General features: G+C 36.5%; 1 long non-coding RNA gene across 20 annotated transcripts; it reads left to right on the forward strand.

Moving 5' to 3' along the window:
• The first annotated feature begins 19,446 nt into the window (after positions 1 to 19,446).
• On the forward strand, positions 19,447 to 42,239 carry LOC107870784. Of its 20 annotated transcripts, XR_007055875.1 has the most exons (9): positions 34,102 to 37,135; positions 37,233 to 37,304; positions 38,337 to 38,417; positions 38,771 to 39,003; positions 39,369 to 39,439; positions 39,581 to 39,663; positions 40,098 to 40,747; positions 41,389 to 41,500; positions 41,916 to 42,239. It is a non-coding gene; the product is annotated as an uncharacterized LOC107870784 (long non-coding RNA). The 20 variants fall into 20 exon arrangements; XR_007055882.1 differs by adding exons at positions 19,454 to 19,674; positions 20,139 to 20,516 and having other exon boundaries at positions 36,329 to 37,135; positions 38,771 to 40,747; XR_001674395.2 differs by having other exon boundaries at positions 38,771 to 39,663; positions 40,098 to 40,211; positions 40,660 to 40,747.
• The last annotated feature ends 29,850 nt before the right edge of the window (positions 42,240 to 72,089 follow it).

Below are 72,089 nucleotides of genomic sequence, written 5' to 3' on the forward strand. Positions count from 1 at the left end.
CAATAGTAGTCACCTCCATGGTATCTATCACTTTCTAAACTTGATCTAAGAATTCTTGAGGGTCTTCATCTATCTTAGACCCGAGAAAGGTTAGAGGATTCATTCGGGTGAAGTCCTAAATTTTAGCTGTGGCTGAGTTGGCCACTAGGTTAGCCAAAATGAATATTGGCCATTCATTATAAGCAGCGACTGATTGAGCAAGAGTGGTAAATGCGGTCCTGAACTCTGCATGAGAAACATAATTGCCCAAAGGTTCTTCGAGCTGAGGGGCTAACTGATTTCTTCTCTTAGGAGGCATGTTCAGAAATAAAGAGAAGAAGTGGATTAAACTAAGAGACTAACTTATGATTATGCTCACAGGTATCTGAGTTGACTATATCTGACAGTCGAAAAATCTAAAGAACTATCTGAGTTCTATTACTGAGACTGGTTGACTGTATCTGACAGTCCTAATTCAATAACATAAAATTATGAGAAATAGTATCTAAATGATATGCCCCAAAAGTGCTATAATAGCTGAACTGGGGTCCAATCTATACCTTAATTGGAAGGGTGTCAATACCGTGCCACTGGTAAGGACAATATGTGAGTAACCCTCATATGACAGGTAACTCTAGAAAGAACGGTCGGAGCCCTCACATAACAGGTTAAGCCACCTCATCTACCCTCATATAGTAGGCTACGATGTCTTAACCTATGCTGGCTATATAGTTCTAGAATGCAAAGATTGCTTCTAGGAATCAGACCCTCGTATAACAGTGAGTCCCCATCCTTGGGTTCACTCGGTGCTAATTCCTACTCCCATCAGAATAGATACTAAACATGATTTACTAAATTGAACTAAGCATGTAATGAGTTACTAAACTTCCGTGGTTGACAGAATACTACTGATATCTGACAACTGACTGAGTCATGTGTGATACCCGTGCCTTTTTCTTAGCTTGAAAATCATTTCAAGAATGTTAAAACTTTATTTGAAATAATAATTCATTCTTATACATATGGTACTACCATAATTTTCACTTTCTATCACGTGGGAAATTGAATAAGTTTTCCATTGATATACAATTTGCCCAAATCCGACACTCGGGCAAAGAGTTAGAGCCTTTTTTGTGAGACAGTGTTTGAACTGAGCCTTCAGTGCTTCGCGGAGATAGCTCAAATAGAAATTGTCAAATTCCAGTGTTGCTCTGCGATACTGGCACGTCGCGCCAAACTTCCAGGTCATAGACAAGGTGGCAATGCGATAGCTCTACGTCACGCCACCGTGCAGTTTCCCAATTGTTAATTTCCAGTGACACGGCACGATAACGCCGCGTTGTGCCAAGGGCCCAATTCAGGAAATTTTACTGAAAATTAAATTATGTGTCCAGGATTAAAAGGGTCAACTTCCTACCCCTATATAATCCCTTTAACACGTGATTCAGCCACTTTTCACCCAAAACATATTAGTTTCTCTCAAGTTTATCTCAAGAACAAACTAGGGGTTTTATTGGGGATTCAAATTCAGGAAGGTTTCACCATCAATCTTCACGAAATCATGATTTAAGGTATGCATAGTGTTCATTCATGGACTTCTTTCATCCATGAAGTTCAAGAATCCCTTTTCTAAACTTAAGTTATGGATTTTCTATATGATTTCATGTTTTGGCTGCTTATGTTCATGTTTGATAAATTTGAAATTGGACTCTACTCCATGATTGTTGATAGTTTCTATGTGGGTTTAATTAATATAGTCATATATTCATGCAACCCTAAGATTTAAACCCTTTAATGATGAAATTAGAATTGAATAATGATGTTTACATGTACCATGCCTGTCATATGTTTGATTAAATGCCTAGATGAAGGAATATTGTCTAACTAGCATGATATCGTGAAATTCCCATGTATATACAAGTTCATGCCTATTACATGTTTGATGAAATGCTTCTATGAATGTAGTATGTATTATGATGTTAGTAAAGTCTTCAAGTAAATCATGCTATGTTAGTTTTCTTCTATCGAGTCCTGGGGGTACTTGTACCCAAAACATTAGTTGTGTGCCTAGAGCCATGTCATGTTTCACAATAATCTCCGTCAAGATATGAACTCTTATACTTCAGATGTCTCATGACTCAGGAAAAATCTCTATGATCTCATGACTCAGTCAGTTGTCAGATACAAGTAGTATTCCGTTCGCCACCGAAATTCTGTGGCTCAGTCCATGCTCAGTTCAGTTAAGTAAATTTGTTTAGCGTCTATTCAGATAGGAGTAGGAATTAGCACCGAGTGAACCCAAGGATGGGGGCTCACCTTTTATATAAGGGTGTGATTCCTAAAAGCAATCCTTGCGTTCCAGAACTATGTAACCAGCATAGGTTGAGATATCATAGCCTTCTATATGAGGGTAGATGAGGTGGTTTAACCTGTTATGTGAGGGTTCCCATCGTTCTCTCTAGAGTTACCTATTATATGAAGGTTACTCACATGTTGTCCTTACTAGTTGGGCGGTATTGACAGCCTTCCAATTAGTGTATAGATTGGACTCCAGCTCAGCTATTATAGCACATTTGGGGTATGTCGGTTAGATACTACTTCCCACAGTTTCATGTTACAGAATCAAGATTGTTAGATACAGTCAATCAGTCTCAGTAATAGAACTCATATAGTTCTTTAGATTTTAGGATTTTCAGACACAGTCAACTCAGATACAATACGGAACTCAGATAGTTCCATCAGATTCAGGATTGTCAACTACAGTCACCAATGTTATCAGTTGTACTCAGATACAGTCATTTATATTATTATTCATGTCATGTTATTAGTATTCAGATTCAGTAATCACGATATCATGTTATCAGTTATAGTTACGTAATTATGTATACATTTTCACGTTCATGTTAGACAGTCAGTTAGTATTAGCATCCATATGAACCCCTATATTTAGCCTACCTCACATGTATACTCGGTACATATGTACTGATGAATTTATGCTATGGTGCTTTCTTTTTATGTTACACTATAGGTTCAGAGGAACGACCTCTAGATCAGCAGTAGATTCCAGATTTAGCAGTTAGAGTAGAAGTGAGTCCTCATCCTTCGAGGACATAATGATTTTCAAGTATTTCATTGATTAGCTTATTAGTTGGAGTTAGTTGGGGACATGTCCTATCAACTTCTTTTTTAGATTCTTCAGACAGTAGAGGCTTTCAGACTAGATACAGACTAGATACAGACTATCATTTCAGACTTTATTATTTTCAGTTTTTGTTTTGGGTATTCTATTACCCCACACAGATGTTACATTATTCAGTTATGTTTATGATCGAACCTTATGGCCTTTCAATGTATGTTTCCGCATTATTATGTTATCTTATGCAGTATAAAGGTATCGATATCAGTCATGGGTTAGCTCATGGTTCTTTGGGTCATGAGAACTGTGTAGCATTTCAGTTTAGCAAATTGGGTCGTTACGTCATGAGATCATGGAGATTTTTCCTGAGTCATAAAATAATCTGAAGTCTAAGAGTTCATAGCTTGACTGAGAGTATCATGAAAACATGACATGGATTTAGGTACACAGCTAATATTTTGGGTACAAGTACCCCCAGGACTTGATGGAAGGAAACTGACATGACTTGATATTCTTGAATACATGATAATCACCACAATACATTTATTGAAGCATTTCATCAAACATCTAATAAGCATAAGCTTGTACATTTATAGGGATTTTCATGATATCATGCTAGTAAGGAAAATTTCCTTCATCTAGGCATTTTATCAAACATATGGCAGGCATAGTACATGTAAACATCATGGTATAGCAATTAAACATCATGGTTCAATTCCAATTTTATCATACAAGGTTTTTAGTCATGAGATCTCATAAATCTTTATCTATACTAATCAACCCACATGGAATTTATCATCAAATCATGGAATAGAAATCAATTCCTCATTTATCAACGTGAAAGAGAACACACAAAGCATGAACACATGAAGAAAATACATAACTTGTAGTTGAAAAGGGATTCTTGGACTTCATGGATGAAAGGAGCCCATGACTGAACACTATGCATACCTTAGATCGTGATTTCATGAAGATTGATAATGAAACCTTCTTGAAATTAGACCTTATATAAAAACCCTAGCTTGAGTTATTAAGAGTATTTGAGAAAAGCATCAATATTTTGGATGAGTAAGGGCTAAATCCCATGTTTGGAAGCTTATATAGGGGAGAAATGGACCCTTTTAACCTTGTACATATAATTTAATTTTTAGTAAAATTTCCCAAATTGGGCCCTTGGCGCAACGCGGCGTTATTGCGCCGTGTCACTGGAAATTGACAATTGGAAAACTGCACGGTGGCGCGATGTGGAGCTATTGTTTTGCCACCGTATCTACAACCTACAAGTTTGGCGTGATGTGCCAGTATTACAGAGCAACACTGGAATTTGACAATTGCCATTTGAGCTATCTCCGCGACACACTGAAGGCTCAAGTCAAACATTGTCTCACTAAAAAGGCTCTAACTCTTCGCCCAGGTATCGGATTTGGAAGAATTATATATCGATGGAAAGCTTATTCAATTTTCCACATGATAAAAAGTGAAAATTATGGAAATACCATGTGTATAAGAATGAATTCTTATTTTAAAAAAAGTTCTAACATTCTTAAGATGATTTTCAAGCTAAGAAAAAAACAAGGGAACTACAAGGCATTCCCCTAAGTTAATAGAATTGTAATGGCATAATTATGAGATTCTAGGCTAAAGAATATGATGATACCATGGTGTACCTTAATGTATGATTTCTTGTTTAATGAATGGGTTATGTGAAACTTGTTTAAATTGGGCTTAACGAGGGTTATGTAGCTAATTCGTAAAGGTGTGGGTCCCAAACACTTATACTGGAAACTTACATTTGTCGATGTAAGGGTTAGTCTAGATCACTGTGTGCATAGTTCACACTATTGATATATTTTTCATCTAGGATTGATGCGGGCTCTGGTCATTCACTGGTATTCCTTGATACGTTTGGTTAATGCGACCAACTTGCACTGTGGCCCTTTCAGTAGGGGGAGTTGAACCCATATAGCCCGTGGGTTCCTGTTTATGATAGCTAAGCTACATAGTCCAGGATAATGTTTTACTATCATGCTAAACTATGTTCCCTACCCCAGCATTTATTATATATATGTATGCATGTATGTGAACATGTATAGTGAGTTTGAAATTGAACTTTTGACTGACATTATATTACCCTTATCCTAAGTTACATGCTAGTGCTCAGCCCACTAACCATCTCTATACGTTATATCCCTACGTAATGCAGGTTTTGATGAAACTTTTATATTTTTTGTGCAGTGATAGGTGATCTTAGAGTTAGTCATTTATGGTAAAGTGTTGAGCTTCTATTTTCTAAAAGACTTGATCATTCCATCGACTTTCCTTCTATAAATTAAAATTGAAAACTTTACACTTAAATTGTCATTGTCAGGGTCAGGGTGTAACACCTCAGATTTTTTTCCCTAAAAATTTTTGAAATTTTATCCTCACTGTCCAGACTACGACTGCCCTTATAAGTCATAGAGAGTCCTGACGAGTTGTAAGGACCCAAATCATAGCCTGATCGGTGTGTGTGGCTAAGTTGTTGTTCTAATATGAATGGATCCCAACAAGTCGAATGGACTCATTATGAGTCATGATGTCCCAATCGTAGTCAAGCTAGTATATGTTCCAAGTGTTCCTATACTAGTAATGACTAGGACCTTACGAGTCGTAGGGTCCCCTAATGAGTCGTATGATATATGTTGTAGGGTCAAAAATATTTGTTCTTAATGACATTGCCTTGGCTACAACTCATGGTGATGATTCGTAATGCGCCGTTATAAGTCGCAGTATGATCTGTAGTCACTGGCGACAATTTTTTAGTTTTTAAGTTGAGGGTACTTTAGACATTTCCCTTATTTCCCTACTTAATAACCATGACCATAAAACACCCTTGGGGTATTATTTCCATACTTTTAACACATCAATGACACACTTTATTCTCTCTAAATTCCCTCAATCTAGATACTTAGGTTTTCCAAGAAGTAGGCCATCTAAGGGCTCAAGGGTTGAACACTCTCCATAAAACTTGGTATTTTAGGCGTGTTACTCTTTCCTAATTCTAAATTTATGAAAAACATGTATTTAAATAGTTCTTTATATGGTTTTTATGGTGGTTTTGGAACATGGGTTGAGGGTGTTGAATGATTTTCATTTATGTGATATTTCATGTTTACATATGCATCAATTATGTTTTAAATAGTGGTTTTGAAATTAGTTTGATGCATGGGTATGGTGAATAAATTAGGGGATTGAAATTTCCCTAAATTTTGGGAAAATTGACAATTTAATTGGTAATAACCCCAACTCAATTTTGTAAAAGTGATTTTGGGTATGAGTATAATTGGATTAAACTATTTTTGGAACAATTTCATGATATAAAGAGGTTATTGAAACATGTTGGTTTAATTTAATGAATAAAGGAAGTCGTTTTCCTAAGAATATGGAATTGTGATGGCATGATGATGTTACCTTGCAAGTATAGTTGGTATGACGATACCAACAGTGTATGCCTAAATATGTAGCATGGTTCAATGAATGGGAGCATGTGATAAATATTTTAATGGGGCTTAAAAGATGGTTGTGTAGATGAGTCATGAAAATGGAGGTCTCGATGGACTAATACTAGAAATCACGATTGTCGATGTGGGAGTCTAAATGACAAGGTGGTTTGAGTCCCCCTTATTATATGATTGGGAGGTTTGAGTCCCCCATATTATATTACATGATTGGGTTCTTAAGTCACCCTGGTATGTCGGGAGGTTCAAGTCCACCATGGTGCATATGTACAACCTCTAGTTTGTGCGGCTACACATACTGGGGCCCTTTCAAATGGGGAAGAGCTGGACCAATATAGCCCGTGGGTGCCTTCTTATGACGATTGAGCAACACAGATCCAGGATAAAGTTTTAAAGTGCATGCAAAGCCTTGTTCCTTCTCCTGGAATATTATTTATGTATGTATATGATGGTGTTTACATGGTTTTGAATTAGATTTAATGTGGCATTATTATCCCCTATCCCTGAGTTAAATTCTAGTGCTCAACCCATTAACCATCTCCAGATGATGTATCCCCACGTGATGCAGGCATCAGAGATATTTCTACTTCTCCTGTGTAGTGTTAGGTGGATCGGCTTGGTTCATCAATCGTTGGTTGTGCAATGGTGAGATTACATTTTCTAGAAGACTTGGACATTTTATTAGTTTCCATTTATAGATTAGAATTTTAAGTTCACAGTATCATTAACATTACATTGTCATTGTCAGACTCGAGGGCATGTCCCGATGCTTTATTGGTTTCAATTTTGTTATAAGGCTTTGTGGATTACTATGGACTTGGGTAATAAGGTTGGCTATTTTTGGATGGTCAATGATTATTGGTCATAGACATGTCATAAATTCTTTGAGCTTATTTTTTGCTATCTTTTTCTATATTTGGAATTCATCCACTATTAGGCAGTATATATGTTGTTCTGTCTAGGTACAAGGGGTGGTCTCCAATTTATGATGGACTTGAGATAACCTTCATGGCCAGGCCCTGGTTTGGGTCGTGAAAAAGTTGGTATCAGATCCTAGGTTTGGTGTCATTGGGTGTCCACAAAGTTATGTCAAGTAGAATCTCTTTTATGGGTGTGTAGCACACCAGACTTATAAGGGACGGCTATAAGGCATTTAGGAATATTTTCCTTTCTTATTGTACTATTTCGGGCTATAGAGTCTAGGATCTTGAATTCTCGTCTAATTTCCATTTTTTTGCTTTATAGATCATGGCTCCCAGAAAATTTGATGCTCTTGGAAACTCTTATATCTCTCTTAGGATAATATCGATAGAGCTCAACTATTTATGGAGTTTAGACCCAATCTAGAGCTCTAGCTCCCGATTTTACTTCCCCACGTAGAGTTCCATCAGTTTTCTCTAGCCCTTCTAAGACACCTCAAGCTGATGTTTCTAATATTGGGTTTCAGAATAGTATTTGGCCCAGGGCATAAGGTGCACAACCTCAAGCTAGTGAGGCCTAGTCAGCTCTATCATATCCCTCTTATAGATTTTATGGTTAAGTGCATTGAGGTGTTTGTGAAGACAAGAGGAACTAGTGCTTTAAATATGGTCAGATTGGTCATATGCAGAGAGATTATCCTTCTAGGGCTGCTTCTGAGGCAATTAATATCTCTGTTGCTACTTCGTCAGCTCTTACACCAAAGGGTGCTACTTCTGCTTCTGGCTTTGACACTGGTCGGAACCATCTATATGCTCTTTTCACCTACAAATATTTTGAGGCATCCCCCGATATTATTACTAGTATGATCAAACTTTTCTCTCATTATGTATATTGTTTACTTGATCCCGGGTCTACCCTCTCTTATGTGACCCTTTATGTGGGTATTCATTTTGATTTTGATCCTAAGAGTATTCTGGATCCCTTCTCTGTGTCCACCTCAGTGGGTGACTCTATTATGGCTAGAAAGATCTATAAGGTTTGTGTGATGTTCGTCTGTGGGTAGGGAGACCTTGGTAGATCTAATAAAGTTGGACATGTTAGACTTTGAAGTGATTTTGGGGATGGATAGGTTGCATTCATTCTATGTGTCTATTGATTATTAGACCCGAAGGTTTACTTTCCATTTCCCTAATGAGCCTATGATCAAGTAGGAAGGTAGTTCTCTAGTGCCTAAGGAAAGGTTTATTTCATATCTTAGGGCTCAAAAATTAATTTCCAAGGGGTTCCTCTGCCATCTAGTGCATGTTAAGGATTCTAGATCCGAAGGTCCTTTTTTGTTGTCTGTCCGTATGGCCTGTGTGTTTCCCGAGGTATTCCTTGATGATCTTCTCTGTGTTGTTCCTGATAGGGAAATTGATTTTGGGATTGACCTTCTCTAGGATACTCATCCTATTCCTACCCTTCCTAATAGAATGGCTCTGGTTGACTTGAAAGAACTCAAGGAGAAGTTGAAAGATCTTCTAGATAAGGGTTTTATTTGCCCTAGTATTTCTCCTTGGGGTGCTCCAGTTCTATGCATGCGTAAAAAAGATGGGTCTCTTTGGATGTGTATAGATTACCGCTAGTTAAATAAGGTGACTGTAAAGAATAAGTATCCACTTTCTAGGATTGTTGATCTTTTTGATCAGCTTCAGGGTGCTAAGTAGTTTACAAAGATTGATCTTTTGTCGGGTTACCATCAGTTGAAGATTAGGGAAGTTGATATCCCTAAGACAGTCTTCCGAACCTGGTATGGTCATTTTGAGGTTTTGGTAATGTCCTTTGGTTTGACTTATACCTCAACAGCATTTATGGATCTTATGAACCGGTATTCTAATATTTCCTGGATTTGTTTGTAATTATATTTAATGATGATATTTTGGTGTATTATAAGAGTGAGGTAGATCATGCCGATCACCTCCACCTTGTGTTACAAACCTTGAAAGATTATTGGTTGTATGCGAAGTCCTTAAAGTGTGAGTTCTAGTTAAATGCTATCACCTATCTGGGTCATGTTGTTTCTAGTGAAGGGATCATGGTGGATCCATAGAAAGTTGCAGTGATTAAGAAGTGTCCTAGACCCATGACTCCAGCCAACATTTAGAGCTTCTTGGGTCTAGCATGTTATTATAAGAGGTTTATGAAAAGATTCTCTTATATTGAATCCCATTGACTAAGTTGACTAAGAAGAAGCTAAAGTTCTTGTGGTCGGATGCTTGAGAGGGTAGCTTTGAGAAGTTGAAAGATAAGTTAACTTCAGCTCTAGTTTTAACTCTACCCGAGGGTACCGATGGTTTTGTTGTTTATTGTGATATGTCCCGGATGGGATAGGGTTGTGTGTTGATGCAGCATGACAAAGTGGTTGCATATACTTCTAGGTAGTTAAAGGTACATGAGAAAAACTATTGAACTCATGATTTGCAGTTGTTGGCGGTGGTCTTTGCTTTGAAGATTTGGCGTCACTATTTGTATGGAGTCTATGTTGATATCTTCTTGGACCATAAGAGTTTGCAGTATGTGTTCACTCAGAAAAAGTTGAACCTCAGGTAGAGAAGATGTCTTGAGTTGCTCAAAGACTACAATATGAGTCTCCATTATCATCCAGGTAAAGATAACGTGGTTGTTGGTGCTCCTAGTAGGTTGTTCATGGGAAGCTTATCTAATGTAGATGAAGAGAAGTGAGGACTGGTGAAAGATATTAACCATTTAGCTAATCTTGGAGTTCGTCTCTTAGACTTTGAGGATGGTGGTGTGATTGTGCAAGAAGTGGCATAGTCATCTATTGGTGCTGAGGTGAAGGAGAAACGGTCCTGGACCCTATCTTAATGCATATCAACAATAATGTGGGTCACCAGAAGGTAGTGTCTTTTGAGATTAGCGGTGATGGTATCTTGAGGTTCTAAGGCAGATTATGTGTTCCAAATATTAAGGGGCTGTGAGAAAGGATTTTGGCTAAATCTCATGAGTCGAGGTACACTGTTCATCCTGGTTCAACAAAGATGTATCATGACTTAAGAGAAATTTATTAGTGGAATAACTTGAAGAGGGATGTGTCCAATTTTGTAACTAAGTGTTTGGTTTGTTAGCAAGTGAAGGTAAAACACTTGAGGCCTGGTGGGTTGTCTCAAAAGATTGAATTGCCTGGGTGGAAATGGGAAGTGATTAATATAGATTTTGTTACTGGTCTTCTGTGGTCCCGTCATCAGTTTTATTCTATTTGGTTTATCATGGATAGTATGACTAAGTCCTCTTACTTCTTACCAGTGAGGACTAATTATTTGGTAGAGGATAATACTAAGCTCTTCATTGAGGAGATCGTAGAGTTGCATAGTGCTCTCGTTTCCATCATATTTAATTGAGGTACTCAGTTCTCATCTCGTTTTTAGCATTCTTTTCAGTGAGAATTGGGGACTAAGGTGAACCTTAGCACCTCTTTTCACCCTCAAATGGATGGACAAGAGGAGAGAACGATATAGACTTTGGATAATATGATGAGGTCTTGTGTGATCTATTTTGGTGGTAGTTGGGTTAACCCTTTGGCTCTCATTGAGTTTGCATATAATAATAGCTATCACTCGAGTATTGGGATGGCTCCATTCGAGTCTTTGTATGACAGAAGGAGTAGGTCTCCTATTGGGTGGTTTGAGGTTAGTGATAATAAGTTGTATGGTCTCGACTTAGTTTACCAAACAATGGAAAAGGTGAAGGTGATTTGGGATAGGCTTAAGACCACCCAAAGTTGCCAAAGGTCCTATGAGTATGAAAAGAGAAGGAACTTGGAGTTTAATGTGAAAGATTTGGTGTTCTTAAAGGTGTCTCCCACGAAGGGAGTGATGTGATTTGGAAAGAAGGGAAAGCTCAGTCCTCGATATGTTGGTCCTTTTCGTATTTTGAGGCAACTAGGCAAGGTGTCTTATAAGTTGGAATTTTCTTTGAGTTTAGGTTCCATTCATCCAGCTTTTCATGTGTCGGTGTTGAAAAAGTGCTTAGATGATCCTTCCTTGATCATTCCTTTGAAAAGTGTGGGTGTCTCAAATTCCTTGTCCTATGAGGAAGTCCAATTGAGATTTTGGTTCAGCAAGTTTGTCGGTTGTGAGCAAAGGAAGTGGATTTGGTAAAGGTTCTATGGAGGAACCAAAGGCTTAAAGAAGCTACTTGACAAGACGAAGAGGACATGAAGTCCAAGTACCCATTCTTGTTTCCTGCTTCGTGTATTCGTGCTTAAGGTATGTCTAATTCTTAATATCTTTGTTTTTTTGTCATTGTTAAAAGTAAGTGTGGATGTACTCTGTGTTAAAACATGCTAAAAGATACCTTGTCTCATCATTCAATTCATGAGAATGATCCTAAGGGGGAAGAATGTAACACCTCGGATTTTTGGTCCTTGAATCTTTCTGAAATCTTATACTTACTGTCAAGACTACAACTCCCCTTATGAGTCGTAGGGAGTTTTGATGAGTCATAAGGACCCAAATCATAGCCTGACCAATGTGTATGGCTAAGTTGCTTGTTCTAAGTACGAGTGCCTCCCAATGAGTCGTATGGACTCATTACGAATTGCGGTGTCCCAACCGTAGTAAAACCAGTGTATGCTCCAAGTGTTGTTGTCCTGGTGATGACTAGGACCCTACGAGCCGTAGCATCCCCTAACGAGTCGTATGATGTAAGTGGTAAGATCAACAATATGTGTGCCCAATGACACTGACTTGAATATGACTCGTGGTGATGAGTCGTAATGTGTCATTACGAGTCGCAGTGTGACCCATAGTCACTGGCGATAATATTCTAGTTTTAAGTTGAGGGCACTTTATACATTTACCTCATTTCCCTACTTAATAACCACTAACATAAAATAATATTGGGGTATTCTTTCCATACTTTTAACATATCAAAGACACTTTCTATTCTCTCTAAATTCCCTCAAGCCAGATACTTAGGGTTTCCAAGAAGTAGGTTATCTAAGGGATCAAGGGTTGAACTCTCTCCATAAAACTTGGTATTTTATGCATGTTACTCTTCCCTAATTCTTAATTAATGAAAAACATGTATTTAAATCGTTCTCTATGTGGTTTTGATGTTAGTTTTGGAACATGGGTTGAGGATATTGAATATTTGTTGTTTATGAGATGTTTCATGCTTACATATGCACTGATTATGTTGTAAATGGTGGTTTTGAAATCAGTTTGATGCATGGATATTGTAAATAAAGTAGGGGATTATGATTTCCCAAATTTTGTGAATATTGACAATTGAATTAGTAATAACCCTAACCTAACTTTGTGAAAGTGAATTTGCGTACTAGAATAATTGTATTGAACTATTTTCAAAAAAAAATCACATGATATAAAGAGGTTATTGAAACATTGTGGTTTTATTTAATAAAAAATGGATTCCTTTACCCAAGATAATGGAATTGTGATGGCATATTGATGTTACCTTGCAAGTATAGTTGGTATGACGATATCAACAGTGTACACCTTAATGTGTATTATGGTTTAATGAATGGGAGTGCATGATAAATATTTTAATGGGGCTTAAAAGAGGGTTGTATAGTTGAGTCGTGAAAGAGGAGGTCCTGAGAGACCAATACTGGAAATCACGATTGCCGACGTAAGGGTCTAAAAGACTAGGTGGTTTGAGTCCCCTTATTATATGATTTAGAGGTTTGAGTCCCCCATATTATATTACATGATTGGGTGCTTTGGTCACCTTGGTATGCCAAGAGGTTTGAGTCCCCCATGGTGCATATGTACATCATCTAGTTCGTGTGGCTATACACACTGGGGCCCTTTCAGCTTAGGAAGAGCTGAACCAATATAGCCCATAGGTTCCTTCTTATGACGGTTGAGCTACACCAATCCAAGCTAAAGTATTAAAGTGTATGATAAGCCTTGTTCCCTTTCCCAGCATATTATTTGTGTATGTATATGATGGTGTTCACATGGTTTTGAATTGGATTTGACTTGGCGCTATTTTATCCCCTATCCCTGAGTTACATGCTAGTGCTCAACCCACTAACCATTTTCGAACGTTTTATCCCCGCGCAATGCAGGCATCAGAGATACTTCTCTTTTCCTGTGTAGTGTTAGGTAGATTGGCTTGGTTTGTCAGTCATTGGTGGTAAAGTGGTGAGCTTCCATTCTCTTAAAGACTTGGACCTATCATCAATTTCCATTCCTAGATTACAATTGAGAGTTCACATTATCATTAACATTGTCATTGTCATTGTCAGGGTCGGGGGCATGTCCTAACACTTTATTGATTTCAATTTTTAAGAAGGCTTTGTGGATAACGTTGGACTTTGGTGGTGATGTTGGTTGTTTTTTGTTGGTTGACGATTACCGGTCTTAGACATATCTTAAATTCTTTAAATTTATCTTATGCTATCTTGTTATATGTTTAGAATTCATCCATTTCTAGGTAATGTGTGGTGTTCAAGCTAGGTACAAGGGGTGGTCTCTGTTCTACGGTGGACTTGAGATACCCATCACGGCTAGGCCCTGGTTTGGGTCGTGACAGGGAGCATGTCCCAACATAGATTTTTTTTGGTATAGAGGCTTTTTGGATTACTATGGACTAGGTATTGGTTGTTTACATTCTTAGACTTTGTGTTAATGTTTACTCTATCTTGTATATGTTCAGAATTCATCCGCTGACTAGTGTATTATGTTCTATTTGACTAGGCAAAAGGGGTGGTCTCGTTTCCTCGGTGGACTTGAGATACCTGTTATAACTAGGCCCTAGTTTGGGTCATGACATAACCACAAAAGATTGATACACTTGATCCACCATATAAAAATCTCCTGCTGTGGTTGAAACATGAATAATTATATAAGAGGCTCAAACACAACATAAAAACTAGAATCAAAATATACAGACACATAGGAGAATTACCCAGGGGTCAAATAACACGAAAGCAGATTTGTAGCAAACTAGGACGATACATGTAGTAACTGCATTAGAAGCCTTTGTCTCAGCTCTTCCAAGTATAACATAACACTGATCATGTCTAATTTCAGACTAAGTAACCCCATGACTAGCTACACAAATACCCCTACCTCTACCTCTATCACCTCTCTTACCCCCTCTACCACTCCGTGAAGGACCTCTGACTGCAAATATAGAAATAGGACAAATCTAAAGCTGAGAACCCTATTGAGTAGATCCCTATACATGTCGAGGGAAATCCTTAGGTAGAAGAACTCAACATATACAAAATATTCTATATAACCTGAATCGATCTAAGAATATGTAGATATACTGGAACGACCACCCTGGCCTAAAAAACTAATCTTGGAACCTCGACCCATATGACTTGATACTTGGCTCTAAGAAGTTGTAGAACGTGAAGGTCTACAACCTGGTACCTATAAGTCATCTTGAACTAGCCTACTATGATAGCCATAGGAACCTCTACCATAGAAATATCTATCTTGGGAGGCATGTTCACTAAACCAACCATGACGATGCACCTTTTTGGTGCTTCTCTTAGTAGCTTGGATAATAGACTCAATCATATTGGCATGCTCAATAATACTCCGAAAAGAATCCCCTGAAACTATCATCTAGGTTGTACCCAACTAATAAGTACCATCTAACCTTTTCACAAAATTTTTAATCCTATCAAACTCAGTAGAGATGCTAGCATCTAAATATTGGGATAAGTATGAGAATGAGCCTCATACTTAGTAGTGGTCATGGATCCCTGCTATAAGTGATCAAATACATCATGCATATGATCTCACAAGCTATACGGTACAAATCTATCCAAGGAGGCCTTGTAAAATTGAGTTCAAGTCATAGCTAATAAACCTCAATGGTCTATAACTAGCATACGGCCTCCACCAATTACTAGCCATATCCGTCAACTAATAAGTATCATACGCAACTCCATGAGACTTTAGGGATCCAAGATTATGTGAATTCTCATAGATATCAATCAAGAACTCATAGGAATCCTCGCCAATAGCTTCACTAAAAATAGGCAGACCCAAGTAAATAAACCTCTTAAATCTCTTTGATCATCAGAAGACATAACTGTACTCAAAGCAATTGGGTGAATGATAAGTCTTACAAGCAATGAATCAATATGTAGTTTACCACATATGATGGTTCCACTATAAAAGTAGGAGTACCATAAGTAGATATCGCAATTAACGATAGAACATGACTCAAGGTTTGAGGATTACTAAGTACACACAAGGGGACACCCTCCAAACAACTCAAGAAATAAACCAAAAGACCCTTAAGTACTAGTGTATCAACTAAACCTGATGGGACCTAATGATGAGTGGCAATTTTTCCACTTATTTATAACTTATTTCTCATGATTTATTGTTGTTAATTGATAAGATGACGCTAATTACCCTTTGAATTGTCTTAATATCAGGTATTTTTGGTGTTATAAAATGTTCTGATGAAAAGAAATGAAATCAATCTATAAAAGAAAAGTTGGGAAAAATATGCAGAAAAGGGCCCTCAAGTACCACTAAAGAGGCCTGAAGGGCCCTTTAGTGGAAGGTCAGACTCCTAGTCGATGGGTCTTTAGCGCCAATCTAGCCCTTTAGCGGTCAGTCAAGGTTGGTTAACTAGTAATTTCGTACCTAAACGACCACTTTAGCGGTCAATCAGACAAAGTTAAAAGGGTTTTTAGTGATGACTTGACCACTTTAGTAGTCAGTCAACTCAACATGACTGCTTTAGCGGCCTGTTGGTCCGTTTTAGCGGTCATTGGGAAGAATTTTGAGGGTAATGATGGAATTTCATATTCTTGGATCCCAACCCATTCCAAGACATCTTTGGCATAATCTACAGTGTTGGAGGCTAGAGTTCTTGACTTAACACCCTAGGAATTAAAGATCTGAGTTTTGTATTAATAATTTCTTAAACCTTTCTTCTTTCCTTATTTTGTTTAGACTATTTAGGTGTAAATTAACTTTGGTATTTGTATGTTTGTTTTTATAAAAATATAATACTTGGATATTGAGTTTGGGTTTTAATACTATCTTATGCTTTTGTATTGATTGATTACGCTTGATTTAAGAATTGGTTATGTTTATCTAAATTAGTCTCATGTTTAACATTCCTACTCGTCTTGAGTTTAAAATAGGAGATTGGAGTGCGTGTTGCCCATCTGCCTCATCTAATTCTTGACGAAGCTAATTAGGGATGGGAAAGATTAATTTAGTGTAATTTAGGTCATATAACCTATCTCATGGAATTTGATCCTAGACAGCCAAATCCTTGCGTATCCTAAAATTGGTTTTGTACTTCATACTTCTAAGCTTTGCTTTATAGAACAAGTAAAGAATAAATCCTCAATGGTTGAAAGATGTTAGTGGTGATATTGAATCCAAGGCTAGCATACTAAATCTGTGATTAAGTTGAGAGTAGTTAATTGAATATGATATCTCATTGATTGATTTGATTCCCATGTCATATACCTTGTTTTACATATTTGTGATTTCAATTGATCGCTTGTTCATAATTTATGTTGATTTTATATGTGTTTCACTTTTATTACAAAAAATACCCAAATCACTTGTATCTTAGGTTTGAATTTAGCAAGTTACTTTTATTTCAAACTTACTTAGTCACCACTCACATTGTTCCCTATGGATATGACCTCGACTCCTTATTGGCTAAAATATATTGACAATGTATGCTACACCTATTCAAGAGAGCAATTTGAGCATTATCAAAAATGGCGTCGTTATCGGGGAATAATTTGGCGTATTCAGTTAGTTTGGAATTTTAACTTACTTGCTTTGATTCAAACTTGTGAATATGTGTTTATGATTTTATTTTATTTTTTTATCTTAGGTAGAATTTTGATTGTCTTATACTTGTCACTATGGTATCATGGAATGAAAATGAATTTGGTGGTTGTAAATCCTATCTTGATCATTTATGCCCTTATTGCGATAGACCCCACTTTTGGAAAGATATGTTAATATGATCCCGAGAGAGAGGCATGTGCACCATCTAATCCTATAGGAAGTATGATTATTTTTTATGTGGTGGTCGAGATGGACATCAGAGAAATTGTCCAAGTTATTGTGCCCCTTCCCCTCGTTATGCTAACAAAACTGCTAGTTCTTCTTATGAGTTGGATAGGTCCCATGATATGTCAAAAGAAGAACAACATGAGATGCATGAAGGTGTGGAAACAATGCTTCAAAACATACTAAATCATGTGACTACAATGAGTAGGGATGTATACTATTTCACCAACAATGGTGGCATTTGGAAAGGAATGTGAAAAAGAAGAAGAAATTGGTGACAAAGCCAATCTTTCCAAGTGTCATGGATGTGTCTAAGAATCAAAACAAAATTACTAAAGAAGAGGTTTCAAGCGATGCGGTTGATCCCAAAATATGGGAGGACTCAAATGAAAGTGACCAAAGTAAAGAAATGGATCAACTAGAAGAAGAAGAAGAAGAAGAAGAAGAAGAAGAAATCTCGAACTCTCCAAGAAAGCAAATAAAAGAGATGTTGAAAGACATGATGAAGAAAAATGAAAAACGTGGAGAAGTCTTGGCTAAGTGATGGGATATAGTCTAATATGGTGATGATGAAGTTTTTGAAAATGTTGAATTTTCCATGGAGGGACTCTTGTAAGAGATAATTGAGTCTCATAAGGAAGAAAAAACTTAACAAGGAAACAATTGTGAGACAAGAGTGGCTAATGAATTAAACTCAACAACTTGAAGTCCATGAGGGTCAACTTGATAGAATGTTACTAATGCTGGATGAATCCCTCAAATTGCATCTGTAGAGATGTCAAAAATAAGTTCTAATGGAAATTTCTATCTAAAAATGGAAATACAAATTGAATGCAAGAATTAAAGCATGTGGTGTTCATAGTCAAATAATTTTGCATGATTGTGTTAAAGTAGTTTACAATGAAGATGAATTAAGATTGATGTTGAAGAATTCATGGTTATTTTAAACTAACTGAATCAAAAATATGAAGGATGCAGAAATTACAGAAGTGATACTAGAGTTGCAACAGAAAGCCAAGAAAATCCTTTTTGAAGACTCTAGTTGATTACGGGGTAAGAATGTAGAAAAGAATACAAATTTGGAAATAGGAAGGTGACCTCATTTCAATAACTTTTCAACGTTATGTTTGGTGGATGTGATGAAAGTCGAACCATCCGGGAAAATGAAAAAAAATTTAGATGAGGAACAAAATCCCTCTATTTTGTAGTTTTTCATTGTAAGAGGGCAAAATGATGTCCCTCGCTTTAAGGCCAAGAAGTGAAAAATACGGTGTTTAACTAGTGGTATATTGATGTTCTCACTAATGCCCAAAGAGCCTAACTAAATATAGAATTGAAGTTGGGTAAATGGTTCAAGTCTTCTAAATGGTGAGATAGAGTTAGTCTCGTTTCTTCCTAACCTTTGACCCAAGTACCTCAAAGAGATGTTGATCTAAAGTTGTGCCAAAGAATCAAATCCTCCATGTGGAGACATAAATTGTAAGGTTGCTTGCGTCGTGCTGTGATGTTAAATTAAATCTACATGGGAAGCAACCCATCATTTCCAAAAATTTAACATTTATCTCTTAAATTTTAATGTGTAGAATACTTTAGGATTTTATTTTTGACTAATCCACAAAATTTTGGAGTTTGGAAAGTGATCTGAACATGTTTAGGTGCAATATGGCGATTGAAATAGAGTGTGTTTCAAAAACTGAACTTTGACATCTCAAAACAATATCTACTCAGGAAATTGACTAAGCCTAAGATACCGCAAAAGCAGTAAGAAGCCGCTAAAGAGGCCCAAACATCTACTAAAGTGGACAGTCAATGCAAAGTCAAGGGCGCTAAAGTGTCCTATTCGTCAGCTAAAGTAGCTAGTCAGGTAATGGGCTAAAAGCATTAAGGCGGCCCATTTTTCTGCTAAGTTAGGTGACCACTACAGCAAACAGTGGTCTGCTAAAGCGGTACCCAATGGTTTAAAAAGGTCCAGGCAAGGTGAAAGATTTCAAATGCTTCATATACTTTCTACTCTTTAATTTCCAAATTCCCCATCATTCTAATCACTCTAAAAGCCTTCAAATTACTCTAGATTGGCATTCCTTGCACACAACTACAGGTCTTTCTCTTAATCTCTCTCTCTCTCTCTTTGTGACTAGTAAAATTCCTTCTTAGTTTATGATTTAGGGTTAAATTTTGTGTGATTTTTTTCTCTTATGCTTTAATTCTAGTCATTTTTGTGTACAAAAGGATTCAAGTAGCGATATCTTGGTGTGTAAATAATTAGGGAAGTCTTGAGTACCAAAAATTTACTCAAGATGACTAAGAATGTGATAGGTTGGTGTGTAAATCATTAGGGAAGTCTTAAGTACCCAAAATTTATTCAATATGACTGAGAATTTGACTGCCCACCAAGTGTTTGATGATTTACTTAAATGAGATTTTGAGAGTTGTTCTTTGGCTCCCCAAAATTGATAAATGAATATGGATCATAGATCATGTTTTGTGGGTTATAAATCATGTGTTAATGTGTTTGTGTGACAAAGAATGGAAAAATCTAATTTTGTTTTTTTGGGGATAAAGGGCTACTAAAGCGGCCTCCAGGCGCTAAAGCGGTGCCAGCTAATGTGTCCCAAGAGCTCTGAAGTAAGATCCGCTGAAGCATCCAAGGACCTCTAAAGAGAGGCCCACTAAAGCATCAAAATACTACTAAATAAAGGTCCACTAAAGTAGTTAAGGACTGCTTTAATGGTACCTAAGGCATGTCTGCACAAAAATTTCACAACTAGTTTTTTAACCCAAATTTGATTCTTAATTCATTTATTTATCTCTCCTCAATCACATTGCATTATTTTTACATGTTAATCTTGAAAGTTTATGTGTGTGTACTATTTTTAGGTTTTCAAACAAAAAGCTAAGAATGGAGCAGTGTCTTATTGATGAAGTTAAAGTTGGAAGAGAGTATGATCAAAATTGGTTTCTCTCTCTCTCTCTCTAGTGTCAAGATGCATACTATTATTAATTGGATAGAAGTTATTCCTTGAGAGGGGGATTTTACTTAATTGGGTCCTGATAACCCACCTCGAGTCTTACCAAAGGTTACAGACCATCGGGTGGGTTTGTTTTACCATGAACTATGAAAATAAAATAAAAATTGGGATAGGGTATTTTATACAAAACCTTAAGGCTATTCGAGACAAGAGTATTCATTTTGGAGCTGAGGTGATTAATAGAATCTATTGGTTTCCAAACCCTAGTCCTTCAAAACTCATAGCAAAGGATTGTGCCCTAGGGGAGTTGTTCGATTTTAAAGCTTTATCTAGGAAAGAGTGTGCCTTAGAGGTGACAAAGGCAGGGATCATATCTAAGAAATTCATAACTTAGACCAGGAACTAAATTTCTATTATTTGTAGTTGAGTGTTGCCATGCAACAACACATTCATTATCCCTTTGGTAAGGGTACAGATGATCACTTCTCTTTTAGATAATATTTCGGTGAATATCGGTCACTTCTTCATCTTATAGATGTGTGAATTTAAAGTACAGGGTAGTCTATTTCATATGTTTCTTGCATTGATCACTGAATTATGTATATGGGCTGGAGTAGAAGAGTTCAAGGGAGACAATTAGGCTAAACCAACACTGCCAATATTTTCACTAAAGAAGTGGGGTGAAAGGACGGTCACAAAAATAAAGAAAAGAAAGATAATTTTTTTTAAAGTCATCTCAGGTAGAGACCGACTCATGTAGGACGTCGTCCTAAGGACTATTTGAGGTATTGATTAATTAGTTATGGAAGGTTCGAGATTGGGTACCTAGACTACCAACGAGGCCAGGTGAGACATCTGGGGTCCAATCTCTTATGTCTGACAATGAGACTATGATAGGTTCTTAGAGGACCATAGAAGGCATGGGGATCAATTATTGAGGTTAGAGAAGGCGTACATTGAGTTGGTCAGGTTATACCAAGTGTTGAGTGAGTCTCATGAGAGGATAAAAAAGAGTGTAAAAAAGAGGAAAAAATTCTTCACACGAATATGGAAGGGTGAGAAAGGTTTATGGAAGGTAATGAAGCCTAGAGATCCACTCCACTCTTCAAGGCAAGTGGAGAATGATGATGTTCCTGCACAATGTTTTGAGGATGATGATTTTGAAGGCGTAGATAATGAGAAAATCTATAACACCCCGAGTTTATACCCTGGACGCTACACAGTGCTCATAATCTCGAGGGACCACAAGCTAACCCATGACTGGTACCTATTGCAATAACTAAATAATAATATTGTAATTATGCAGAAATTAGGCAAAAACTTGCCATAAGATTCAAAACCGTAAATAAATACTGAGTACGGTACATCAATACCAAAACTAAACATCTGCTTGTAAATACTCTAGTCTGAAAAGCCTCTACCGTCTGAACATAGAGTTGACAGGACAAGTCCCCAACTAACTCCGACTACTAAAATAAACTGAGTACTAAAATACTAAAATAATGAATCTGTCCTCGAACTATGAGAACTTACCACTAAGTCTACCACTAATAGATTGGGATGCTAAGTGCGGTCGGGAGCCCGTGCGTTTGAACCTATGATATAAGACATCATAGTACAAAAGAAAAGTATGTATCAGTACTTTGAATGTACTGGTATGCAAAGTGAGGTAAGCTGAGATGCATGGGTTCATATGCATGAACAATACTGACTGAATAACATGAGTATAACTGAATGAGAGTACATACATGAAATACGTAAACTATAACTGAGGTTATGATGACACTGGATACTGAGTTCTAAATCACTGATTTACTGATATTTGAGTTTACTGATACTGTATTACTGTTAACTGAGTGACTGTATCTGATAGTCCTAATTCTGTGGAACTATTTTGAGTTTCATACTGAACTGAGTGACTATGTCTGACAGTCTTGATTTCTGTAGAACTGAACTGAGTTCTATTCTGAAAACTGACACTGAGATAGTGGGAGGTAAATATCTAACCGACATACCCCTTTTCTGAATAGATTGGGTTCCAACCTATAATCCCAGTTAGAAGGGTGTTAGTACTGTGCCACGGGTAAAGAAAAACTGTGAGTTAACCCTCTCTGACAGAAAGATCTTTCATCAACTCTCGCTGGTAGGAAAACTTGTATGAGACATAGTTCTGTAATGTAGGGACTGCTACTAAGGGCCAAACCCTCTGCTGACAGGAATGCCCCCATCCCTGGGTTTGCTCGGTGTTGAATCCTACTCCCAACTGAATAGACACTGGATTGATTTCTAAACTGTACTAGGCTGGACTGAACTGTTACTGATCGTATTGTCTAACTGAACTGAACTGAGTTCACTGAGTTCCATTAACTAACGGAGTACTACTGAATTCTATTAACTGATAAAATACTACAGAGTTCTACTGACTAAATGGATTTACTGAGGTCTGAACTAAATACTGAACTGTAACTATGACTAATTACTGAGGCAACTGTTCGTGACACTACTGAGACTGTTCTGTAACCACCACAGCTCTTGGTAAACAACTAAGGTTTTGGGTATTGGATACCCCCAAGACTCAATAGCATGAAAAATAAATCATAGCATAAACTTGAAAGGATTAACCATTCGCACTTGATCATAACTCATTTATAGAGACATTCCATCAAACACTTGCATGATATAACTTGCACATAAGCCAACATAACATGATTGTTTTCCCTTTTTCTTTGTTTACATGAGCAATTTATCAAACACTTGAGGGCATAATCCATGCACATTACACTAACCACACATGGGCACCATAATTCAAATCCCCATCTGCAATTTCAAGTGTTTAGCATGGATTTACATGATTCTATAAATATAACAAATAACTCCACATGAAACTTGTAACAAAATATGGGTTAGAAACCCTATTAATCATTATAATCATGAATATAATCAAACCCAATATGAAATTCATGTAATCAATAAATTCATGTAATCAATACACTTGAGGTTTTAAAATTAGATTCTTAAACTCCAAGGGCAGAAGGGACCCTTGAATGAACACTTGACATACCTTACCAATTAAATTCTGAAAGATTGATGGTAAGTTCTTGAGCCTTGGATTGAATTTAAAATCTCCTAGGGTTTGGTATTGACAGCAACTTGTGAAGAATGAATAGTGTTTGCTCATAAAAAGGTTTAATTTTGTTTTTTGGGGCTGATATATGTGGGAAAAGGACCCAATTACCCCTGAGGACGCGACTTTTTAATGACTGAAAATTGACTAGCGACGCACAAATCAACACGCCGTGTCATTGGCATCGATGCGATGGCCAACGCATTGCGTCGAGTCTGCGTTGGTTCACTGGAATTTGGACTAGGAGCTAGAGAAAAATATTCATCAACGCGATGGGCGATGCGGCGCATCGAGATCGCATTGATTCACTTGTTTGAGCTTTCAAATATGATCCAAATAAAGTCCAATAATTCAAAACTTGTTTGGGAACACCCACTGACATTCCTGGTCATGATTCAACCTAAAAATCATTACTTTAAGGTCATAAGGATCGTGAAATAGAGTTTCCAACCTATGAAGGCTAAAATAACACTAAGTCTGAATACTTGGCTAAAATTTTCTAAGTCTGAGACCCCTTAACAAGCTTTAAAGGTCTGAGTTAAGCTTAGGATATTGCGGGGTCTTACAATATATCCCCCTTGGGAACATTCATCCTCGAATAAGACAAACTAAGCTAATAATACTGATAGACTGGATTTAATTACGAGACATGCATAACTGTAATATAATTTCATGACTAACATTACTGATATGCTAAAATTTCGTACTAAACATGCATATTTGATGCATGAGTAAATGGAAGAATATAATTCATGAATGCATAACTGGTATTGCTGATAAGCTGAGTTTCTTATGCTGAACATGCAAATCTGATGCATGAATACATAACTGAAAAATGCAATGGTAACTGATACCAGGTCTATAAGGAAAATCTGAGAATAAAATTTTGTAAGTTTAAGGAAAAACTGTTACCTTGGGCTGAGTCTGAGTTTGTGAAGAAAAGGTGAGGATACTTGGTCCGCATATCTACTTCCACTTCCCAAGTACCAACCTCGACGGACTGATTCCGCCAAAGAACTTTGACTAGAGGGGCCTCTTTGTTCCTCAGTTTGCGAATCTGGTAATCAAGGATTTCAACTGGAATCTCCTCATAAGAGAGGTTGTTTTAAATGTCTATACTCCTTACAGAGACTACAACACCTATGCATTGTTTTAGAAAGAAGACATGGAACATTAGACAGACTGGAGCTAAATCTAAAAGCAACTCAAGCTCGTAAGCTACCTTTTTGAAATGGCTGAGAATTCGGTAAGGACCGACATATCGGGGACTGAGTTTCCTATTCTTTCTAAACCTCTTCACTCCTTTCATAGGAGAGATTTTCAAATACACATAATCACCAATCTCTGACTCGAGATCCTTTCTCCTCACATCTGCACATGATTTATGTCAGTTCTGAGCTGTCTTAAGCCTTTCCTTGATCAAATAAACCTTTTCTAAGGTGTCAAACACCAAGTCAGGCCCTACCACTTCGGCCTCTCCCACTTCAAACCAACTAATAGGAGACCTACATCTTCTCCCTTAGAGCGTCTCAAATAGAGCCATCTATATACTAGAATGATAGTTGTTGTTATATGCGAACTCAATCAAAGGTAAGTGGTCATCCCAACTACCTTTAAAGTCTATCGCACACGCTCGCAGCATATCCTCTAAAGTTTGAATGGTCCTTTCTACTTGACCATCTTTCTGTGGGTGGAAAGCCACACTAAGGTGGACTTGGGTACCAAGACCCTTTTGGAAGGCTTTCCAGAAATGTGAGGTGAACTGTATACCTCTATCTGAGATAATGGACAACAAAACTCCGTATGATCTGACCAAATCTCTGACATAGAGCTTGGCATAGTCCTCGACTGAATAAGAGGTATGGACTAGTAGGAAATGAGATGATTTGGTCATCCTGCCTACAATGACCCAAACTGAATCATGCTGACGACGAGTATGAGGTAAACCCATCACAAAATCTATGTTCACTTCTTTCCACTTCTAAGTAGGAATACTAAACTCCTGCATAGCCCCACTAGTCTTCTGATGCTCGATCTTAACCTACTGACATATTGAGCACTTGGCTACGAACTCTGTAATATCTCTCTTCATCCTACTCTACCAGTAGATCTCCTATAAATCATGGTACTTCTTAGTGGCCCCTGGATGAATAGAGTAATGCACAACATGTGCTTCTGTAAGAATCTACTGTCTTAGGTAATCTACACCTGGAACACATAGCTAACCTTGACAACGCAATACACCATCTCCTCCTTGGGAGGAAACCTCGATATTCTAATCTCTAAATGATTCTTTTAACTTAACTAGGTAGGGATCCCAATCCTGCTTTTCCTTTACCTCGAAAACTAGAGATGATTCTGAACTACTCTTCACCCATACATTACCTTCTGCTGAATCGACTATGTTAACACCTAGTCAGGTAAGCTGATGAACTTGCTAAGCTAACTTCTTCTTAACACCATCCATGTGAGCAATACTACCCATAGACATCCTACTTAGAGCATCAGCTACTACATTGGCTTTACTCAGATGATACAGCATGCTCATGTCATAGTCCTTCAACAACTCCAACCACTTTCTTTGACGGAAGTTTAGGTCTTTCTACGAGAACACATACTGAAGGATCTTATGGTCAGTGAACACATCAATATGCACACCATACAAATAGTGCCTCCAAATCTTTAAGGCAAATACTACTGCTGCTAACTCAAGATCATAAGTAGGATAGTTCTTTTCATGGGTCTTAAGCTATCTAAAAATGTAGGCTATGACCTTACCTCTCTGCATCAAAACACACCCCAAACCAACCTTGGAAGAATCACAATATACCATAAATCTGTCTGAACTATCTGGTAGAGTCAAAATTAGGGTTGTAGTAAGTCGAGTCTTCAACTCCTAAAAACTCTACTTACAAAAATCTGACCACTGAAATTTGACCTTCTTTTGAGTCAATCTGGACATAGAGGATGCAATAGATGAAAATCCCTCAATAAACCATCAGTAATAGCCAGCCAAGACCAAGAAACTCCTGATATTTATCGGAGAGATGGGTATGGGCCAATTTTTTACCGCTTCAGTCTTTTGGGGATCAACTGTAATTCCCTCACCGAAAATAATATGGCCAAGAAAAGCTACTAACCTTAGCCAAAATTTTCACTTACTAAATTGTATAAATAGATAAAGATTTTTTAGAGTTTGTAATACTATTCTGAGATGGTCTGCATGATCATGCTCACTGCGGGAGTAGACAAGAATGTCATCTATGGAGACTATGATGAACATATCCAAGTACTGCTTGAACACACGGTTCATCAAGTCCATGAAAGCTGCTGGGGCATTGGTAAGACCAAAGAACATGACTAAGAATTCAAAGTGACCATACCGAGTTCTGAAAGCTGTCTTTAGAATGTCACATTCTCTGACTCTAAGCTGATGATAGCCTGATCTGAGGTCTATATTAGATAAGTAATTAGCCCCTTGAAGTTGGTCAAATAAGTCATTGATTCTGGGAAGGGGATACTTGTTCTTGATCGTGACTTTATTTAGCTAACGGTAGTCTATACACATTCTGAGAGAACCATCTTTCTTATGCATAAATAAAATTAGTGTGCCCCACGGGGACACATTGGGTCTGATGAATCCCTTATCTAGAAAATCATTCAACTGTTGTTTTAATTCTCTGAGTTCTATAGGTGTCATTCTATATGCTGGAATAGATATGGGCTAAGTATCTGGAAGAAGGTTTATTCCAAAGTTGATTTCCCTTTCGGGAGGAACTCCAGGAATATCTTCGAGAAACACATCTGGGAATTCACATGCTACTGACACTGACTCAAGAGTAGGGGTTTCTGAGCTAGAGTCTTTGACTCGGATGAGATGGTAGACATATCCCTTAGATATCATTTTTCTTTCCCTTAGGTAGGAAACAAGCTGAACCCTAAGTGCTGAAGTACAACCCCTCTACTCTAGTACAGGATCATTCGGGAATTGAGATTGGACAATTCTATTTCTGCAGTCGACTCAGGTAGATCAGGAATAAATCCAATCCATGCCAAGAATGACATCAAAATTGGTCATCTCTAATTTGAATAAGTCTACTAAAGTGACTTTTTGAGATATCATAACCGGGCAGTTGTTGTATACCCGCCGGGCTATATAGATTTAAAACCCACTAAGGTAGAGACTGAGAAAGGCTCTGCTAAAATTTCAGGACTGACTTCGAAGTAAACAGATATATAAGGAGTTACAAAAGACAAATAATCTCCTGGATCTAGCAATACATAAACATGTAAATGATAAATTTGTAACGTACCAGTGACCACATCAGGAGAACTTTCCTGATTATGTTGGGACTGAAGTGCATAAATCCTATTTGCGCATTGCCCGGCACTGAAAGTGGCACCCTACTGATTTGGGCGACCAGACTGAGCTGGGGGACGATTATACTGACTCTATGAACCCACCTAAGGACAATCTCTGACTCTATGGCCTGGATTGCCACATCCAAAATAGACATCACTGCCAACTCTGCTGATACTTTGGTGGTTTCTATCGTACTTCTGTTAAAGAAAATTTTTCGGCCATTTTTTGGCCTAGATATCTAGCCCCTTTATTCTTCCTCCCCTCTTTTCTACTCCTCTTCTCCTCACTCAACAGAGCATGAGCCATAAGCCTTGATAAGATAATAGCCAGATTATTATTTTGAGAAACTACTGAATAAGCTAAGGCAGTGAAAGCAGCTCTAAATTTAGAGTGAGAGACATGCTCATTCAGGGGATCTGCCCGAACGGGCGAAGAGACTGACTGATTTTCATTACTTCTCTCATTAGCTTCTGTAGAAGACATGTTCTGGAAGCATAAGGAAGAGATGAATTATACTGAGAGTTTAACTTGAACTTGTGCTCACTCGCACGACATAATTACTGAAAGAAGGAAAACTTTTCCTAAAATATGTCATAGCCTCCTGTCCATAAGTGTGGCGCGCTATACACCCATGTACAAGACTCTACTAGATGCAACTTCAAACTTTCTAGGACTCTATTGAACCTTAATATCTGATACCAAGTTTGTAACACCCCGAGTCTGTACCCCGGATGCTACACGGTGCTCATAATCACGAGGGACCACAAGCTAACCCATGACTGGTACCTGCTGCAATAACTAAATAATAATATTGTAATTATGCAAAATTAGGCGGAAAATTGCCATAAGATTCAAAACTATTAATAAATACTGAGTACGGTACATCAATACCAAAACTAAACATCTGTTTGTAAATACTCTAGTCTGAAAAACCTTTACTGTCTGAACATAGAGTTGATAGAACAAGTCCCCAACTAACTTCAACAACTGAAATAAACTAAGTACTGAAATACTAAAATAATGAATCTATCCTCGAACTATGAGGACCCACCACTAAGTCTACCACTGATAGATCAGGCTGCTAAGTGTGGTCAGGAACCCATGCATCTAAACCTATGATATAAGACATCATAGCAAAAAAGAAAGGTATGCGTCAGTACTTTGAATATACTGGTATGCTAAGTTAGGTAGGCTGAGATGCATGGGTTCATATCCATGAACAATACTGACTGAATAACATGAGTATAACTAAATGAGAGTACATGCATAAAATACGTAAACTGTGACTGAGGTCATAATGACACTAGATATTAAGTTCTAAATCACTAATTTACTGATATCTAAGTTTACTAATACTGTATTACTGTTAACTGAGCGACTATATCTGATAGTCCTAATTTTGTGGAATTATTCTGAGTTCTGTACTGAACTGAGAGACTGTCTGACAGTCTTGATTTTTGTAGAACTAAACTGAGTTCTATTCTAAAAACTAAAACTGAGTCAATGGAAGGTAATCATCTAACCGACATGCCCCTTTCTAAATAGATTGGGGTCCAACTTATAATCCTATTTGGAAGGGTGTCAGTACTGTGTCACGGGTAAAGACAAACTGTGAGTTAACCCTCTTTAATAGGAAACTCTATCGTTAACTCTCACTGGCAGGAAAACTCATATGAGATATATCAACCCTAGTCTGGTAGGAAGATACCTTAACCTATGTTGTCTACGTAGTTCTGTAATGCAGGGACTGCTACTAAGGGTCAAACCCTCCACTAGCAGGACTGCCCCCATCCCTGGGTTCGCTGGTGCTGAATCCTACTCCCATCTGAATAGACACTGGATTGATTTCTAAACTGTACTAAGCTGGACTGAACTGTTACTGGTTGTACTGTCTAACTGAACTGAACTGATTTCATTGAGTTCCATTAACTAATGGAGTACTATTGAATTCTATTAACTGATGGAATAATATAGAGTTTTGTTGACTATCTAGATTTACTGAGGTTTGAACTGAATACTAAACTATAATTGTGACTGATTACTGAGGCTACTGTTCATGACACTACTGAGACTGTTCTGTAACTACCATAGCTCTAGGTAAACAGATAAGGTTTTGGGTATTGGATACCCCCAAGACTCGATAGCATAAAAAATAAATCATAGCATAAACTTGAAAGGCATAACCATACATACTTGATCATAACTCATTCATAGAGACACTCTATCAAACACTTCCATGATATAACTTGCACATAAGCCAACACGACATAATTGTTTTCCCTTTTTCTTTGTTTAAATGAGTAATTTATCAAACACTTGGAGGACATAATCCATGCACATGACACTAACCACATATGGGCACCATAATTCAAATCCCTATTTACAATTTCAAGAGTTTAGCATGGATTTACATGATTCTATACATATATCAAAAAACTCCGCATGAAACTTGTAATAAAACATAGGTTAGAAACCCAATTAATTATTATAATCATGAATATAATCAAACCCAACATAAAATTCATGTATTCAATACACTTGAGGTTTTAAAAATAGATTCTTGAACTCCAAGGGCGGAAGGGACCCTTTAATGAACACTTGACATATCTTAACAATTAAATTCTGAAAGATTGATGGCAAGTTCTTGAGCCTTGAATTAAATTTGAAATCTTCTAGGGTTTGTTCTTGAGAGCAACTTGTGAAGAATGAATAATTTTTTGCTCTTAGAAGGGTTTAATTTTTTGTTTTGGGGATGATAGGTGTGGGAAAAATACCTAATTACCCCTTAGGATGCGGCTTTTTAATAACTTAAAATTGACCTAGCGACGCGCAGACCGACACACCGCGTCGTTGGTATCGATGAGATGGCCAACGCACCCAGTTGAGTCCGTGTTGGTTCACTATAATTTGCACTGGGAGATGGAGTAAAATATTCATCGACACAATGGGCAATGCAGCATGTCGAGATTGCATCTATCCACTGATTTAAGCTTTCAAATGTGATCCAAACAAAGTCTGAAAAATCTGAAAATTATTCAAAAATATCCACAGACATTCCTTATCATGATTCAACCTTAAAATCATTACTTTAAGGTCATGAGGGTCATGAAATAGAGTCGCCAACCTACGAAAACTAAAATAACACTAAGTCTGAATACTTATCTAAAATTTTCTAAGTCAGGGACCCCTTAACAAGCTTTAAAGGTCTGAGTTAAGCTTAGGATTTTGCGGGGTCTTACAAAACTAATAATGATGAGAGATAGTGATGCATATGAAGGAAACCCCACTACTCTTTATGCTTTGATGTTATGTAGTGAAAATACTGAAATTTCTTTAAGCTGGAGGTTTGCCATGTTTTGTATTTATGTTTTGTTTTTGGTGGATATTCTAGTGTTTTACTTTGATATTTTTATGCCCTTTTGGGATGTTGGATTATGTTTTCAGACGTTACTATGCCCGTGTTAGGCATGGTTTTATTGTGATGGATATTGTGTACCCTTGTCAGGCTTGCACTTTATTTGAATTTTGTTGGATTAGTTGTTTTTCTTTTGTTTTATTTCTAGATTAGTTTTATTTTGGTGGTTATTTTGGACAATCCCTTCCTTATGATAGATTGAGTGACGATATTCTTAATGAAAAAAACATCATTTTGGAGTGTTGGTGTCATCTGTGCCAAGGAAGTCTGAGTACCCATAGCATTATGAATTGGGGTTTAAATTGTGATGATGGAGAAGTTTAAGTAGCTATTTGTTTTGGTAAAGTCTGAATAGCCGTAGCATTTTCCTTGTTTGAGCTAAAATGAGAGATTATGAATTTTTTGTACTAATAATAGTTAGTCTTGCATTGTGAAAAGTGAAATGAGAATACCCCTCCATGTAAATTATTTGTGGAAAATAAGAGCATGGAAGTGAATGATGTTGTGACAATGCTCTGGCTCTGTTCATGACTCCTAATTCATTAGTTGGTAGTAATGTGGACGCCCTTTTTCTTGCTTAAGAAATGAAATCATTCCTTCTACAATTGTTTTCATGTCATGTGTAGTGAGTGTTTATTGAATAATTCTTGTGCTTGCTTGTGTCATCTAGAATTTTCTCCTTGGCCTTTCAATGCTAGTCTTGATTATACTCGATTGGTGAAATGATCTTAGGCCTTCTTTGGGACTTGTGGAAACCACTTTAGGCTGAATAGCCTACTCGTCCATGAATGGTGTCACTGGTTACCCTATTTGATCCTATCAACCTTGATTTGGCAACCACATTACAAGTGTTGAACCTTTTTAAATTTTTGTCCTTGTCATCTTGGTTTTATTGTGATGAATATTGTGTCCCCTTATCGGGCTTGCGCTTTATTTGAATTTTGTTGGATTAGTTCTTTTTCTTTTGTTTCTATTTCTAGATTAGTTTTTGTTTTGGTGGTTATTTTGGATGAAGACATTCTAAAGAAAAAATTATCGTTTTTGAGTATTGGTTTCATTTGTACAGGAGATGTCTGAGTACACGTAGCATTGTAAAACAGGGTCGAAATTATGATATGGTGAAGTCTGAGTAGCCATTTCTTGTGGTAAAGTCTGAGTAGTCATAGCATTATAGCCCTTGTAGGAGCCAAATGAAAGATTGTTAGTCTTGCATTATGTAAAGTGAAATGAGCAAATCCCTCAGCCTAAAATTTTGTGAAAAATAAGTGCATGGGATTGAAGATGTTGTGATAACACCATGAATCTGTTCATGACTCCTAATTATTTAGTTGGTGGTAATGTGGAAAATGACGCCTTTTGTTCTGGTTTAGAAAATGAAATTGATTCTTGTAGAATAGTTTGCATGCCATGTTTGGTGAGCGTTTCCTGAATAATTCTTGTTCTTGCTTATGTCATCTAGAACATGCCCCATTGGTTATTCAATGCTAGGCTTCATGATACTCGGTTGGTGTAATGATATTAGGCCTCTTTTGTGACTTGTGGAATCCACTTTAGCCTAAAAATCCTACTCGTGCATGAATGGTATCACTAGTTACCCTATTTGAGCCTATCAACCTTTCTTTGGAAACCACATTACAATCCTTGAACCTTTTGAAATTTGTCACAACTCGAGACTACCCCCTAGTCGTAACATGATGCTTGGAACCACAAGTGATCCCAAGATAACCCATAAACTGGGATGATACTTGAGCAACTGATTTAGAATATATTAAATAGCTAGTTCTGTTTTGCGGAAACATAATTATAATGAAATCTGAATAAGTATGTAACTGATAAAAATTTACAATCTGATAAAATAAAGAAAGAACTCAAATTAAATGGCTAACTCTGACTGACATCTATGAAGCATCTACTATACTGACTATAGGTAGCTGGGACATGCCTCCAACTAACACTAATCAATACATATGGAAAATCAAAATACAACACAGTACATGAACTAAATCTGACTGGGGTCCCCAAAATAGGAGAATTCATCACCTGCTGGCTGGAAGCTGCAACTTTCTGATTATGTTGCGTAAGCTATAACTGGTTCCTACATTATGAGATAATGTAGCACATAGACATATATGTGGATCAGTACTTCTGGAATATACTTAATAAGTGAGGGTGAATGTAATAAGTAAGACTGATTTCATACGTAATCTTAAAACATGCATGCCAAGTGCAAGTAGACTCACCAAGAGACTGAAATACACTGACAGCTGAAGTATCTTAAAACATAAGTAACAAACATGATCTGATAAGCTGATGAATCACTACACTTACTTTCTTAAATCCTAAATTTTGCAGAATAAGTAGATCTGAAGATGGGATATGGTAAAATAGGAGTGTTGTATGTAAATCTCATGTAAAGTTGAACATTCTATAAAAACTATACTGAGGATCATGTATGGATACTGAACATGAAAAACATAATTGTACTTAGTCTAAATAACTAGACTGAAACTGTGAGATACCATGCATATGAGGTAAGGACTAACTGAACAACATGAGATAACTAATCATGAATGCATGAAAACTGAAATATCTAAGAATGCAAGACCAAGCATAAAATTGTAATCTGAAAAATTGTAAACTGTATAACTGAATAACTAAAAGTCTGTACACTTGATAAAGAAAACCTGAACTGAGAATACACTGAATACTGTACTGAGACTGTGGGAGCTATCATATAACTGACATACACCATTTGAGTTATCATGGAGTCCAATGTCTGACCCACGTTGAGGATGGTTGTTCTATGCTTGCTATCATAACAGAACCTGAACTGATCTGGAGTCATCATTAAATCGAGCCCATATTGGGCAAAGGAAAACACTCTCTGGCGAGGCTCTAAACCTACGGTGGCATGTAGATTCTAGGGAAGTAAGATGCGCTGAACCCATACTTCCCACCCGGTGTTAAATCCTACTCCCAACTTAAAGACACTAAAATACTAACTAGTGTATGCACTGTTAACTGATAACTGATAAGCTCAGGTCTTGGTATTTTGAAAATAATAGTGCATACAAATTCTGAGGTAATTATAAATATAAAAACTGATAATGCTCATCATGAATATGAATATCTGAGTATACTGATAAAATTCATGGATTAACTATGGGAATTTTTGAAAAGCTGAATTTCTGTAAATCACATAGGTGTCACGTATTCATAACCCGCCATTACTGAAAGATCACTAAATGCAATAGCAAGCTTAAAAACTATAGTAGAGGGTCATGGTTCAAAAACCTATAAGCATAGACATTTCATCAAACACTTGGGAATCGTGGACTTGAACATGAGAATGTCTTAAAACATATGAAAACAACATGATTACATGGCTAAATTCACAATTTGATATTATGACATGAAATTCAATTGAACACAACATAGAAAAAATCAAAACTTGAGACATGAGATAACCAATCTTTTCATAGGATCATACTAGGACATGAATTGAGTCAAATTACTAAGGAGAAACATGATTTAAACGCATCTTCAACATATACAAAATCATAATAAATGAAAAAATCCATACTTTAATGGAAAACACTGCCAGAAATTGGGTCTATGGCAACAGACTTTTTTACGACAATTGCAAAAGCGTTACTATAGAATATCTATAGCAACACTTTCAAGCGTTGCCAAAAATAATTATTCAATTAGCATTATGACCGTTGCTATTGAGAATGAACCGTTGCAATAGGTACATTTACAGAGGGGAAAAAATTATCTATCACACTGCTTTTTAATTTCCCTCCACAATATTTTGAGTAAGTCTGCCCAAGAAAACATTTTTCAATACAAAATATCAAAATCCCTCTTTTTGTAGCAAATTGGAAAATATCAAAATCCCCTTTCTGTAGCAAATTAAAAATCTCCACACTCCAAATCGTATCTCCAATTTGTAGCAAATCGAACTTCTGTAGCAAAATCCCTCCAATTACGATTGAGAAACGTAACTCCAAATCAGGGCAAATCAGAGCTCTAATTTCTCTATCGTAACTCCATTTCTCCTCAATCGTAACATCGATTGTAATATAGTTATAATCGTAACTTTGATTGTTACTCCATTTCTCCAATTGTTGGGTAGTAGTTCCAATTAATGGGTAGGCTTGTTGTAATTCCACTGCTGCTGTTCGGTTGCTGTAATTTCCATTGATGTTGTTGACTGATGGAAAGGAGACAAACAAGTTACTAATGCAGCTCGGCGAGTCGACTTTCAGTATTTTTAAGATTGTTGTTTCAGAATTTGGGGATTTTAAGGTATTCTTTTAATTGACGATTTGACCTTATTTAAGTTTTTAATTTAGAAGCTCGGCGTGTTTTAGCTTGTATAAACCTGCAATAGTTTACCAATATTTTAGCTTCTGTAAAGCCACAATGGCATACCTATATTGGTCTGGCTAAGATGAGTAGTTGTTTAAAAGCTAAAAAATTGACTCTTTAGGTAATATGGTAATTTTTGTTTCACTTTGATGGTCTCTACTGACTATCTATACTGTTTGTGTTTGGAATTTTTTGAGTTGTTGTCAACCTGACTAGTTGTTGTAATGAAATATTACTCTTTTTGTTTGTTCCATTTTTACGATGTTATTAATAGTTGAGAAGTCAAAATTTATATGAAAGATTGTGTTTGTTATGTTCGTTTTGTGCATAAATGATTATAGGAGTAGTTTGGAATTTTGTTGTTCATAAATGTTGTTCACAAATGATTGTGGAAGTCAAAAGTTTGGAATTTTCTCTAATCCAAACTGACTATAGGATTAGTTCGTTTTGTTCATAAATGTTGTTTAAATTTTTGTTTTTTCTACTGATTCAAGTGTTAAGATTTAGGGTGTATTTGGTACAAAGGAAAATGCTTTAGTTCTAAAAGAAGTTGTTCTAAGGTGATCAAGCGTCATCATCTTCTTCGTCGGGGGTAAGTTGAACGATCGACTAAAGCAATTGCATTGTCAAGTCCTGTGGAGGATGACGTGTTGGATGACGATAGTGAAGAAGAAAGAGAGGTTAGTTAATTCCCCAAGTTGTGTAATGGGAATTAGCATAAGCTATTTTTTTCTTGACTATTTTTTTCTGGTATTGCAACTTTTATGGCACTTAGTTGGCCGTCATACTTATCATTCTAGGAATTAGTCACAACAGTCTTATAAGTTGGCCAGTAATAAAATATATGAGCTAATATAAGTTATAGATTCTGTTGGATGATGCTGATAAGCATCAAACAGTTGTTGCAATGTTCTTATGGAGGTTGACAAATGAATCACAAAATGGATCTTACTTTCAGTTGATTTGTGGATACGCACTCATTAATTGTTTTTATTGTCTGCACGAGATGTTGACCATCATCTTTTGAACCTATCACAAGGATTTGCATGTGACATCAATGTCGAAGGAGCTTTCCATTTGGATGCGATTTTATTGGAGGAATCTCTATTTTGCTTATTATTTTATTTCTTGGGTTGAACTATTATCTTTTTTCTACTATATACAAAGCCTGATACAAATGCAAAATTTGTTATCGCTTCTTTTAAGTTGTTTCCAACCTCAAGTTTTGGCTTCTATATCTCACTTTGAGATGTCTGATTCTTCAAAACCATTATGCATGGCAGACATGGCTTACAACTATTTCCTTGGCCCTTGGTAAGGTTTGTTAAAATCTTCTATATATAAGTTGATTCTTTATTTATTTCCTGTGCTTGGTACCTTATCTTCGTAGTTCTGAATTTACGACCTGTAGGCCTTTGATTTTCTTGAAATGCTGAAGAAAGAGGAAGAAATACTTTCTGCTGTCAGGGAGAAGCTGCTTCAGGTACTATTAAACTCAATTAGTTGATTTGGCTTCTTTTCATACTAATTTGCCAGTCGGTTCTGGTAGCCTTTGATTATGTAATTGCTATTTGAACTTGTGCTTTCAATCTTTAATTATCTCCCCTTTATGAGTTCATTTCATTGGAGCCTGTGCTTTCTACCCAAATACACTCTGAAACATGAGTCTGCCTAAGAGAGACTTACAGAACTGTTACTCTAGAGTTTGTTGGAAGTGGTTAGGTACAATAATGATTAGTTGATGCTAGATCAAGAGGAGGTGGTGCAACTCTAAATTACTGCAATAATACTACTTCTTGTAGACTTCTTTTCGTCTTCCTTCCTTTTCTATTTCAGTAATTACCTCAGGGTGGTACCCTTTTTTCTCCTTTGGTGGGGGTAGTCCTTCCCTCAAGACTACCTAAAACATCAACATTAAGCTGCAATGCCTCTATCCTAAGTAAACTGCTCCCTTGAGACATACATTTTCTAGTGCTAGCTAGTAAAAACCACTAATCTTTGAGGGCGAATTGACCTTCCATATTAGCTTCCATGACCACTAATCAATTAGAGTTCTATTAGAACAATTTATGCTATTACCCCATTTGATCATGTCATTTTTCAAGGGGTTGACATCAGTAGATTATAGCCTTCCAGTAAATTCTACAAATCCATCTCCAGTATGGTGTAACTATACCGTACAAGCAATCTTAGAGGGCCAAGAAAAGAGGTCTGCAAGCTATATATGGATCTTTCGAAGAAGGGTACTGTCTATTACCTACATATTGAGAGCAAATCAAGAAGACAAATCCTGGAAGTCATGTTGAGCTTTTTATAGTTGGTTCAGATAGTCGCTTTCAGAGATTCTTCATTTCCTTTTATGCTTCTCTTCATGGGTTCTTGAATGGTTGCTTGCCTGTTATTTGTCTTGGTTGTATCCAGCTTAAGAGCAAATACTTAGGTACTTTACTATCAACAACTTCTTTTGATGTTGATGGTGGAGTGTTTTCATTTGCTTTTGGTGTTGTCGATGAAGAAAATGATGATAGATGGATATGGTATTTGTTAGAGTTGTGCAAAACTCTAGACATGAGCACTGAGAAGACACCGATTGCAGGTATTTAGTAGTATATTTCAAATATTTTTCACTTTTGGAATTTATGGAATTGAAGATAAATTTTTGGTTATATTTTTTGTAAAGAATATTTTGAAATAATAGTTCAAGCTTGGTTGTACTTACATACAACTTAAACGTGAAAAGTGAATTTTTTTTGTTTTTTTGATAATGGGTGATAGTGAGACTTGAATTTAGACTTATGTTTGCTCTATTGTCATATTGAGAAAACTAGACATCTATTTGCTCTAATATCATATTGAATTGTGTGACTGTCTTAACTAAAAAAATTAGAAAATCAGCTGTTAGAGGGAAAACACTTTTAATTACAAAATAATATAATGTGTCTTCAACAGGTAAGTAGCCTGATGTGACGTCTTTGATACCTTCTAGCCCGAACACATCTTCTGGTTTGTCTTTTGGAAGGCAAAGGGCAAAGGATCCTGGAGCGATGTTTGTTGCTGGTGCTACAAGACAAGCTAGTATCCGCATTGCTCAGGTACTGCTGCGTGAAGGTTATAGTGTAAGAGCTAGAGTTTCTGACCTTGGTGCAGCACAAGAACTAACTTGTCCAGCGGTTATCTACAAGGTCAGTTTCTTTGTCCTTGGAAATACAGAACTTGTTAGATTATCTGGCATTGGTTGTTGGAATGAACCATTGTCTTATATGTTTTTTGGAAATATTAATTCATGAGCTTGCATTCGGTTGAATTAGGTTCATGGTCCACTTTTCTCTATCCATGTGATCTATGTTGTGTTTATAATAGTGAGCCTAGATGTTATATTGTTACAATCTAGATGTCTAGCCTTTTGTGGTGGGAGGGGAGGAGTGCTAGAATGTCTCATTTTCTGTTCTGTTTCTATCTGAACCTTATGACGCTTGATCTCTGTGCTCTCTTTGTCAATATCTCATTGCGTGAAGGTTAGCCTTTGACTAAAAGTTGCAATATGTAGGGTTTGATGCCTACTTGGTTGGTGGATGTGTCAGAGATCTAATTCTCAGTAGAATACCAAAAGATTTTGATGTAATCACAACTGCAATGCTTCCGCATGTTAAAGATACATTCAAATAGTATCCTAACAACAAGGCAGTTATGTTTGGTTTCAGCTACTGCCTACTCGTTCCATGATTTGATATTTACGTCTCTGTGTTCTATTTGTCATAGATAAAAAGGCTTTTCATCGTGCAATAGTTATTGGACGACAGTTTCCAATATGTAGAGTACATGTCAACGGTTCTGTTGTGGAGGTAGGTGCAGCTTTATGCTATAGATCTGTTGCACATTCTATACTTATATGTTTGTGCATGAGCATGCTCTATTTCACTATTGTATACTTATCATCTTTTTGTTATAAGTAGGTACTTGCTGTAAAATGAAAATCATTAAAGTGACATGAGAAGTGAGAATTGGTGTATTCTTACTATTCAAATAAATTTGTAAGTTTATCATTTAGATCAAAATTATGGTAAAGTGTTAAGAAAAGGAGAACATTCATTGAAGAACTTCCATTGGTGATGAGTGCTGACCTCCCTTTGAACTTATATTGGATAGACAACAGATCTGAAATCTTTTTCTTCTAGATAACCTAGATATGTTGGGTATCATCTTTCACACACTATACATATTTAATTAGTGTAGAATTCGGGTTCCATCTCTTAGGTATCAAGTTTTTGTACTACAGCAAAACAAACTGGAAAAAAGAGAAACATTTTGTTCCTAAAATGCCAAAGGAATTTCATCGGAAGGATTTCATTATCTGGAAGGATTCAATACGCCGAGACTTCACTGTTAACAGGTATCTCTTTTACTTTTTGTTCCTTTTAGAAAATGGAGCTAAATTTAATTTCTATTCTGTAAATTATTCCCTGCGAAAGGGAGGAACTGGAAGGCTTTGTAGGCTGTTATTCTATTGCAGGACTAATTTTGTTTTGGTTTTCAATGTCTGGTCTCCTTTCTATTCCTATATCATTGAGAGAAGGATATCCTACTTTAAATTAGATATTTACACATCATCGATCTAATAAAAGGATGATAACTGCATTTAAGACACATAAGATTATGTTGTTCTGAAGTATCGAAAATGCAGATTGTGTACATCTGAGATGGTTTTTAATTGTCATTACTCCTAAATATGCTTCCTTAGCTTATTTGAAAGACACTGGCCGAAATTGATGCACTTGGCGAGCTTCAACAAGATGGTACCCTTGTTGTGTATGTAACTTCTCTGACAAATTACATTTTAGTGTTATAGCTGTTCAATGGCAGTTTTTGTATGGGAAACTTAAAGAGCTTTAGGATTGCAGAGATGGTCAAGCTGTTGCAGTCATATCTGTAAGATAGCTTTTATGCTGCTTGACATTATGGTTTATGCAACTATTGGTTTACTCTTAAATTCCTACGCACATATATTGTGCAGTAACTTCACTATTTGTTATCACTAGAGGTAGATATCTTCTTTACAAATAAATTTTTGTACATGGCCTGATTTGTCTAATCAATGCATCTGTTGGCATCCTTATGGAGCATAATCTCATGCCATTTAACAATTTCTATCGAGTTCCTAAATATTGTAAGTGAGAAAAGGCATTGCATTCTCCTTATAAGTGAAACAGAAGTAATTGTTTTAGAACCAATTGAAATGGGACTGTTTGGACGCCTAATTTGGGGTAATGTGCCCTGATAATTATCACTGAATAGTTAGAAGGCAGTCTATGCTTCTTTTAGTTAGTCTTATGGATATCTACTTATCTGCAAAATCTTTTGAAAGCATCTCTAATGCGTGAACACACGTTTTCAGTAGAGGCGGAGTTGATTCATAATTACTGTTGAAATTTGAGATTATGGAAGTGGCCCAAATAAAGAGATCGTCCCTTTACTATTGTATCTCGTTGGATTTCTAGTTCTCCAATTAGGTAGACAGTTCCCAGTCACATATCGTCTTTGTTTGATCTGATTTATGCACTTCATTGTAGGAGTGGAAAGCTAGGCTACTGATGGAGCAGTCAAGTGCCCTTCAATTTCCTATCATTTAGCTAGCACCAAGAAGATTAAGCAAGAGCTTGAGAAGCCCAATGTACTAGAAAGGTAAAAGCCTAACTCAAGTTATGTCTCATGTGATTTAGTAATCAGTAAGCTTAGCGTCTTGAGAAGCTCAAAAGTTGTCTATAACAGGAGCATAAATTTGAGACTGGATAATTGTTTAGGATATGCCCTCTTCCTCTCTGTAACGGGGTTGTGGAAAGGTAAAACTTAATACATTTAGTGTGTTATAAACTAATTGTGATGAATATTGCAATTTTGTTGTTCTCCATTACTGTGAAGCAAAAAGAAAGTAAAATATAAATGTCTAAGTTAACAACATATAAACACCCAAAGTAGAATGTTTTGTATAATTTGTAAGTTGAGTGTTATGAATACAATTATGCAGCCATTGAGAAATTAACTTCTTCTAATACTCTTTTCTGTGATTTGTTAAACTTTCGTCCTTATCTATGAGCAGGTTTCTGGAAAACAAAGATGACATTGCCGAACTACAGAAATGCTTTGCAGGGTTTTGGAGGTTGGATGAATCGACACTATCAAGGATGCAATTGAGAGGCCTGGATTGTATGTTATGACACCAAAACGAGAAGGAGGAGGTCCTGCTCATGAAATTGCTTGCGTCTATAGTGCAATTACATATTAAAATCTCTAATAGTAATGCAATTTTGGATTATGAGATTATTAATGATTGATTTTGTTTTGTGATGTGTATATATTGTGTTATAATTTATCATGTATGTAAATAGAAATTTACATTAATACGAGTGACTATTTATATAAATCATTTTAATTTAATAACATGTGGCAACAATCATTGCAATAGATCAATAAATCGTTGCAATGGGTAGTCAAAAATCGTCACAAAAGGCCAATAAAATTGTTGCAATAGTTTAATGAAATAGTTGTAATAGGTACTCAAAAAGCGTTGCAGTAGAATAACAAAACTGTTGCAATAGATGTTATTGGAATGGTTTAATGTAGTTGCAATAGAATCTATTGCAACAGTTAGTAACCATTGTAATAGATGAAAAGAGGTGTCCCAATAAATCAAAAAATAATCTTTGTCATAGTTTCACCTATGGCGACGATTTCAACCAACCATCGTATAAATTGTTGTCATATACTTATCGCAACGCTCATATATAGGACACTTGTTGAACTGTTACAGTAGAGCTATGGCAACACTTTTATTGTCTATAGCAACAGTTTTGCAACCGTCACTATAGGGGTAATTTCCAATAGCGTAAAGAAGGTTCTTGGGCTCCATGGGTGAAAGGGGGCCATGGATGAACTCCCACATACCTTAATAGACGATTTCTTGAAGATTTCTTGAGGGTTTCTTAAACTTGGAATCTTGAATTCTTGATGTTCTTGAAAGGAGAAACTTGAACCTTTTTCATTGGGGAAGGGAAGGGTTTTTTTACATGAGAAATTTCGAGGAAGATGGGCTACTGATGGAGCAGTCAAGTGCCCCTTGACCCATTAAGAAGTTAAAAACAGCGTGCGAATGGATCAGGCGGTGTCCTCTTTAGCTTGTGGGAGTATAGCCCGCGACGCACGTTCCAGTCCGGCGTTGTAAGCCCCACGGCGTGGGCTTATCATGCACCCTCACTGCCTCTCACAAAAATTGCTATAACTTTTTGTTCGGGTATCGGATTAACAAGAAATTGATATCGTTGAAAATCTAACTCAATTATCTACAATTTGGTGCGCCTTGAGCTGCAAAATTCTTTGTATATCAAAAATTATATACGTTCAAAGTAGATCCTTGTATAATTGAATACCAAACTTAGACGAATTGAAGGCTCTTAGCTCAACTTTGTTCTAAGTGATTCCTATGAACATTTTTCACTTTGAAAGCACTTCACACACTAGAATAATGATCATGACACATGTATTAAAATACAAATAATGGAATTAAAGTTCACACACATAGGAACGATACTTCAAAGTCTATCCCAAAAATGCAGGGTGTTACAAAAATTTTCCCTCTCTTAAACCCTACCCTCCTTGAACTTAAAATTGTCAACTTAAGGCTAAAAGACTAAGTTGGGGGTATGGTGGCACTTGAAAGAGGTGATAATGTACCGTAGTTTTGTAAGTGAGTGCCTTCAAGAAAATCAATGATTGAAAATGAAGGAGGAAAATAAAGGAAAGGAAAAGAGAAAAGGAAAGAAATACAAAGAAAAGAAGAGAATGCTTTCAATATATAGGTTAGTTAAACTGAAAAAGGTAGTCACTTGTGTGGCATAAAAATAAAGTGGTCAATGATCCAAATTTTATATATATGTTGTTTTGTGGAGTTCAAGAAGGGTGTATTCACTTTTATCCTAAATTCCTATACTACCCTTTCCCGAACCTACATTATAAGTTAGAAAAGGTCCTTTGAGATCTCCAACTAAGTGTTCTTGAGTTAGTAATGATAGAAAATAAGGGGAAGCATATGGCATAATACTTTTTTGCATTAGAAATTCTTTGTGAGTGTGAGCATTTGACAATTTGTCCCTTGTTAAATGTTGTAAATATTGTGTGTTTTTGGGACTTTCTTTCGTAAGAAGGCATGTAAACTAGGATAGATTGGTGAAGTTCATATATTTTGAAAATGGGTCAAAGGAGCATGCTTGATTGACTATTTATTGTGAGTCACTTCTTGAGAATCGGTTGTTGTTACTTGATTATTCATGAAATTCCACTGTGTTTTTTAAATTGTGCTTGAATTTTAGGGATTTATTTGGGTAGCAACTTACATGCTTGTTGACTAGTTGTTAGAACTAACCAAAGTCAAAATCATTATGCCCATGTGAAGTGAAAGTGTTAATTTCAGCATTGAGCTTAATTTGATAGTTTTACTGAGTTTGATGTTGGCTTGAGGACAAGCAAAGTCTTTAAGTTAGGGTTGTTGATCAGTGGCAATTTTGCCTCTCATTTATATTTTGTTCTCATGATTTATTATTGTTAATTGATAATGTAAAGCTAATTACCCTTTGAATTGTTTTACTCTCAGGTATTTTTAGTGTTACAAGAAGTTACGATGAAAAGGAATGAAATAAAGCTAAAAAGAAAAAGCTGGAAAAATATGCAAAAAAGGGCCCTCAGGTACCGCTAAAGCAGTCTAATGGGCGCTTTAGCGAATGGTCAAACTCCTAGTCAATGGCATTTTAGCGCCAATATAGCCCTTTGGCAGTCATTCAAGGTTGATCAACTGGCGCTTTAGCGCCTAAACGGCTGATTTAGTTGTTAGTCAGACAAAGTCAAAAGGGCATTTTTGTGACCAACTTGACTACTTTAATGGTCAGTCAAGTCAACATGACTACTTTAGTGGCCTGTTGGTCTGCTTTAGCGGTCATCGGGAAGAATTTTGGGTTTAATGATGGAATTTCATATTTTTGGATCCCAATTCATCAATTACTTGATCCCAATCCATTCCCAGACATCTTTGGCATAATGTACAACATTAGAGGCTAGGATTCTTAACCTAACACCCTCGGAGTTGAAGATCGGAGTTTTCTATTGTTAATTTCTTAATCATTTCTTCTTTCCTTGTTTTTAGACTATTTGGGTGTAAATTAACTTTGGTATTTGAGCGTTTGTAGTAAGACATAATGGAATACTTGGATATTGAGTTTGAATTTTAATTCTATCTTATACTTTTATATTGATTGATTATTCTTGATTTGAGAATGGATTTTATTTATCTAAATTAATCTGTGTTCTATCATTCCTACTCTAGTTGAGCTTGAAAGAGGAAATCGGCGTAGGTGTTGCCCATCTACCTCAATTTTGAGGTTGGACAAGATTAATTTAGCGTGATTTTGATCGTACGACCTATCTTATTAAATTTGATGCTAGACGTAGCCAAATTCTAGCGTAGCCCAAAATTGATTTTGTACTTCATGCTTCTAAGATTTGTTTGACAGAGCAAGTGAAGACTAAATCATCAATGGTCGAAAAACATTAGTGGGTGATATTGAATCCAAGGCTAATTTACGAGATCCGTGATGAAGTTGAGAGAAGTTAATTGAACATGATGTCTGATTGATAGATTTGATTCCCATGCCATATACCTTATTTTTTGTCATTGTGATATCCATTGATCACTTGTTCTTACTTTTTATATATATTTTATACGTGTTTCACTTTTATTATCAAAAACTCCTAAAATACCTATATCTTAGGTTTGAATTTAGCAAGTTACTTTTATTTTGAACTTACTCGATCACCACTCACATTGTTCCTTGTGGATTCGACCCCGACTCCTTATTGGGTAAAATATATTAACAACGTTCGCTACACCTATTCAAAATAGAGACGTGTTGGGCTCTATCCTCAAGTGTTGGTCGGCATTCCTTGCCTCTCAAGATCTAGTCCTCACCATCTATGCAAAAAATAGTGGAACAAAACTTAGAACATTCCTAAGAATAAACCACACGACTTGGAATCAAAATAGAGAAGTTTTTTTCTAAAGATATCTTATAGACTCTCAAATATAGATATAGACATCTATATATCGATTCATGAGACTCTACTAAACATCCTGCTCTTACACTTATAAGATGGTAAACCTGGCTACTCTGAAATTTGTCATGACCAAAAAATGGGTCATGATGACATTGCGGTTTAGCCTTCATAAGTAAGCCAATTACCTAAACAAATAAAGAAAAAATAAAATTAATAATAACATAAACCAAGGAGTGACTTCTTGAATGAAGTCAAGCTAATACCAAACATAATTAAAATGAAAGTCTAACACAAATCTCACAAATCTCCAACATATGGTGTCATAGTGTAAGAGCATCTAGTACATAACTAAAATCTAAAAATACATATCTTCCTCTAGAACCAAAATAAAGACAAAGTAAAATAAGAAGAGTTCTAAAGTTGATCTAAAATCCATAGAGCACCTAGTACCTCGAACACTACTCTAATCCACACGAAATAAGCTACCACATCTAGTACTCATACTTGGATTTACACCAGAAGGGCACACTATGAGTGAGTACGATCCACTTGTACTTAGTAGGTATTATAGGCCGACTGATCAAAGTATAAAATAAGAAAAGTAAAATATAATATGAGCACGTCACCTACAAGGAAAAAAGTCTCAAATGGTAGATCACACAATCTCCGCTAACAGTTTTGATTTATCTATATAAATGAAAGAAACATTGGTATACATAAATATTATACTAAAATTAAACACAGATCAAAGAAACTAAAGAATTCATGAAAGATGCATATGTAAATACAACGCAATGTAATGTGGATAGGATTAATGGTGAAAGTCATCGCATGACTTTATGTATACATCCATCGAGCTCACAGCTCCTATGTAGGATCCATGGAGGTTTTCGCAACCTATATACTATACCTCATATATCAATCTTAACTCACCAGTCATTTCTTTGGCTCGTGTTCACGGAGAGAGTTTTCATAAAAGTATTTTATTTTCTTTTTATAATAGTGTTTTTCAATGGTTCTAGTATCTCAGGAAGTAATGCTCACAAAAATATCGATATGATGATATCCATTCCATCCAAAAATCAATTCAGTATATCCATAATTCATGATTATCAACTCAATTTAGGCATCATGAAAATAAATATGCATGTAAAACATTATTTATATCATATCAATTCCTAATTCGGGTGTTTCTATTGTGATGAAGCAAACCAATGCTCAAATAAGGGTTATATTAGAAAAGTAAGCCCTACATGGGCATCATATCTATAATGAAACCATTTAAATATACAAATAAGGCCAATGATTTTAAATAAAGCTCCTACACTGGAAACACACAATATCAGATATTATAAGTCAACAAAAATAAAATATAAGCCCCCACACGAGCACACAACAGTAAAATTAATCTCAAAATATAAATCTTATAGTTATTTTCCACAAGTCGTAGCATGCTTACTTATTTTTGAACTACCTAACTTAATCTGAAAGAAGTTAAGTCATAACCTACCTCGAAACGATAAAATTCTGATCAAAGAAGCTTCAATACACAACCTTCCTCATAAGACTATCGTCAGAATCAACTACAACATTAGAATATAGTATCTACACATTAAATGAAAGCTAATGATACCCATATTGCCCATATTTTAATCGAGTCTAAAATGGGTTCGAAAAACAAGTTTGAAAATAAAAAGGATAAAACCATTATTATATTTTAAAAACATACTCCTCGAGGTTATAGAGTCTACAAGAGAAAGCCCACGTAAAAATGAGTTAAAAATGAGGTCCAAATCAAAGAAAACCCCACTTTTAACCTTACCAGTAAAAACCCTAAATTCCTATTTTGAATCCTGATTTAAAGTTTATTTTGGAGCTTACCTAAGCTCAACTGGTGAAGGAATTCTCAAGAATCGCCAAAACCCAAAGTTCAAAAGTCCAAAATGGAGAAAAAATATAAAGAAAAGTATATATTCTGATTCAGCAATGTCCACCTAAGCAGACTATTTTCTATTTAAATGACCATCGCTAAGCAGCTAAAAGGTCGCTAAAGCAGCCAAACTACTTAGGTCGTCCATCGCTTAAGGGATGCATGGCTGCTAAAGCGGCTACCTCTTAAGCGATGCTTGGATGCTAAAGTAGATGTTGCTTAAGCAATGTCTGACCTCTAAAGCGGTCCTTGGACGCTTAAGAGGATACACCAGATAGCTGTATAATCAACAGCTTGGCTAAAAGCCAAGTTTTGGATACTCTCGACATTCATTCAAAATCCCGTGATATTACTAGCCTATTTTTGACATTCGAGACTGAATGGCATTGTCATATTTTAAAAAAAATACTGTTTCAACAAATTAATCCCCGAGATCCTTTTTCACTATTTCCCAAATGAAAGGTCAAAATCCAAGATAAAGGTCTCAAATCCGAATCAATCATGCTACTAATAGAAATTTGATATTTTGGATCTAATGAAACTGTCCAAATTGTCATCCAACACTCGGACTAAATGTTGATCAAATCTACTATATGGCTTCTCAAGCCTCTAAAAATCATAAACTCACACAAATCATTCTAGATCGGATTAGAAACCGTGTCAACCATCTCCGAACCCCAAAATCAACATGTAGCAACTACCAAAAAGGAAAAAATGATCAAAACACATAAAAATAAAAACTCACAAATTTAGGTTATTACAACTGCACTTCTGATGATGTTTGATGGCATATGCAAGAGATTACCACTTACCTTCATAAGTTACCCACAACAGTTTACTACCCATGTTAGAATAAATCTTCCTAGCAAAGTTTACCTATTCACCTACTTACAAGTTATTTACCCAGTTGCTTACAATTTTCCTACCCATCTACTTAGAACTTGCTTACAACCTACTTTTTCACCTACTTACGCGTTTTCCACCCACCTTTTTACAACCTTGTTATACACCTGCATACAAGTTGTCTACGCACCTGCTTAAAATCTACTTACCTACCAGCTTGCACATACTACTATATTTCATCGCATGCCTCCTCATGTATATATTGTGGCTTTTATACACTTTCACATATCTATATATATATTGTGTTGTTCTTAGGTTTAGGTGATTTCTTGTTTTATTAGGCTTTTTTCACATGATTGTGGGGCCTCGTTTTTAAGATAAGCATGCCAGGTATTGTACATAATTTATTTACCAAGGTATGCCATGTAAGATATGGTTTGCTATTTTTGGAAATTGGGTTCTACATAGCTTCCTACTCCTATATAAAGAAAGCTAGGTAGTAGTTAATATCATCGGAGGACAATCTTAGGAATTAAAGTTTTTCTATATTTTGTAATATCAATCTAATTTTTACTTTCTAAAATTTCTCTCTTCTATTTGCCGCTAGAAGGATGGAAAGGCTGGTCTTTCATGGAGTAATAGGGTAAGGAAACACTAGGCAAGTTAGCTTGTTACGATTTTAATGGTTTTATGAGCTTTTATAACATATAAATTTGTTAGTAGTATAAAACTTTTCTCAAGTTGAGTATCTTGGTCAGGATATGCCAGCCCATGTTTGTAGGGAAAATGTTTTACTTCTATAATCTGATTTACTATTTGATCAACTTGGCGAGCCATCCTTTGGGTTGAGAAATGGGGTTTGTAGCAAGTCGTCCTCTGAGATGATAAGCCCAGTTCTCTTTGTAAGAAAACTATTGTCCTCGTAATCTCCTGGTGCCTTTTTGAAGTCTCACACACCCTAAACCTTACATATAGGGACAAAGACTATCATAAACTTCAGAGAGAAAATAAAGAAGGTCTTTGAAATGAATGATTCGAGTAATATAACTTATCACATGGGAATGAAGGTTAATCAATCTTCTCAAGGAATTTTTATTTCTTGGAATAAGTATGCTACCAAAATATTAAAGAAGTTTTGTCTTAGCAAGTGCAAACCAGTAAGTACGTTGTAGTTCAAAGAAAGAAATTGATAAAAAAACGTGAGCCTAGTCTTGTTGAAGCTTCAATTTATATGTTTGATTGCTTATCGATTGTATATAGCAGTCATAAAGCATGATATTATATATATCCAAGAAGTATTCTATCAAGGTTTGTGAATTCACCAACTGAAACTCATCTCAAATCAGCCAAAAAAATTTCAAGGCACATTCTGAGCACTACTTATTATGGTGTGTCCTATAAAACAATCATAAGGATGAAATTGTTGGTGTTTTTTGATACTGACTGGGTAGGGTTACAAAATGGCATAAAAAATACTTCAGAATATTGTTTCACTCTCGGATCAGAGTCATTTGTTGGTGTGAAAAGAAGCAAGTGTATGTGGTTCAATCAATATTTGTGGCAGAGTACATTGTTGTCGCGGGTGTTGTTAATCAAGTGTTATGGTTTAGAAAAATTATGGTTGACTTGGGGTTTCAACCATGTAAAGCAACTGAAATTCTTTACGTTAACAAATCTGCAGTTGTCATTGTACAAATTCCTATTTTTTATGAAAAGTCTAAGAAAATTAAAATCAAATATTATTCTATTCTCGAAGCTGAAAGGGAGAGAAAATTTCAATTTTTTGAGTGTTATGTTGAGGATCAACTATTAAGATGAACAAGAAGAAATGCTCGAGATTTCCAGCTCAAGAAGAAGCTGATTAGCTTAGTTAACAAGAAACACTGTTCATAACTAACTTTGTGAAAAGTTAGTTATGACCGTTAGCCATCCTAAGAGTTAGTTAGGATTAGTTAAGTCTAGAATATTCTATGCTTGTCTGTATATATATTGATCTCTCATGTATATGCATTAAGTTTGAAAGAAACAACTTCATCTTGATCTCTCAATTACTCTCTAATCACATTTTTCTCTCCTTTATCTTCTTCTTCTTCTCAATTCTATTCTTAAAGCTTCCATAAGAGAAGCTTGTTGATTATTAATGATCTTCACAATCATTGTTACTGCTAATCTCTCATAAATTCTACATGGTATCAGATTTATATGATCTGTATAGATTTTGTAATCTGCAATCTTTAATCTATTTGCAATTTGCAATCTGTTGTCATCTCTGGTGTTGGAAACTGCTTTAATCTCTGTAGTTATCTGGCTGTTTCTAATACAAAGTGTGAAGAGTATATTCTTTAGTATCAAGAAGTACAAAGCAATTCAAGAATTAGAAGATTGTTAGCAACTTCTTTTGAAAAAGAAAAATGGAGAATGAAGTTGTTGCACCTGTAACTACTGGTACTACTCAACCTTTGGACCATAATCATCTATTTTATCTATATTCTGCAGATGTGAGTGGTATTTTTCTAATTTCCCTACAACTTACTGGTTCTGAAAAATATTATATCTGGAGAAAATCCATGAGAATTACATTGTTATGGAGGAACAAGTTAGGATTTGTGGTGGTTTTTGGAAGAAAGAAAACTTTAGTGAAGAGTTAGGCTATCAGTGGGAAAGATGTAATGCTGTAGTGCAGTTTTGACGGATGAATACTATCTCGAGTTCCCTGTTAGGAGGCATGGTGTATGCAACTACAGCCTGTGAAGTGTGGTAAGATCTCAAGGAAAGGTTTGACAATATTGATGGATCTAGCACATTCAACCTGTGCAAAGAAATTGCTACACTAGTGCAAGGTAATATTAGTGTTGCAGTATACTTCACAAGGGTGAAAGAGCTATGGGTAGAACTCGAGGCCTTAGTGCCTCCACCTAGTTGCAACTGTAACAAATCTAGGGATTTCTTGGTGTATCTACAAAGACAGAAACTGTATCAGTTCTTAGTGGGAATAAATGATAACTATATGCAAGCAAGAAGCCAAATTCTCATGATGGTACCTCTACCCTCAGTAAATCAGGCATATGCCATGATCATCAATGATGGATCCCAAAAATCTATGACATCAACTTCCTCTGTAGGACTTCTTGGTGCTATGACTACACTAAATATGCGATCCTATAGCAATGTACTCAAAAACTACAGGTTCAAAGTTCAATAAAAATCAAAATCTATTCTGTGAGTTATGTAAGATGAAGGGACATACTAAAGATGTATGCTACAAACTAGTTGTCTATCGTAATGATTCTAGGTTCAAGAAGAAAGGGGGAGTACCTTATAACAACTACATGTCAGGTTCAAGTACTACTGGACTCTCTGCACATAATGCATACTCAGAAAGATACAAGGAAGCACATAATGCAGAGCCACAAAATGAAAATTCTCAAGTCAAAAACATGATGCAACCTGGAGCTTGTACATTTACTCAGAGTCAACTAGATCAAATTGTCCAGTTGTTGAACCAAACATAGCTGAACTCTAATAATGTTGAGATATAAGGATAAGGACCCTCAGTAAATGCAGCTACTAGCTCAGGTATATCTAACCATAAAACCTTATTAGTGTCCAAAATCCTCAAGAATTGGATTATTAACACTGGTACCACCAATCATATGGTGTCTAACATTGATATGCTTAACAGTGCATTAATAAAAAAACCAATAGAGTCAAAACATGTTCAGTTACCCAATGGCAAAAAAGCTTTGGTAACTCACATTGGCTCAAGTCCCATCTCTGAGAAAGACACATTAAATAATGTATTTGTGTTACCACAGTTCAAGTATAATTTGATGCCAATGTCACAAGCCACAAAAGACTTAAAATGTGTTGCTTCATTTTATCCTAACTTTTGTATTTTTCAGGACCTCTCAAATAGGAAGGTGAAAGTGATTGGAAAAAATGCAATGGACTATACTTGTTGCTCAATCCTACTAAGGAAAACCTGAAAGCTAATGTTGTCAACTTGTCCGCTCAAAGGACTTCGTTTGTTAGTACTGCTGATATAAGATTGTGGCATAAGATACTAGGCCACATCTCTAGTAAAACCTTAACTACTATGATTCAACTAAAGCATCATAGTGTAGAAGATATTGTTAGAAAGTGTGATATATGCCCATGTGCTAAACAATGCAGACTACCTTTTTCATTCTAGTACTAGTCTTACTACAGATAGCTTTAATCTTGTTCACATGGATATATGGGGTCCCTATAGAGTACCAACTTATGATAGAAGTAAATAATTTTTGACTATAGTTGATGACTACAGTAGAATGACTTGGATTCACTTACTTAAAATGAAGTCTGATGTTTGTATTATTATTCCTTTATTTCTGCAGTTTGTTAAAACATACTTCAATAAAAAAAGTAAAAGTAGTTAGATCTGACAATGGTTCTGATTTTTTTAATGACACTTGCACTAACTTGTTTAGTAGACTAGGCATCATACACATAAGATCATTCCCTTACACTCCTCAGCAAAATGGACTAGCTGAAAGAAAGCATAGACATATTCTTGAGGTCACTAGAGCCATCTGGCTTAAATCCCACACCCCTCTTAGATTTTAGGGTCATTGTGTACAAGATACTATATATTTGATTAACAAAATGCATTCTAAAACTCTCAACATGTCTCCATTTTAAAAACTATACAATCGACTACCCTTCATAAACCACTTAAGAGTAATAGGATATCTGTGTTATGCTAAAAATCTAACTGAATGTGATAAGATGAAGTCTAGAGTTAGGACTGCAGTGTTAATGGGGTACTGGGAAACTCAAAAAAGATATATACTATATGATCTCACTAATAATTATTTCTTTGTTAGTAGAGATACCTCTTTCCAAGAATCTGAGTTCCTTTTTCTCAAAACAACCTCAGAACCACCCCTATTTATGGAAAATCTGGTAGAAAATCATGGTGAAGATCATACTGATAGAAGAAGAATCACTAGTTATGCTCAACCTGCTAACTATGAGCTGATCAACATCCCCCATCCACCTACTGACAACACAGCATCTATTGTTCCTACAACCTCAAGATTGAGGTCACATCCAGTACCAATAAGAAAATCCACCAGAGGCACTCAACCACCTATAAGGACTTTGTCTGTCTATGCCTGCAGGACAAATCTCTATATCCTCTATCAGATTATATCTCTTATAGTAACATTTTACCTGACTATAGTGCTTTCCTTTCTGCTTTCTCTACAATGACAAAGCCAAAGACTTGTGTTGAAGCTACAAGGGATCTACAATGGGTACAAGCTATTAAGGCTGAAATCCAAGCCCTTCAAGACAAAAAAACATGGGAAGTAGTGCAACTTCCAATAGGAAAGAATCACTATTAGCTGCAATTAGATTTACAAGATAAAATATAAGTCAAATGGTGAAGTTAATAGGTTGCAATCAAGATTAGTTGCCAAGGGTTACCACCAAAGAGAAGGGATTGACTATCAAGAGACATTCTCACCAGTAGTTAAGATGATCATAGTGAGATTGGTATTATCTGTGGTTGCATCTAAGCATTGGCATATATATCAAATGGATGTATACAATGCCTTCTTACAAGGTGACTTAATTGATGAGATATACATGGACATACCTTAAGGTTTTGTGACCTAGGGGAAGAATATGGTGTGTAGACTCACAAAGTCATTATATGGACTTAAACAAGCCCCAAGACAGTAGAATGCTAAACTTACTCAAGCTCTCATCAAGTCCCAGTTTCAATAAAGTCACTATAATCATTCTCTATTCACTAAGAAGATAAGTCAAGGCATGGTTATTGTACTTATATATGAGGATGACATGCTAATAACAGGTGACACACTGGAACTCATTGAAGAAACTAAGAGACATCTATAATACGCGTTCAAAATGAAAGACCTAGATGAGCTGAAATACTTCTTCGGGATTGAATTTGCAAGGTCAGAACAAAGCATACTTATGCATGAGAGGAAATATGCCCTTGAGCTAATATCTGAGCTAGGACTATCAGAAGCCAAACCTTTAAAAACACTTATAGACACTCGTCAAAAACTCACAACAAGGGAGTATGATGAATATATAGGAGGAGAAGCACTACAGAAAGATAAAGTTCTACCTGATCAAGGCCAATACCAAAGATTGATTGGAAAGCTTCTATACCTCACTGTCACTAGGCTTGATATAGCTTATGGTCTGCAAATTTTAAGTCAGTTCTTGCAGCAACCAAAGAAATCTCATATGGAAGCAACTCAAAGAATAGTCAAATACATCAAAGAACATCCTGTAAAGGGTTACTCCTATCAAGTAAGCCTCAAGACCACATTACTGCATTTTGTAATGCTGACTGGGCAGCATATCCACAAACAGGAAGGTCAGTTACTGGTTTCTTAATAAAGGTTAGAGAATCACTGGTAGCCTGGAAATCTAAGAAACAAACCACTATCTCAAGAAGCTCAGCAAAATCAGAATACAGAACCCTAACATCAACTATTGCTGAACTAGTTTGGCTAATTGGAATGGTTAAGCAGATTGGTTTTGAACTCAAACATCCTACCACAGTTTACTGTGATAGTAAAACTACATTACAAATTGCAACCAATTCAGTTTTCCATGAAAGGACCAAACACATAGAGATTGACCTTCACTTCATAAGAGAGAAACTACAGCAGGGCATTGTGCAAACAAAGTATATCAACACTAAGGAACAACCTAATGATCTACTAACTAAAGGGCTAACTAGAGATCAACATGATCATCTGACTTCCAAGCTAGGAATGCTGAACATATTCTCACCACCTAGCTTGAGGGGGAGTGTTGAGATGAACAAGAAGAAATGCTCGAGATTTCCAGCTCAAGAAGAAGCTGATTAGCTTAGTTAACAAGAAACATTGTTCATAACTAACTTTGTGAAAAGTTAGTTATGACCGTTAGCCATCCTAAGAGTTAGTTAGGATTAGTTAAGTCTAGAATCTTCTATGCTTATCTCTATATGTATTGATCTCTTATGTATATGCATTAAGTTTGAAAGAAACAACTTCATCTTGATCTCTCAATTACTCTCTAATCACATTCTTCTCTCCTTCCTCTTCTTCTTCTCAATTCTGCTCTTGATGCAAGTGTTGTTGGATACAAACTTAGCTCTAAGAAACTCAAATCATTATTTGTATATAAAAATGATGGCTAAAGAACCTTTTGATGAGGGAATTAAGCTTTCTCTTTTTCGGGTATTGCTCAACCCTTCAATTGTTGGGAAGTTGAAGTTTTTTTTATAAATTTTGTACGGATATGTATACTAACTAGTCTTAATATATGCATGTTCGTATTAATGAGAATAGATTTTTAAAAGCAGCATTAATAATATTTTAAAAATGTGTTTGTGTAACAATATAAAAATTTAGAAGGAAAATGATAAATTTCAAATTAATACATCATCATGTCTAAGAATTTGATTCATTTCGGAAGTTCTTCACTGAACAAAAGAGTTGTAGAAATAGCAATTTGATTGAAAGGTGAAAAAAAAGCTTCTGCTTCTACAGGAGCACTTACATGCATACATTATAGTACATTTCATGTTAATTACTATAAAATTAGTGTATCTATCCGCGCTTTGCACAAATATAAAAATATAATGTTATTTTAATATAAAAAAATTAATAGTAACAAATCTGTTTTATTTATTTTTTTCAATAAATTCTTAGCATTCTATATAAAATCATCTAAAATAAAAATTTATGAGAAATATTCCAATTTAAAACTATAACAACTCATTTTAATTCATTTGACTTAAAGGGGGGAGAGGGGGGGGGGGGGGGTGATTTCAGGATAAAGACATTAATGGGAGTGTAAGATTTAATTTAATTTAATTGTTATAATATTTTGTGTTAGTAATAATTATTAAAATAAGGTAGAATTTATTTTAATTTCTCTTCAACAAAAACATAAAATAAATATGTGAAAAACAAAATATCACAAGAAAATAACACGTAAACTAAAAAAATTATCTATACGTCTTCTAAATTTTGGCAAAATTCTTAGAATTATCATTTTTTTCGTTGTCCGTTCTTCTTACCATTTAAAATATGTACTACCGTTTATATAAATTCAAAGAAGACTTCAATCATTGCCACCATTTCATTAACCATTGCAGAGTTATATTCTTCTTTAGAAGCAAGAAAACACATTTAGTGGTGAAATAAGACAAAAATGTTTTTAAAAAAAATCATGTAAAATATTTCTCTTACACCACAAAATGAAAATTCATTAACCAGCAAATCAATGAATTCTTTTGTTCTTGAAAAGAAAAATAATTTTAACTTAATTATTTATTTCTATCAAATAAAATTAATTTCATCAATTATAACAGGTTATTGCTAAGAACATTGAGAGTTAATTCATAGAATTTGAGTCTTGAATCTGTTTCCATCTCTTTCCATATTTACTTATTTTTTGATAAACTAGTATGCAGTAAATAAAGTTAGCCAATGTACTTATACAACAGCCTTAGTCTGGCTCAAAGACATATATTGTGGGGCTGATATCCCCGCTATTACGCACTGTCCTGTTGTACATTTTCCCAGCAAAATCCTCCTAAAAACTATTCCTACATTGGCTGGTGGAGTAACAAAAACATGAGGTTTGTCAAAAACATTCAGCTCAACTCTCTTCTTGGCCATCAAGTCAGCCACCCTATTCGTTCCCTGTTAGTGTGTTGCACTGATGGTCCTCCCAAGCTCCTTAGTAGTGACCTGCATTCAATGATAGCTGGATCATATAGTAAATTACCATGTCAAAGCATGTTAATAACTTCCTTCGAATCAATACAGATTTCTAAGGAACGGAGATTGTGTTCTAGGAAAAGTTTAAGGCCTTCTTTCAAAGACAAAAGTTCCATGAAATTATTTGTGGCATGGGTGAAGCTTTTGCTAAAGCCAATAACCCAGTCTCCACTACTATTCCTAATAACTCCTTCAATCCCACCCCTTCCAGGATTACCCAAACAAGAACCGTCAGTGTTCAGTTTGAAGTGGTTAGCACTAAGGGGAGCCACTTAATTGCAATGGTAGCTCTTGAAGGAATAGGTCCTATGCTGCAGAAGTGGTGGTACTCAACCACTTCAACATAAGGGATGCTAAAGCATGGCTGGGTATGGGAGATTTTGAAATTTTTGGTGCTTCTAGTTTTCCAGCTATGCTAAAGACAGTAGGGGGAAGGGTTTCCCAAGAAATATTTCTATCGAACCATTTCCTCTTGAGGATTCCCTAGGTACTGGACTAGTTTATAGTGTTGAACATGGAGAGCAAAATTTGGTTATTTCCCTCACATTTTTTTATTAACTCCAGCCAAAGGGGCTTTGAGAAGCTACATTCAAAGAAGATGTGATGCTAATTTTCTGGACTCAAGCCACAATTATAGCAAAGGGTGGAGATTTTGATACCCCTTTATGAGAGGGTGACCTTGGTGGGGAGGCTATTATGATGCATCAGGCACAAGAAAGTTTTTATTTTGTTGGGAACTCTTAAGTGTCATATCTAACTGAAGAAGTTGGGTTCATGGAGGTAGCATTTGAGAGATTCTTTATGTGGTAGTAAGCACTTTTGTAGGAGAAGATTCCATCTCCCTTTAGCCTCCAAGTGTGGGTGTCTTGGCTAAGGTATCTATTGGGCATAAAGAAGTTTTGGATGCTATGGGAGATGTTGAGAGGAATTCCATAAGGAAGAACCCCAAGGTCGCATGCCCCATCTTTCCAAATGTCCTTCACCATAAGGGGGTTTAGGGGATCTGGTGAGGACTATGAAAGATATTTGCTAAGGGTGTATTCCAGGTATCCACCTGACCCTCTAAGAATTAGCCTTGGTCCCATCTTTGATGGTTTAAAAAATGACATCCTTACAAAGGTTCCAACACCTGTAAATGTCATTCTAAGTTTCAGAGCTAGTCTTTTTGGGTCTACCTTCAGTCCCATATTTAGAGGTGAGAATGGTGGCCCACCGAGATGAGGGATTGGTATGTATTCTCCAGGCAAGGCTACAAAGAAGGGAATCATTCTTTATGGCTTCCTGTTGCATCCCTAGGCCCCCATCTCTTTTACGCTTAGTAATGGTATCCCACTTTACCATATGTATCTTTCTCTTGGTATCAGTGGTACCCTAGATAAAATTTCTCTAAGTTTTGTTAATATGGTAATGGATTCTACTAGGGAGATGGATATATTGCATAACATGGTTAGGCATGCTTCCTAGGAAAGATTTGGATAAGGTGATCCGGCTGACCATGTTGAGAAACTTGAATTTCAAGCCAACCAGCTTACTGTTTAGGTTGTCAAGGATGAATTAGAAATCTCCTTTCTCAGGTTTTTGCTGGAAAATAAGAAATCCCGGATACTTTCCAAAAAAGCTTGAGGGATGGATCCCTAAGATAGAGGAGAGATGGATTTGTTCATCCCTATTACAATTCTTAGAAAATAGAACTTTAGATTTTGAAAAGTTGATCTTTTGACCAAAATGAGAGCTGAAGGTTTGGAAGATTCTATTGATAGTTTGGCAATTCCTTAGGTCGACTTTGGCAAAAAGGGTTAGGTCATCAGCAAAGAAGATGTGGGAGATAGAGGGGCCTTTCTTAGATATGGAAATAGGGGTCCATTGAAGGGTGTCCACCTCAGAGTTGATTCTCCAAGAAAAAAGTTCCATACAGAGTATAAAGAGATAGGGTAACATAGGGTCCCCTTGTCTTATTCCCTTAGAAGGGATAAAATAGGGGGTCTTTCCCTTATTAACTAGGATAGAGATATTAGAGGTGGATATGCAAGAAGGGATGAGATTGGGGGATTAAAGAAAAAGAAGGCCTGCCTAATAAAAGACCATTCCAGCCTATCAGAGGTTTTCTCTATGTTAATTTTGAGGATCATATTAGCCTTTTTTTTTCCTTTTATTATGGAGAAATGACTAATATATTCTTATACAATAATAGCATTGTTTGAGGCCCTCCTCTTAGAAAGGAAGCTAGCCTGGGTTTTGCCAATGATATCAGTAAGGAAGGGTTTTAGTCTGCTACTTATAATTTTGGTGATGATATTGTATTGGGTATTGCAGAGGCCAATTGGTCTAAAGTTTCTAAGGGATGTGGCATTCTTACACTTTGCAATGAGGCAAAGGTAGGTAGAATTTACCTTCTGATCCATAGAGCAGGAGGAAAAGGTATCCTGGCAGAATTTAACAAGGGGGGATCCCAGAATGTCCCAGTATTTTTGGGACATGAAAGGGTGCATTCCGTTAGGGTCAGGGACCTTGTTGGGTTTAAAAGAGAACACAACTTTTTTACCTCCTCTAGACTAGGGATTGAGTCTAGGAGGGCATGATTAGAGGATTTAATAGTGCCAGAAGAAGAAGGGTTGAGTTGTGTTCTCAGGTGTCCCAAGGTATACTCAGTGGAGTAGAGATTATTGTAAAAGTTGGAAATGGTATTGGAAATATCCCTTTGCTGATAGTATCAGTTACCATTTCCATCAGTGAGAGAGTTAATTTTGTTCTTTCTCCTCTTGTTGAGAGTGGATCTATGAAAAAACTTAGTATTAGATTCCCCCTCCACGAGCCAGCTAATCATGTACTTTAGTTTCTAGAATTCATTTTCCATAGTGACGATGAGATTGAACTCTTTTAAAAGAGTTTGTTCTAGACTATGGAGATACTGACTGGTGAGGTAATTCTGGGAGGCTTGAATGCCAGCTAACCTTGCAAGCAAGTGCTTTTTTTTTTGTGAAAAAGGTTTCCAAAGGTGTCTCTGTTCCAATGTTTAGCCTTATCCTCAAAATCAGAGGTAGCACTTGTGAAATTGGCACAGTTATGAAAGGGGACTCATACTAAGTTGGGGAAGTCAGTATTACTAAGCTACATGGACTCCACCCTGAAAGGTCTATTATGGTTCTGAGGGGAGGATTCTAAACTTAAGAGCATAGGAGCGTGGTCAAAGTGGATTCTGGGAAGGTGGGTTACAAAAGACTCAGAAAATAAATGGATCCAAAAGTCATTGGCAAGGCACCTGTCAAGTCTTTCAAAGATCAGACTCTATCTGTTCCTGTACCTCATATTGGACCAGGTATACTTACTCCCCCTAAACCCAAGGTCAATTAACCTATAATGGTTGATACAGTTCTATAAGTGATTGGATCTGTTTAGGTTGATCTTAGTGCCACCAAATTTCTCAGCAGCTCTAAGGATTTCATTGAAATCTCCTCCTACCAACCAACTTTTACCCCCAGGGGAAATAATATTATTAGAGAAGAAGTAAATCTGGTCCCAGAGCCCTAGCCTAGAATGGAAATCAGTACTAGCATACGCAATAATAATAAACCAAGAAAAAAGGGAGAGCTAACCTTAACAGAGGTATGGATAGCCTGGGAAGAGATAGAGACAGTGTCACTGGAGATAGAGTCTTCCATCCACATTATAATCAACCCATCAGAATTCCCCACTACTGTAGACTGTATTAGGCATTGGAAGCCTAATTCCTCACATAAATCCTGGTGATCACCTATCCTAGTTTTCATCAAGGCAAAGATGATAGGCTGATGGATGTTTACCATGGATTCGCAATACCTCCTGGACTCTAGATTTTTTGTGCCCCTAGCATTCCATATAATGTAATTAATCATCATGGGTTGAAGAGGCTCTGGGGGTTCTGTTGCAATCTCTTTTCCCTTCCCTATGGGGTTGGAGGTTTCTTCCATTGCCAAGGCTTTCCTCTTCTTGGTTAGATAAGATACTATGACTGAGAATTTCTCTTCTTTCATAGGGTTTAGAATATTTATTCTTAGACATAGGTTGGTCAACCCCTGAGGCAGTAAGACAATCACCATTTCCTGGAAAATCTCTATGAACTCTAGATTTATGGGTCCTTTAAGGGTTAGAGCTTCTGTTCTTGGGACTCTTAGTTGAGATTATATCTCTTTCATTTCTCTATTGATGGCTCTCAAATCTTCTAGAGTATTCTCTCTCTCTATTCTCTCCCGTGTCAGGTGGGGGGGTTGTAGTTAGGGGTAGCATCTGAATTGGACTGGAAGGTCCTTGGTTTCCCTCAATGGGCTTCACAAAAAGTTGGTCCCTGGAGCATTAGTGATGGATTAGGGGGTGGGAAGAAGGGTAGGCTGAGACTGAGCTAGTTCATGATGCTGGACAGAGAAGCTGGCGTCGGTCCCTCCTAATAGGAGTAGTTGATCACCTGGAATAGAGTTGTCATCCAGACATTGAACCCGTAGGTCGGGAGCCCATGGTTCAGGCACTCTATTGCTAGCTGAGCTGGATACCTTGGGTCCTGGATTAGGAAGGTTACTTGCCTCCCTTCCTATTCCAGGTATAGTGGAATTGTCTAGTTTGATAGGCAAATCTCCAACCAAGAGGCTGGTTGGTGAGTTGGAGGAAGTGGTTCTGTTGTTATAGATATCGTGTTGCGGCTTGTTGAGCGATTTATGGTTTGTTTCTTGGTTAGACTCAATCATAACTTCCTCAAGGTATATAACCTTATAGGTTTCAGTAATGCCCCAAAAATACACCCTAGACGCCACACGATGCTTTCGGTCATAAGAGACCATAAGCTAACCCATGAGCTAGTACCTCCTGCGAGCGCTGAATAATATACAAATAATAAAGACATTTGCAGAAAATAGTTGAAAATACCATAAGGTTTTAAGAACTGAAAAGTATAATTGAAGTCACAAGTCTGTGAAAAACATCTGCGAAAATAGTGCTATATGACTGATAAAACTGATAACAAACTAACTGTCTAAAATGTCTGAAAAGCCTCTAAGACTAACTGACAGGGGAGTTGGTGGAACAAACCCCCAACTACCTCTGACTGACCATATAACTGAACTGTTAACTCAATTGAATAAAGACAAACTCGTCCTCAAAGTATGAGGACTCACCACAGCTATTGATGATGGCTAACTAATCATGTCTAGACTCGGTCGAGAAACTGAGTGTTCGAACCTATGATATAAGACATCATAGTGCAAGAAATGAGTATGCGATCAGTACTTTGAATGTATTGGTATATGAGATAAGGTTAGGCTGTAATACATGGGTTAACTGAACATAAAGTAATGACTGGCTGAATAACATGAGATAATGGTATAAACATGCATAAAAACTGAAATATTGCAAGTGCAAGGACAGGCATATAATATTTTAGAAATAATCTATAAGACTAAAATACTAAAATCTGATAACTGAGTAACTGATAATCTGTATGCCTTGGTCAAGCAATCTGAACTGAATTCTATACTGAGTACTGAACTGAGACTATGGGAGGAATTATCTAACTGACATACCCCATTCTAAGCTGATTGGTGTCCAACCTGTGACCCAAGTTGGAATGATGTCAGTACCGTGCCATAGGTACTAACAATGGTTGTGTGGTTCAACTAAGCTACTGAAGAACCAGGGTATCAAGCCTAAATTGATAGGTGATCCCTGGGTGGAGTTAAGCCTAAACTGACGGGTGACCTCTGGGAGGTAGTCAAGCCTAAACTAATGGGTGACTCCTCATAATCCATACTGGCTACGTAGTTCTGGAATACAGAGAATGATACCAACAACTTCGCCTAACTAATGTAGAAGCCGCTATCCTGGATTCGCTCGGTGCTAAATCCTACTCCCAACTGAAAGACACTGATTACTGAACTAACTAAATGACAATGCCCATAGTTTATTTGAAACCATTCAGAAGATTCTGAAAACTAGGTAAACAACTAAGTTTCGGGTATTTATAACACCCAGCACTGAATGACAATAAAAATAAAGGCATGTAAAAGCTTCAAAACCATAATGGGTAAATCATTCTACAAAATCATTCTCTTTGGCATTTCATCAAACACTTGGAATTCATAACTTGATCATGCGAATAGTTAAAACATGTGCTACTAACATAATTGCAATACTAAAATCAGGATTTAAGGATGCAACATGCTAAAATCACCATTCAAACATGTCACGGACAAATTCAAATGAAAACACATGGTAAACATGACTTGAAATCCAAGTTCATAATAGCTTCATGTAGATAATTCATAACAATATGTAAAAATCATAACTTTAAACTTGAAAATAGATTCTTAGACTCCATGGGTAGAAAGGGCCCATGGGTGAACATCACACATACCTTTAAGCTTTAGCCTTGAAAGAGAATTAACTATTCTTAAACGTTCTTGGATTAGGAAGCACAATTTCTTGGTTTTCTTAAAGGGAAAATGCTTGAACTTGATGAACTTTGGGAAGGGTTAGGGTTTTTTTTAGAGAAATTGAGGAATTCGAGCATATAATACCTTAATTGAGGGTTAATCTCGTGTCTTTAATGATTCGGACGATGGGAAAAGACAAGACTACCCCTCTAGAATTTAAATTCGTAACTGGAATTCCATTTAGGAGGCCACCGTAACGCGATGAGCCCTTCATCGCTATACTCACCACGATGCAATGCAATTGCAGTGAGGTTCTGGAAATGAAATCTAAACGTGCCTCAATCCTCATCTGAAAAGTCCAAAACTTCCCCGAGACAAACACCTTACACCCCTGATCATGAAATAACTTTAAAACTTATGTCTCAAGGTCAGGAAGGTCACTTTAAAAATCATCAAATTTAGGAGGCCAAAAATAAAACTAAGTCCCCAACACTTGGATAAATTTTCAAGTCCTAAGACTCTTATGCACACACTATGAGCTGAACTAAACTAGGAAAATATGGGGTATTACAATATCTCCCCTTGGGAAAATTTATCCTTGAATGAGACTGATTAAGCTGAGAATACTGAGGAACTAAGATTACATACTGAAAATGCATAACTAGAAACATGATTACATGACTGAGCAGAAACATGATACATGATTGAATTGATTAGTGCTTGTATGCAATGTCATGAGTATGATTATATGGAACTGAGAATGGAAAAGATATAACCCAAGGAAAACTGTTACCTTAAGCTGAGGCTGAGTTTGTGGAGAAAAGGTGAGGGTACTTAGATCTCATATCTGTTTCTGATTCCCAAGTGGCTCCTTTTACGAACTGATTCCGCCAAAGAACTTTGACCAAAGGAACTTTTTTGTTCCTTAGTCTATGAATTTGATGATCAAGAATTTCAACTGGAATTTCTTTGTAAGAAAGGCTATCCAGTGCATCTATACTTTCTAAAGGAACAACCACAGTTGGGTCACTAATACACTTCTTTAACAAGGACACATGGAATACTGGATGCACTGATACCAAATCTACAGGCAACTCAAGCTCGTAAGCTACCTTTCCATAACGACTCAAGATCCTATAAAGGCCAAAAAATGAAGGAATAAGCTTTCCCTTCTTGCCAAATCTCTTCACTCCCTTTATGGAAGAGATTTTCAAATAGACTAAATCTCTAACTGCAAATTCGAGATCTCTCTTACGCACATCTGCATAGGATTTTTGATGGCTTTGGGTTGTCTTAAGCCTCTACCTGATTAACTGAACCTTCTCTATCATATCAAATATTGAATATGGCCCTATCAACGTGGTCTCACCTACCTCAAACCAACCAATAGGATATTTACACCTTTTTCTATGACCCTTCTAAAAAGCTTTCCAAAAGTGAAAGGTAAACTGGGTACCTCTATCTGAAATAATAGACAGCAAAACTCCATGCAACCTAGCCAACTCTATAATATAGAGCTTGGCATAATCTTCTGCTGAATAGAAAGTATGAACTAGGAAGAAATGAGCTGATTTGGTCATTCTATTGACAATAACTCATATCGAATCATGCTGACGACGCGTACAGGGTAGCCCTATCATAATGTCCATGTTCACCTCTTCCCAGTTCCAAGTGGGAATGTTGAACTCCTGCATCGTGCCACTAGTCCTCTAATTCTCAACCTTAACCTGCTGACAATTAGGACACTTAGCTACAAACTCTGCAATATCTCTCTTCATACCACTCCACCAATAGATTTTTCTCAAATAACGGTACATCTTAGTGGCTCCTGGGTGAATAGAATAACGTGAACCATGCTATTCTACCAAAATCCATTGTCTTAAACTATCCATACACAGTACACATAGCCTACCCTGACATTGTAACGCGACATCTCCCACTTGGGAGAAAAACTCTAATTTTTTATCTCTAATAGACTCCTTCAACTTAACCAAAGTGGAATCCCTATCCTTCTTCTCCTTTACTTCAGCAACCAACTAATATTTTGAGCTATTCTGAACCCATGCACTACCCTCAGCTGAATCGACCGAACGAACACCTAATCTAGCCAACTGATGAACCTCCTGAACCAACTTTTTCTTATCATTCTTGATATGAGTAACACTTCCCATAGATAACATACTAAGGACATTTTCCACTACATTGGCCTTGCCTGGATGATACAAGACACTTATATCATACTATTTTAACAACTACAACCATCTTCTCTAATGAAGATTTAAATCTTTCTGTGAAAATACATACTTCAAACTTTTGTGATCCGTGAACACATCAACATAAACCCCATACAAATAGTGTCGCCAAATTTTCAAGGGAAAGATAACAGCTGCTAACTCAAAATCATGGGTAGTATAATTCTTGTCATAGGGTTTAAGTTGTCTAGAGGCATAGGCTATGACCTTACCTCTCTGCATGAAATCACAATCCAAACCAACTCTGAAAGTATCATAGTAAACAACAAACCCATCTGAACCATCTAAAAAGTTCAAAACTAAGGCTGAGGTGAATCGAGTATTCAACTCCTGAAAACTCTTCTCACAAGAGTCTAACCCCTGAAACTTAAATTTCTTCTGAGTCAATCGAGACATGGGGGATGCAATAGATGAGAACCCTTCAACAAACTTCCTATAATAATCATCCAAACCTAAGAAACTCCTAATATCAGATGGAGAGATAGGTCTGGGCAAGTTTCTCACTACTTCAATCTTTTGAGGGTCAAATCTAATGCCATCATCGGAAATAATATGGCCAAGGAAAGCTGCTAATCTTAGACAAAATTCATACTTACTGAATATGGAGAACAATTGATGGGCTCTAAGAGTCTGTAATATGATTTTAAGATAGTCTATATGATCATTTTCACTACGGGAGTAGACAAGAATATCATCAATGAATACTATGATGAACATGTCCAAGTAATGATTGAATACTCGGTTCATCAATTCCATAAAATATTCTAGGGCATTGTTTACTCCCAAAGACATAACTAAGAATTCAAAGTGACCATACCAAGTTTTGAAAGTTATTTTCAAAATGTCGCATTCTCTAACTCTGAGCTAATGATAGCCAAATTTGATATCTATCTTAGAGAAAAACTATCACGCTGAAGTTGGTCGAACAAGTCATCAATTCTGGGAAGTGGATACTTATTCTTGATTGTGACTTTGTTCAACTGATGGTAATCAATGCACATTCTGAGTAACCATTTTTTCGCACGAAAAGGATTGGAGGGCCCCATGGGGAAACACTGGGCCTAATGAATCCTTTATCTAAGAGATCTTTTAATTGTTCTTTCAACTCCCTAAGCTCTACTGGAGCCATTCTGTATGGCGGAATAGATATAGGTTGGGTATCTGGAAAAATGTCTATTCCAAAGTCAATTTCCCTCTCTAGAGGAACTCCGGGAAGATCTTCAGGGAACACATCTAGAAATTCCCTTACTACTAAAACTGACTCGATACTTGGGGTCTCAGAATTATAGTCTTTGACTCGAACAAGATGGTAAACACAACCCTTGGAAATCATTTTTCTTGCCTTAAGGTATGAAATAATTTGACCCCTAAGCGTTGAAGTACTACCCCTCCATTCAATGACTGGTTCATTGGAAAACTGAAACTGCATGATTCTATTTATGCAATCAACTATATCATAACATGAGTGGAGTCAATCCATGTCGAGAATGACATCAAAATTAGTCATATCTAACACCACGAGGTCAACTGAGGTGACTTTTTGAATATTATGACCGAACAGTTCCTGTATACCTTCCTAGCTACAATAGAGATAGCTACTGGTGTAGACACTAAGAAGGGTTTTGCGAAAGACTCGGGGTCTAACAAAGCATAAATACGGAGGTAAAAGACCTATAACGTACCAGTAACTACATTCGAAGAACTTTCCTGATCCCGTCAGGATTGAAGTACATAAAGCCTTTTTGGATGTTGTCCACTGGTGGCACTGGAAGTAGCACCCTGCTGAGTCTGGTGACCTGCTGGAGATGAGGACTAGTTGGACTGATCCTGTTGGTGCAAGTTCATTCCTTTCTGAGCAACTAATCGACACTCTCTGAACCTTTGGCCTGGCTTGCTACATCCAAAACATACATTATTTCTAGCTCTACACATACCCTGATAATTCCTACCATATTTCTAGCAAAGAGGATTAGTGCAATCACTGTTCATACTACCTTGGGGCTTAGAGCCTGGTGCCCTATCCTGATTTTCATTCCTAAACTTTAGTACTGGCGCACTATCTGAAGATAAAGTTGGGGCTGAAAACTTTTGTTAGAACTAAAAATGGTTACCACCCACTTATTTTGGCTGAGAAAAACTAAAGCTACCTGTTCTCGCTCTCTTATTTTCCCTCTCTTTCTCCTTAAAATTCAGCTCCTTAATCTGTTGAGCATGGACCATAAACCTAGATATGTCAATCTCCTTAATCAATATCATAGTCCTACACTCCTTGACCACACTATCAGATATGTCACACACGAACTTACTCATTCTAGACCAGTTATCAAACACCACATGAGGAGCATAATTTGCTAACTGAGTAAACTTAACAGAATACTCTTTCACACTTATAGTACCCTCCTTCAAATTAATAAACTTCATCACCTTAGCTTCCTCAACTCTAAAGGAAAGAATCTGTCTAAAAAGACTGTGGCAAACTCCTCCCACTCTATAGGCCCTGCATTTGCGCCTCTATCCTCCTTCCACAGCTTAAACCACGTGTAAGTTATATCCTGAAACTGGTAAGAAGCCAACTCTGCACTTTCACTAGACGTGACTCCCATAATATCAGTCACCTATTGAACCATGTCAAGAAACTCCTGCGGATCCTCCTTACACTTAGATCCCAAAAACTGAGGGGGATTCATATGGGTGAAGTCCCAAATCCTAGATACGGATATATTAGCCATTGTATTGGATAGAAAAGTGGTCTGCTAATTGTTCTGAGCTGCTACTGGGTAGGATAAATTAGTGAATACAGCTCTGAACTCGGCATGAGAGACATGCTCATTCAGAGGATCTTCCTAAACAGACGAAGGTGTGGGCTAATTTTTGTTTCTTCTTCTATTAGTCTTTTGAGAGGCATTTTCTATAAATGAAAGAAAGAGTGAATTAGAAAGAGAGTTCAAATAGAACTCATGCTCATTCGCATAAAATGAAAACTGAAAGAAGGGAAACTTTTCCTAAAATATCTTGTAGCCTCCTTTCTATAAGTGTGGTACGCTTCATACATATGCACAATACTCTACTTAACGAGGCTTTTAGACTTCCTAGGACACTTTAAAACCTTAGGCTCTGATACCAAGTTTGTAACGCCACAAAAATACACCCTGGATGACACACAGTGCTTATGGTCACAAGTGACTACAAGATAACCCATAGGTTGGTACCTGCTGCGAGCGCTGAATAATATACTGATAATAAAGACATTTGTGCAAAATATCTAAAAATTCCATAAGGTTATAAGTACTGAAAACTATAACTGAAGTCACAAATTTGTGAAAAATATCTGCAAAAATAGTGTTACATGACTAATAAAACTGATGAACTAACTAACTGTTTGAAATGTCTGAAAAGCCTCTAAGACTAACTGATTGGGGAGTTGATGGTACAAACCCCCAATTAACTCCGACTGACCATATAACTGAACTGCTGACTCAACTAAATAAAGATAAACTCATCCTCAAAGTATGAGGACTCACCACTACTACTGATACTAGCTAACTGATCTTGTCTAGTTCCAATTGGGAAATAAAGCATCTAGACCTATGATATAAGATATCATAGCACAAGAAATGAATATACGATTAATACTTTAAATATACTGGTATATGAGATGAGGTTAGGCTATAATGCATGGGTTAACTGAACATAAAGTAATGACTGGCTGAATAACATTAGATTACTGTATAAGTATACATGAAAACTAAAATACTGCAAGTGCAAGGCCAGGCATATAATGTTTCTGAAATAATCTGTAAGATTAAAATAATAAAATACTAAAATCTGATAACTGAGTAACTGATAATCTATATGTATTGGTCAAGCAATCTAAACTAAATTATGTACTAAGTACTGAACTGAGACTGTGGGAGGTATCATCTAACTGACATGCCCTATTCTAAGTTGATTGGGGTCCAACCTATGACCCATGTTGGAAGGGTGTCAGTACAATGCCACGGGTATTAACAATGGTTGTGTGGTTTCATTAAGCTACTGAAGAACCAGGGTATCAAGTCTAAACCAACGGGTGATCCCTGGGTTGAGTGAAGCCTAAACTGATGGGTGACCCCTGGGAGTTTGTTGAGCCTAAACTGACGGGTGACTTCTTATAACCTATGCTGGCTACATGGTTCTGGAATATAGGGACTGCTACTAACGACTTTGCCTAACTAACGGGGAAGCCGCAGTCCTATATTTTCTCGATGCTAAATTCTACTCCCAACTAAAAGACACTGATTACTGAACTAAACTGATCTTATCTGAGCCAACAACTGAGCGATGATACTAACTGAATGACAAGGCTCATGGTTTATCTGAAACCATTCTGAAGATTTTGAAAACTAGGTAAACAGCTAAGTTTTAGGTATTCATAACCCCCACACTAAATTAAAATAACAATAAAGGCATGTAAAAGTTTCAAAACCATAATGGGGAAATCATTCTACAAAATCATTCTCTTTGGCATTTCATTAAATACTTGGAATTCATAGACTTGAGCATAGGAATAGTTAAAACATGTGCTACTAACATAATTCCAATACTATAATCAGGACTTAAGGATGCAACATGCAAAAATCACCATTCAAACGTGTCACGAACAAATTCCAATAAAAACACATGGTAAACATGATTTGAAATCAAAGTTCATAATAGCTTCATGTAGATAATTCATAACAATATGTAAAAATCATAACTTTAAACTTGAAAATGAATTCTTGGACTGCATGGGTAGAAAGGGACCATGGATAAACATCACACATGCCTTTAAGCTTTAGCCTTGAAAGAGAATTAACTATTCTTGCACGTTCTTGGATTGGGAAGCACAATTTCTTGGTTTTATTGAAGGGAAAATGCTTGAACTTGATGAACTTGGGGTAGGGTTAGGATTTTTTGAGAGAAATTGAGGAATTTGGGTATATAATTCCTTAACTGAAGGTTAATCCCGTGTTTTTACGGATTCAGGCGATGGAAAAAGACAAGACTACCCCTCTAGAATTTAAATTTGTAACTGGAATTCTCTTTAGGAGGCCATCGTAATGCGATGAACCCTTCATCTCTATACCTACCGTGATGCTATGCAATCGCAGTAAGGTTCTGGGAACAAAATCCAAACGTGCCTCAATCCTCGTCTAAAAAATCTAAAAGTTTCTTGAGACATGATCCTTACACCCCTGATCATGAAATAACTTAAAAAATTACGTCTCGAGGTCAGGAAGGTCACTTTAAAAATCTTAAGCCTCTTATGCATGCACTATGAGCTGAACTGAACTAGGAAAATATGGAGTATTACAGTTTCATTAGAGGGAAGTGAGAGAGTTCCACCATTGGAAGATCCAAGTGTGATGTCTTTGTAGGATGTGGAAGAATCTTTCATTCGTATTTTTCTTTGGGGAGTTCGATTTGGGGGATTCGGAAGAAGGGACGGGGTAAGAGTTTCATCCATGGCTTGGGTCATTTGTCGTGTTTGAAGGGGGAAGAAAATTTTAGAGAGAAGAGGGTCTTCCTCTCTCTACGTGTTGGTATTCTCTTCAAATTATCTCTTTCCATATCATACACACTTGCATTGTATTCAACGCATGAAAAAATAATATTTCAAACTTTGAATGTACAACCGAAAAGAACGTAGTATTTCAACATAGCTTGTATATAATATAATTTACGCCATCGCTCCATAGAGTGTTTCACCAAACTTTCAAAATTTATTTATTTTGACAAAATAATTTTATGGTTAGTCAACTCGAAAAAGTATTTTTGTTAATTTATGTGTGATCAATGTTCAAGAAAATGCATGCAGAAAAAAATATTTTTGCAGCTTTTAAAATTACTCAAAAATACTAAGTAGGCATTCGAAAATGTGATTTTAAATTATAATTTTAAATTAACATTTGGACACATGCAATTTTGGATCAT

The sequence above is a fragment of the Capsicum annuum genome, chromosome 5 (assembly GCF_002878395.1).
Source record: "Capsicum annuum cultivar UCD-10X-F1 chromosome 5, UCD10Xv1.1, whole genome shotgun sequence".
Lineage (NCBI taxonomy): Eukaryota > Viridiplantae > Streptophyta > Magnoliopsida > Solanales > Solanaceae > Capsicum > Capsicum annuum.